Raw genomic sequence first — 72089 nt, 5'->3', positions numbered from 1 at the left:
TTATGACGGAAAATTTATGGGCATGATTAAGCGTGTTTTATCTCTGCGTTTTCCAAAGCAGGAGGTGTAGATCTAGGTAACTGGATTTTGAATTCATCCAGGAAACAGAAAATCCAAGATTCCAAGTTCCTGTCTATTTTAGCTTAGCGCCAAGTCCACCTCTGAATTCCGTGAAAATTGTTTCCAAATGTTCAGATAGAAGCGTGGTGCTTGGTTTCTGCTTGGCTTACGGCATGTTAGAGCTGCAGAAATCCTTCCCTCACCCTCTCTCTCCCTGCGACTGTGTGTGGGATGATATTTTTCTCAAGAACATAGAATAATAGTTGGAAGGGATCACAGGGGTCTTTGTCCAACTCTCTTTCGACCCTATAGGGACACCCTAAAGCAGCGGTTCTCAACCTGTGGGTCGGGACCCCGTTGGGGGTCGAATGACGATTTGCCAGGGGTTGCCTAAGACCATCGGAAATATGGGAAGTATACTTGCGAGTCGAAGAATCGCGCTCCCATGGTTGACTCCACAAGCCAGCTGCAGGCTCTTCAAATCGCTAGCCGAATTCGGCTTCAGGCGCGATGAATTAAAAAAGAGAGAAATCTTTGCTCTGATGTCTCCCTCTCAAGCCAGCTGCAATCACTCCCAATCGCTAGCCTAATCTGGCTTCAGGCGCGATAAACTTAATAGGGGAGGAGTCTTCGCTTTAATGCCTCCGTCCTCAAGGCAATCGCAAGCAGTTCAGATCGCTAGCCAATACGGCTTCAGGCGCGATAAATTCAAAACAACAGTTTGCCGCTTTTTTTCCCCTTCTGCAGTTGGGGTCGCCACATCGTGGGGAATTGTATTAAAGGGGTCGCAGCACTATAAAGGTTGAGAACCACTGCCCTAAAGGTTGTCCAGTCTCTTTTTGAAAGCCTTCAAAGATGGCGCACCCACAACTTCTGAAGGCAAGTCGTTCCATTGGTTAATTGCTCTCACCATTAGGAAGTTTCTCCTTAGTTCTAGATTGCTTCTCTCCTTGGTTGGTTTCCAACCATTTTTCCTTGTTTTGCCTTTTGGTGCTTTGGAAAATAATCTGACCTCCTCCCTCATCTTTGTAGGAGCCCCTCAAATATTGGAAAAGTGCTATTATGTCCCCCCACAGTCTTTCTTTTCATTAGACTAGAGGTACCTAATTCCTGGTAGGGACACAGTGGCTCAGTGGCTAAGACGTTGAGCTTCTCGATTGAAAGGTCAGCAGTTCAGCGGTTAGAATCCCTTGTGCCGTGTAACGGGGTGACCTCCCCTTACTTGTCCCAGCTTCTGCCAATCTAGCAGTTTGAAAGCACGTAAAAAATGCAAGTAGAAAAAATAGGGACCACCTTTAGTGGGAAGGTAACAGTGTTCCATGTGCCTTTGGCATTTAGTCATGCCGGCCACATGACCACAGAGACGTCTTTGGACAGCACTGACTCTTCGGCTTAGCAACGGAGATGAGCACTGGCCCCTAGAGTCAGGAACGACTAGTACACTTGTGCGGGAGAACCTTTACCTAATTCCTGTATGTGTTCTTTGTATGTTCTAGCCTCTATTCCCCTAATCAGTTTTGTTGCTCTTCTCTGGACTCTTTCCAGAGTCTCAATATCTTTTTTGAATTGTGGTGACCAGAACTGGATGCAGTATTCCAAGTGTGGTCTTAATAAGGCTTTTTAAAATGGTGTTAGAACTTGTACTACTTTAGTTTAAGAAACTTTAAGAAGGTGAACCTATTCCTCTGAACTTCATGATGCGCCTGGATTCTGAAATATTGTCTTCCCCCAACAATTTAGTCCATGGTGTCGGGGCCAAAAGCATCAAGTTAAAGGCTAACTCCTAAATTCTAGAGTAATAATAAACATGTATAATTAATGGGCCCTGAAAATAGGCTGTCCATTCTGAGTTAAAAATACACTCCCATACAATGGGTCTTATAATATATCAACTGTTCAAAATAAATCTGAGCAGCTGCACTGTGCAGAAGGCATCCTTTATTTTGGGTTGGGTTTTGGGTAAGGTAGCATTCACCAAATCAAAGATAAAATGGTCATATCATTAAAAAAAAAAATAGAAACAGCCACATGACTTCCTTAAGCATCAACAACCATAAACTACCTGGATAAATTTTTAAAAAATCAGAGTTCCAAAAATTGGGTTTTACCCCTTGGTACAGATCAAACATGAGGGACGCGGTGGCTCAGGGGCTAGGATGTTGAGCTTGTCGATCAAAAGGTCGGCAGCGCGGCGGTTCGAATCCCTGGTGCTGCCGTGTAACAGGGTGAGCTCCCATTACTTGTCCCAGCTTCTGCCAACTTAGCAGTTTTGAAAGCAGGTAAAAAATGCAAGTAGAAAAAATAGGGACCACCTTTGGTGGGAAGGGAACAGCGTTCTGTGCACCTTTGGCGTTGAGTCATGCCGGCCACATGACCACGGAGACGTCTTTGGACAGCGCTGGCTCTTCGGCTTTGAAACGGAGATGAGCACCGCCCCCTAGAGTCAGCAACGACTAGCACGTATGTGCGAGGGGAACCTTTACCTTTACCTTACAGATCAAAAGTGCCTGTGTGGGATGCAATTCTGCAGAGAACATTTCATAGTTTGAGAACAACCCAAAGGAAATTTCAATTCTGAATTCTCAGCAAGTAATTGTTCTTTTGGTACCCTTTTGATATTATAGAGCTGGTGTGATTGTGTTGGTCTAGGAGCTTGGTGCCCATCATTTTACTGTCGAGTGCCAGGGAAATAAGGAAAACCAGGCAGTTCAAATGAGTATAAAGGTTTATTGCAAGCTTACGCTCTTTAGAAGAATCTGAACTACTAACGGTCAAAGCAAATGGGTGGTAGATAAGGGTCAGTGGAGTTCAAAGTGGGCGGGACTTAGATCTTTTGTGGACCTGAAGGGACTTGAGATTGATGACATGTTTGACTCTGTCCTCAGGCTTAGCCTGATCATCTCCTACAGTTGCTTGGGAATGAAAGACAGTGTTGTGGCTCCAGCCCCCCCGGCCCCGGCCCCCTGCCAGAGAGTGACTCAGAGAGTGAGGGGGAAGGGCCATCAGGGCTCCCTTCTGCAGGGCCGGCTTCCCTGGCTCAGCTCCAGGAGCCAGAGGCAGGCCAGGTGGAAGAAATAATGAGGCCTCTGTCTCCTGTATCTCCCCCCGCCCAGGCAATGCTCCCAGACCCAGCTGAGGACAATCAGTCCTGGTTGGACCCTAGGTTTCATAGACAGGAGAGGTGAGAACAACAGAAGCAAGGGAGGGGCAGGCCTAGGAAGTGCTGAGTCACGGAGCCACACCCCACAGGGTATAAAAGCAGCAGGGGCTGCTATACTACTACTTCATATTCCTGAAGTTTGTGTGTGCATACATGAGTGTCCATGTAGACATGCATGCATTCACACACACACACGTAATATATGGTTATTGTCCATGCTGACAAAGAGTTGTAGAGTTGGTCCAATAGATCTGGAGGGCATCAGGAAAGATAGATGGGAATAACCAGGAAAGGAAAAAAGTTTGACTTTACCAGACTTTACGAGATGTCTATGGAGATTCTCAGTCATCCAGGTCATGGTTGTCCCTGTTGGAAGAAATATCCTCCTGGGTTCAGTTCCGAGTGAGGAAAAAGACATTCTGGATTCATGGAAATTGCTTGGAAAGAAGGTCTATTGATGAACAGGATCACATGCCTGGGTGAAAAAAAGGGAAGAGATGCTAAGAGTCCCTGGGTTTTATACCTCTCTGGCTTTGAACTTCCTGGGGCGCAGGAAGAGTATCCTGATTGGTTGCTGTCAGAGGTCATGGCTAGCTTTGTAGGTTGTCTGTCTGTTAAGTTTGGTTGAATCTTGCTGGGTGATGCAATGAAGGGCAATTCAATGGCTCTGCCTGAAGGAGGTAGATCTTTGTTAGGTAGAATAGACTGGCCCAGGTCTTAATGGCCCATTAACAAAGGTGGGGGGAGGTGAGTTTCTGCCTCCCTTTTAGGGAAAATATTCTGCCCTTTTAATATTTCCTAAAATATTTCATTTTTCTAGGAGAGAGGTGGGTGCTAACTTTCTACATCCAGTTGCCTCTTGAAAAGTACCTTCGGGACATATTTTACTAGGCTAAATTTTCCCTCCTTCTGTTTGACTTTGACTAGATATGGTAATTCCTGATAAGTCTCACTCGTAAGGATAACTTTGGACATGGGCACAGCCAGTGGTGGGTTTCAGTTTTTTTACTACCGGTTCTGTGGGCGTGGCTGGGTGGGTGTGGCAGGGGAAGAATACTGTAAAATCTCCATTCCCACCCCGTTCCAGGGGAAGGTTACTTCAAAATCCCCATTTCCTCCCAATCAGCTGGGACTTGGTAGGCAGAGACTAGATGGGGGTGGGGCCAGTCAGAATTTTTACTACCGGTTCTCCGAACTACTCGAAATTTCCGCTACTGGTTCTCCAGAACTGGTCAGAACCTGCTGAAACCCACCTCTGGGCACAGCCAAAGCTTCAACGGAGAATTTCCAGAGAAAGTTGCAATATTTGTACAGGCTTCTTCTCGGGAACCACTGAGTAGTTTGTACTAGACCAAAGTCGGCGAGAGTGTAATTGTTAACGCTCAAGATGATGGGGGGAAAGAAAAAAACCACCCCAAAGAGGCTAAAATATGTGCCGTTAGTAAAGAGGAGGACTACTTCATCATAAGCATAGAATTTCTCCCCCTGGAGAAAGGAAGCGATCAGGCACATCAAGATATGATCAGAAGTCCTCTGTGTGTAAAACATTGGCAGATGACACAGTTCCACACCCCCACCACCACCAATACAAGCGGCTCCTGCCAAATCTGTGATTACAGCTGAGAAAATTATGCTATCAAACATCCCTGAAGGATTTTGGTTGTTGTGGAAATGGAGACACTTAGTTTAAGGAACGGTTGCATTAGCTTCAGCTTTCTACGGGAGGGAGCGTAGGCCAGAAAGAAAAGTTTTATTCCCTTTCTCCATTCCTGAGAATGGGTGGAAGGAGACCAGGAGTGGGCTGCTGGGGGTTCACAGGGGTTCGGGAGAACCTCTAGCTAAAATTCTGTGCAGTTCGGAGAACCTCCAAATCCCTCTCCTGGCTGGCCCCACCCACCCCTCTCCTCCCAGGAGTCCCCATGCAGCCCATTTGAATGTAGGTAAGTTCAGGGCACGCACGGAGGCTCAGGGAGGGTGAAAAATGGGCCTACTGGAAGTTTGGGAAGGCCGGAAACAGGCCCATTTCCAGCCTCCAGAGGGCCTCCAGAGTCTGGGGAGGCTGTTTTCACTCTCCCGGAGGCTCGAGGAAAGCCTTCGGAGCCTGGGGAGGGCAAAAATGCCCCTCCCCGCCGTGGTGCAGGAGGCCAAGTAGGCCACGCCCACCATGGCCACGCCCACCCAGCAACCGGGCAGAGAACCCTTTGCTAAAATATTTGGAGCCCACCCCTCAAGGAGATTCTTTGTTCCTGTACATCGGCTGCTCCATTCTTCTTCTTCTTTTTTTAAAAATCTCAGTGGAACAACCTGGTGTATTAAAAAAAATCTCAAATGATTTTCCCATATACTCTTTCCTGGCATAGTCTATATCAGGGGTCTCCAATCTTGGTCCCTTTAAGACTTGTGGACTTCAACTCCCAGAGTTCCTCAGCCAGCAAAGCTGGCTGAGGGACTCTGGGAGTTGAAGTCCACAAGTCTTAAAGGGACCAAGGTTGGAGACCCCTGGTCTATATGAGGGCAGGAAAAATTCAACAGCCCATTTTTTTTTCTCTGTGCCAAGATCATTGTACTCTTGGGGAGAAAAATCCACAACTTAGACCATCCCTGTCTTTGACCCGGGTTAAATGCTGATTCACCTGAATGTAAATAGGCTTCGCTATTCAGAGCTGAAGAAGCTTCTTGGAGGAGAAGCAAAACGTCTCTCAAGAAAAACCAGAAAGTCCAGTTGCCTCTTGAAAACAGCACCTTTGGGAACAACCATGACCTGGATGACTGAGAATCTCCATAGACATGTAGCTTCACTATTCAATGTAAATGTCTATGGTGATTCTAAGTCACCCAGGTCATGGTTCTCCCAAAGATGGTTTTTCATTCCTTTCTTTTTATTCTTAAAAAAATATTTATTGAATTTCCAAAAGTTAAAATACACAATACAAAAAACCCCACAATACACACACACACAAAAATTATAAAACACACAAAGACAAACGCATCAAAATTACATTATTCATAACAGCTTTTCCTACATCGGTATCTCTTATCCTATTTAACCTCTCTATACACATTCTACTTCTAAGTATCTCTATAATCCAACATTCTTATTTACATTATCTTAACCATTATCTTAACCTAGGGACTCAGTGGCTCAGGGGATAGGACGTTGAGCTTGTCAATCTAAAGGTCGGCATCTCAGCGGTTCGAATCCCTAGTGCTGCCGTGTAACGGGTGAGCTCCCGTTACTTGTCCCAGCTTCTGCCAACCTAGCAGTTTCGAAAGCACGTAAAAAATGCAAGTAGAAGAAATAGGGACCACCTTTAGTGGGAAGGAAACAGCGTTCCGTGCGCCTTTGGCATTGAGTCATGCCGGCCACATGACCATGGAGATGTCTTCGGACAGCACTGGCTCTTCGGCTTTGAAACCGAGATGAGCACCGCCCCCTAGAGTCGGGAATGACTAGCACCTCTATTAACCTCTATTCAGAATTCAGTCTCATGACAAAAATCTCCCTTATGTTTTATGCTTCCTCTCCAGCCAATTTACTCTCCAATTTAGTTTGGACTACGCTGAGAATGAGTTATTTCTCAGCTGTTCGAATAAAGTAAGTTTGTTTTTACACTGACTGAGTTTCCTACTACCTACTTGGGCCTGGGTCACAACAAGACTACAGGAACCAGAAGCACTGCTCAGGTAATCCTGAGGACACAGATAAACCTCCAAATGCTTCAACAACCCTCTAAAAGGATGCAATTGACCAGCTGTCTGCAAGCAATATAAATCCTTCCATCCCCCACCATCCAGTCAGAGCTGAAGAAGCTTTTTGGAGGAGAAGGGAAATGTCTTCAAAAGAAAAAAAAAACAAGAAAGTCCAGTTGCCTCTTGGAAAAAAAGCACCTTTGGGAGAGTTAGGAAACTTCAGAACTTCATCTCTGAAGAACCAGCTATTTGCTTATTTGAATAGGTTAAATTTGCAGGGCGAGATATGACGAAAGGGCTCAGTGGCTAAGTCGCTGACCTTGCGGATCGAAAGGTTGGCAGTTCAGCGGTTTGAATCCCAAGTGCCGTGTAATGGGATGAGCTCCCGTTACTTGTCCCAGCTTCTGCCAACCTAGCAGTTCGAAAGCACGAAAAAAATGCAAGTAGAAAAATAGGGACCACCTCTGGTGGGAAGGTAAGAGCGTTCTGTGTGCCTTTGGCGTTGAGTCATGCCGGCCACATGACCACGGAGATGTCTTCGGACAGCGCTGGCTCTTCGGCTTTGAAACGGAGATGAGCACCACCCCCTAGAGTTGGCAACGATTAGCATGTATGTGAGAGGGGAACCTTTACCTTTATATGATGAAGCTTAACTGCTTATTTTGGGGCTGGGGGTTGGGGGCTGCACTTGAGATGCTATCTTGTTTTTCTGGATCATTTTTAAACAAAAACAGAAGGTACAAGCTGTATAATTTGTACCCCACCCATATATCTTCATGTTATAAAGGTAAAGATAAAGGTTCCACTCACACATACGTGCTAGTTGTTCCTGACTCTAGGGGGCGGTGCTCATCTCCGTTTCAAAGCCGAAGAGCCAGCGCTGTCCGAAGACGTCTCCGTGGTCATGTGGCTGGCATGACTCAATGCCAAAGGCACACAGAACGCTCTTACCTTCCCACCAGAGATGGTCCCTATTTTTCTACTTGCATTTTTTTTCGTGCTTTCGAACTGCTAGGTTGGTAGAAGCTGGGACAAGTCACGGGATCTCACCCCGTTATGCGGCACTAGGGATTCGAACCGCTGAACTGCCGACCTTTCGATTGACAAGCTCAGCGTCTTACCCACTAAGCCACCGCGTCCCTTCATGTTATAGAATACTTTAAAAATAGAACATTCTAGAAGTGAGTGAGTTGCTGTGAGTTGGCTGTTCCACAGGGAAATTCTGACTGTGTGTGGAAACTGCCTTTCGAAAGAAAAGGTAAAAGCTTTGGAGTATAATTAAATTAATCTTGGATGAGGTACAGGAAAATCCAAAAGGAAGGAGCAAATCTGTGGTGTGGGAGGAGGAGGTGCTCATTTTAACAACACACAACCTTGGGCCTTTTCCCATCTCCATAGACTTTTCCAACTTGAATTTCCATGACATTAGGATTTGCTCCGCGCCAGCCAGAAGATCAATAACGGGGCTTACAAAATGATAAATAGCAGATGCTTTGGGATAGATAAGAGGCAGCTGCAAAAATCAGGAATATAAAGATATATTTTTTTTTTAAAAAATGCAATTTTATAGTCCTGATCGATACAGCAGGATGGGGATTGAACCCAGCTTCTGTGTAGGGTTGATTGAGGGATGAGGTGGAAAACGGCTCCAAACTTCACCCGCTTTGAAATTTAGGGAGGGATTCAACCAGGGATGGGCTGCTACAGGTCCGCCTGGGTTCGGGAGAACCCGTAGCTACCCTTATGCCTGGTTTGGAGAACTTCCAAATCCCACCTGTGGCTGGCCCCTCCCACTCCGCCCCTCCCAGAAGTCTCCACCTGGCCCATTTTGGATGCGAGGTAAGTGCAGAGTCTGTGCGGAGGCTCGGGGAGGGGTAAAAACAGGCCTCCCAGAAGTTCTGGAAGTTCTGGGCCCGTTTCTGGCCTCTGGAGGGCCTCCAGAACCTGGAGGAGGCAGTTTTCGCCCTCCCGGGGAAGTGAAAATGCCCCCCGTGGTGCCACACCCACCATGGCCACGCCCACCCAGCAACTGAGCAGAGAACCCCTTGCTGAAACCACGCCCACCCCAGCCCCTTAAGGCCAGAAGTTTGGGTTCAAATGCAGCAAAAATTATTGGGAGCACCAAATGGACAAAGTTCTTGAGAATAAACAGGTCATGACCTTGTGGGACTTTTGAATCCAAACAGACAGATATCTGGCCCACAACAGGCCTGATATGTGGAAAAGAGAAAAGAAAAGTCTGGTTCATTGATATTGCAATACCAGGTGATGCAGAAATTGAAGAGAAACAGTTAGGGGGAAAAAACTAACAAAATATCGTGATTGACACATTGAAGTTGAGTCAATTGTGGAGGAAGAAATCAATGTTCTACCAATAATAATAGGAGCCTTTTCAAGGAAAAAACAAAGGAAGTCCAATTGCCTTCTGGAAAAGAACCTTTGAGACAACCTCGAGAGTAGAGTAGTATAGAATAACAGAGTTGGAAGGGACCTTGGAGGTCTTCTAGTCCAACCCCCTGCTTAGGCAGGAAACCCTACACCACTTCAGACAAATGGTATTTCAACATCTTCTTAAAAACTTCCAGTGTTGGAGCATTCACAACTTCTGCAGGCAAGTTGTTCCACTGATTAATTGGGAACAGGCCGCGACGGGGGCCTTGGACCGTGTCGTGCCTTTGCGGCCTCTGACCCGGCGCAGGTCCCAACCGGCTCCTTGGTTCTCCGAGGAGCTGAGAGGGATGAAGCGCCGGAGAAGACGCCTGGAGAGTCTTTGGAGGTCTAGCTGCTCGAAGCTGATCGACACTAGTGAAGTCCTATACTAGGACTTACCTAGTGGCATTGAGGAAGCGAGGCGTAGCTACGCCTCCCTCATTGCATCGGCAGATAACCGCCCAGCCGCCCTGTTTGGGTGACCCGCCTCCTCTTACACCAGGGGGAGCGGGATGACCCGTTGCAGGGACGTGCTGAGGAGTTTAACGGTTATCTATACGATAAAATCGTTCAGCTTCGGGATGGTCTGGACCAAGATTGCAGTGATACGGGCGAGATGCGTGAGGGCGGTCTTGGTGACATTGTGTGGGATGAGTTTGACCCTGTGGCTCCCGAGGACATGGACAGGTTGTTGGGTAGGTTGAATGCCACCACGTGTTTACTGGACCCGTGCCCCTCTTGGCTGGTGCTGCCCACCGAGAGGTGACACGAGGCTGGCTCCAGGCGATTCGACCGCTTCTTTGGTGGAGGGTGTCTTCCGCCGCCTTGAAAGAGGCGGTGGTGAGGCCCTCCTTAAGAAGCCGCCCTGACCGGGCTGTTTTAGGTAATTATCGTCCGGTCTCCAACCTTCGCTTCACGGCGAAGGTTGTAGAGAGTATGGTGGCATATCAATTTCCCTTGCACCTGGATGAAACTGTCTATCTAGACCCGTTCCAGTCCGGTTTTCGGCCCGGTTACAGCACGGAGACGGCTTTGGTCGCGTTGGTGGATGATCTCTGGAGGGCCAGGGACAGGGGTTGCTCCTCTGCCCTGGTCCTATTAGACCTCTCAGCGGCTTTCGATACCATCGACCATGGTATCCTGCTGCGCCGGTTGGAGGGATTGGGAGTGGGAGGCACCGTTTATCGGTGGTTCTCCTCCTATCTCTCCGACCGGCCGCAGTCGGTGTTGACGGGGGGGCAGAGGTCGGCCCCGAGGCGCCTCACTTGTGGGGTGCCGCAGGGGTCGATCCTCTCGCCTTCTGTTTAACATCTACATGAAGCCGCTGGGTGAGATCATCAGTGGTTTCGTGTGAAGTACCAGCTGTATGCGGATGACACCCAGCTGTACTTTTCTACACCGGACCACCCCAACGGTTATCAAGTGCTGTCCCGGTGCCTGGAGGCCGACGGGTCTGGATGGGGAGAAATAGGCTCAAGCTCAATCCTCCAAGACAGAGTGGCTGTGGATGCCGCATCCCGATACAGTCAGCTAACCGCTGCTGACCATCGGTGGCGAGTCATTGGCCCCGATGGAAAGGGTCCGCAACTTAGGCGCCCTCCTGGATGAACGGCTGTCTCTAGAAGACCATTTGACGGCCGCTCCAGGAGAGCGTTCTACCAGGTTCGCCTGGTACGCCAGTTGCGCCTTTCTGGACCGGGATGCCCTATGCACGGTCACCACGCACTCGTGACGCCTCGCCTGGATTACTGCAATGCTCTCTACATGGGGCTCCCCTTGAAGGGCATCCGAGGCTACAGTTAGTCCAGAATGCGGCTGCGCTGGTGATAGATGGAGCCCTCGTGGCTCCCGTGATAACACCCATCCTGCGCAGGCTGCACTGGCTACCTGTGGCTTTCGGGTGCGCTTCAAGGTTTTGGTAACCACCTTTAACGCGCCCCATGGCATTGGGCCGGGCTACTTACGGGACCGCCTACTGCTACCGAATATCTCTCACCGACCCGTGCGCTCTCACAGAGAGGGTCTCTCAGGGTGCCGGCGCTGCAATGTCGCCTGGCGACGCCCAGGAAGGGCCTTCTGTGGGGCCCCCACCTCTGAATGAACTACCCCCCGGACTTCGTCAGCTTTCCGACCTCCGGACCTTCCGCCGCGGGCTTAAAACGTATTTATTTAATTGTGCAGGGCTGAGCTAGATTTTAAATTATTGGTTTTAAATTGGGTTTTATTTGATATTTTAATTCTAAATTTACGGGCTTGTTAGAATCAGTTTTTTAATTGTTTTATATTGTATTTATATGTCTTTTAAATGCCTGTACACCGCCCTGAGTCCTTCGGGAGATAGGGCGGTATATAAATTTGAATAAATAAATAAATAAATAAAATAAATAAATAATTCTCACTGTCAGGAAATTTCTCCTTAGTTCTAAGTTGCTTCTCTCCTTGATTAGTTTCCACCCTTTGCTTCTTGTTCTAGCTTTATGTGCTTTGGAGAATAGCTTGACTCCCTCTTCTTTGTGGCAGCCCCTGAGATATTGCAACACTGCTACCATGTCACCCCTAGTCCTTCTTTTCATTAAACTAGACATACCCTGTTCTTCAGGGGTGAAATGCTCCCGGTTAGCACCAGCTCGTCCGATTAGGTAGCGATGGCAGCTGCTGGTTCGGAGGACCGGTAGCAAAAATCCCTGGCCCCGCTCCCCCTGCCTCTGCTGAGCTGCACCATCAGCAGAGGTTTTTTTTTTAATTTTTAAAAGCAGTTTTTCTTCAGCCGAAACATGCCTTTAAAAGTAAAACAAAAAATCCTCTGATGATCGTGGGGCTGAGCAGAGATCATCGAAACCCTTTAAAAGTTTTTTTTAAAAAACCCTCTTCAGCCGAAGGGGAAAAAAAAGAAGAAAAACCCAGGTTTTAAAAGCCTCCTCTGGTAATCCCAGAGGAGTTTCCTGATCCTCACGGGCTTTTAAACTCACTTTTTAACAGCCCCCACTTACAAGAGCCCCCACCCATGCCCAGCCAATTCCCCCTCCTCACTTACCTATAATTACTGCTCTTTCGGGCTGGCAACGCTATGCTTTCTTCAGCTACTGAAGAGGGGAAAAAAGCTTGCTTTGACTTCCTGCTTTACTGGCTGAGGAACTCTGGAATTTGAAGTCCACAATAAAATAAAATAAAATAAAATAATAAAATAAAATATTTGTGCAGCTTTCTGAGATTTGGTGTGTTTCTGTAGTGTTTCACTCTAACTACACAAACACACAAAATCTCAGAAAGCTGTATGTGGCATTTTGTGTAAATGTGTGTAAAGTGTGAAAGTTGGTTTTTGAGCTTTTTTTGGCTGTGTGAAGTGTGAAGTGCAGCTGCTTTTACATTGTGTGTGAGTCAGTTGTGTTGTGTTGTATGTGTGTAAAGTGTGAAAGTTGGTTTTTAATACCTCTTATTGTTTTTTTTTATACTTTGTTTATTATTTTTATTATTTATTGTTATTGGCCACACCCACCCAGTCATCTGACCACCAAGCCACACCCACCAATTAAGCCACGCCCACAGAACCGGTAGGGAAAAATTTTAGATTTCACCCCTGCAGTTCTTGCAACTGTTCTTCATGTGTTTTAGCCTCCAGTCCCCTAATCATCTGTGTTGCTCTTCTCTGCACTCTTTCTAGAGTCTCAACATCTTTTTTACATCATGGCGACCAAAATTGAATGCAATATTCCAAGTGTGAGTGGTTTAATTAAAGCCACTGCTGGAACTGACATTGGAAAGTTGCAACTTTCCACCCGTTCAATTCTCCCCCAGACCATCACCGGCATCATATAATAAGTAAAAAGACAATATTATGAATTTATTCCACTTTTGCTGGCTGCTAATACCCTTCCAAAGACAACTGATTGGGCCACAGGTGAATAATTAATGCTTTCACACATTAATATTTATTTCTACAAGCATGTGCCTCTTTTTGGAACAAATACCATATTTTTCGGAGTATAAGATGCACCTTTCCCCCCACCAAAAAAGAGGGTGAAAATCTGGGTATATTTTATACTCCGAATGTAGCCCCTCCCAGCCTCTCAAACTGAGGTTTGAGCCTCTGAAACAGAGCTCTGAAAAAAAGCCTCAGAAATGAAGCTTCAGAAAAAAAGCCTCAAAAATGAAGCTTCAGAAAAAAAGTATCCAAATAGAGCTTCAGGAAAAAAGTCTCCAAATAGAGCTTCAGAAAAAAAGCCTCCAAACAGAGCTTCAGAAAAAAAGCCTCAGAAATGAAGCTTCAGAAAAAAAGCCTCCAAACAGAGCTTCAGAAAAAAAGCCTCAGAAATGAAGCTTCAGATAAAAAGCCTCTGAAACGAAGTTTGTTTTGGAGGCTTTCAGAGGCAGAAAAAAGTTTTTTTCTGAAGCAGAGTTTCAGAAGTTTCAGAGGCTGAAAAAAAAATGTAAGGCACAGCGCTCACAACCAACGAACCTATTGCTAAAAGTCACCTCTGGGAACAGCTGACTGGGGGTATTCCAATCAGCTTTTTTCTTATTTTCCTCCCCAAAAACTAAGGTGCATCTTATACTCCAAAAAATACGGTAAATATTTGCCTCACTGTAGGAATAAAATAGGGGAAACAAGTAGAGGAATTGTTGGCTTAAAACCTTGACCAAACATTTGCAGTCCTCCCTGGGAGACTATCCTTTTGTAAAGTGGATGGATACTTGTGAAATAACATCAGTTTTGGCTTTTGAGCAAACGTGCTTAGCCAGAACTTGTTAAATTCTTTGCGTGCCTTTGTCTTTCTCCCACCATCTTTTATTAATAAACAACAAGTGATTTCTTAAGGGCCCTCTAGCATGACTGCAGTCAACACTAGTCTGAAAATTGTACTTTATTGTGCGGTATGACCAGTTGGGAATGCAATATGGTTGTCGCATCTGTCACTGCTTAAGTGGATTTGGCCGATGTGGCTGGCTAGATCAGGGGGTCTCCAACCGTGGCAACTTTAAGACTTGTGGACTTCAACTCCCAGAGTTCCTCAGCCAGTTTTGTTGGCTGAGGAACTCTGGGAGTTGACGTCCACAAGTCCTAAAGTTGCCAAGGTTGGAGACCCCCGGGCTAGATGATTTCTCCTTGCTCCCTCATCATCCCATGTGCATTCTTCTACAAAGAAGGATCCTTTTAAGAAGAGCCTGGATAGACACTTGTCTGGAATTGTATAGGGTCTCCTGTTTGAGCAGGGGGTTGAACTAGAAGACCTCCTAGTCCAGGGGTGGGCCTCAGATCCTTTAACAATGGGTTTGCTGCCCTGTTGCTGGGTACCGTGGCCATGGTGGGCATGGCCTAGTCAGCCACCTGCACCATGGCGGGGTGGGGGCATTTTTTGCCCTCCCCAGGCTCTGGAGGCTTTTCTTGAGCCTCCAGGAGGGTGAAAACAGCTTCCCCCAAGGTCCGGAGGCCTGAAACAGACTTCTGGAACCTCCTGTAGGCCCAATTTTTGCCCTCCCAGACTCTCCGCGTGGCCCCTGCAATTACCTGGAATGATGAACGGGATCTTGTGGAGACTCCTGGGAAGGGCAGGGCGGGAGGGTGGGGCAGGCGTGGGGTGGCATGGCCAGCCAGGGGTGGCATTTGGGGGTTCACTGAAACCCGGCAATCCTTGGCTACTGGATCGCCCAAACTCTGCCAAACCCCCAGGAGCCTACCCCTGCTCTAAGGTCCTTTCCAACTCTCTTAGTCTGAAAGCTTGATGCTAGGAAGAAGAGGACAGCCATCCCAATAAGACATGTATACTCTTTTTGGTCTAGAACAGGGATCAGCAACCTGCAGCTCTGGAGCCGCATGTGGCTCTTTCACCCCTCTGCTGCGGCTCCCTGTTAGGGCCTCTGGTGGCTCAGCAGACTAAGTGTGTCTGTTATTAACACAGCTGCTTGCAAGTACTGCAGGTTCAAGTCCCACCAGGCCCAAGGTTGACTCAGCCTTCCATCCTTTATAAGGTAGGTAAAATGAGGACCCAGATTGTTGGGGGCAATAAAAAGTTGACTTTGTATATAATATACAAATGGATGAAGACTCATTGCCCTGAGTCTTCGGAGAAGGGCGGGATATAAATTCAAAAAAAAAAAAAGCGTCACAACTGCCAATGTACGACACCCGCCGACATGTGATTTATTGAGCTTTTCAACCCCCGGTAGGCCAACCATGGATAAATCCAAGAAAAGAAAAGTTTCAGAAGAAACCAGAACGTTTAATTCAACTACATATGATAGTTTTGCGGCTGCTCAAGAAATAGTCAGGCATGGGAAGAGTTTTGTGGCTCCCAGTGTTTTCTTTTCTGTGGGAAATGGGTCCAAATGGCTCTTTGAGTGTTTAAGGTTGCAGACCCCTGGTCTAGAATCTCCAACTAAATTCTTCTCGAGTCTTGCAACAAAATCATGCATTCTATTTTCTTTCCCAAAGTTTAATTCCTGATTTCACTCTTGTTTCCATCTTTCATCCTAGAGTCACTCTTCACCTGTAGAGTTACGTGTGTCTGCATGCTGCAGCCGTTGTTGAACAATGCTAGATAAATGCAATCCTAAGCTCCATTTAACCGAGGGATAGAAACAAGTTCATGAGAATTGTTAGTACCACTTTATAAGGCCTTTATATGGACGCACTTGGAATACTGTATCCAATTTTGGTTGCCAGGATGTTAAAAAAAAGATGTTGAGATTCTCCAGAGTGCAGAGAAGAGCAACAAAATATTATCAGAGGGCTGGAGGCTAAAACATATGAAGAAGAGTTGCAAGAATTGGGTATGTCTGGTTCAATGAAAAGAAAGACTAGAGGTGACATGATAGCAGTGTTCCAGTACTTGAGGGCTGCCACAAAGAAGAGGAAGTCAAGCTATTCTCCAAAGCACCTGAGGGCAGGACAAGAAGCAATAGGGGGAAACTAATCAAGGAGAGAAGCAACCTAGAACTAAAGAGGAATTTCCTGACAGTTAGAAGAATTAATCAGTGGAACAACTTGCCTCCAGAACTTGCCTCCATCACTGGAGGTTTTTAAGAGATTGGACAACACTTTGTCTGAAATGGAATGGAGGCTCTCTTGCATTAGCAGGGAATTGGTCCAGAAGACCTCCAATGTTGTTTCCAACTCTTATTATTCTGAGTTCTAAATATGGCAAGATAGCGTCAGTAAAACTTTACTTCTCTTAGCCCTCTCGTTTCCTTTCACTGATTCATGCTGTCAAGTCAGATCAAACCTCCTTTAGACCTCGATTAGCTGCTTTGCGTTCTGTTTGTCTTCACGCGTGCTTGCTTTTCAACTATAACCATCTTCTGATGGAGACCTTAGTGTTCACCTTTACCAGTGAATGAATCAGATCTGGACAAACTCTTTTTATGCAATTCCACAAACTTTAAGGCCAACTCTTGGGCTCAGCTCCCTCACTGCACTGCTTCTTAATCACTAAAATATGCATTGGCTTCCTCCAGACTAGTGTCCTATATCCTGTTTTTCCCCCTCCTCCTTCTTCTTCCTCATAATCTTGGAAGTAGCTTGAGACTACTGAGGACTTCTGAGTTTTTGTTGTCCGTTGGCAACGTTTTCTTAATTCATGGCTGTAACTTCTGACCCAACGTCTGGGAAGCAAACACAGCTGGTCCTCTGTATTGTTTGGCTGTTCTTCGCAGCTGCTATTATCACCAAATTTTTGGATGCCTGTTGCAGAGCTTTTAATGATGTAACTAAAGAATTTGCTGCAAATATGTGGATGTCAAAATTCACATTGTACTAGTTAAGCTGAGCGCTCGTGCCAACTCTGTCTCTGGTGCTGTTCCCTTTTTAGATGCCTCCAATTAGGGTTTCTTGAAGAAGAAAACGTAATATATACACTGTGACATGTATATTGTTATTATTTATGATATTACTTCTGCACTATATTCTGTTTCTACTGAAAGGCTAAAAAATATGAAGAACAGTTGCAGGGTATGTCTAATTTAATGAAAAGAAAGGCTAGGGGTGACTTGATAGCAGTGTTCCAATATCTCAGGGGCTGCCACAAAGAAGAGGAAGTAAGCAAAATCTTTTCAAAGAAAAATTTTATTTATTTATTTATTTTTATTTGTCATAACAATATATATAAGCATCACGCAAAAGATTATATAGTATATAAACATATATATGAGGAAATATAAGGAGGTATAAGCATATATATATATATATATATATATATATATATATATATATATATATATATATATATATATATATATGTCTTTGGTTATTCGGGTTTTCTCCCGCGTAAAATTGGAAGTGTCTTGGCGACGTTTCGACGAAGTCTCATTCGTCATCTTCGGGCTTCAGCTTCGTGCTTCATATATATATGTATATGAAGAAAAAAGAAAAACAACAGGACAGGAACGGTAGACACATTTGTGCTCTTATGCACGCCCCTTATGGTCCTCTTAGGAATGGGGTGAAGTCAATAGTAGAAAGTTTTTGGTTAAAGCTTTTGGGATTATGGGAAGAGACCACAGAGTCAGGTAAAGTATTCCAAGCACTGATGATTCTGTTACAGAAGTCATATTTTCTGCAATCTAGATTAAAGAGGTTAACATTAAGTTTAAATCTATTGGTTGCTCTTGTATTATTGCAATTAAAGCTGAAGTAGTCTTTAACAGGAAGGACATTACGGTAGATGATTCTATGAGTTAAACTTAGGTCTTGTCGAAGGCGACGGAGTTCTAAGTTTTCTAAACCCAGGATTTCAAGTCTTTGATTTCAAATCCAGAAGCCTCTTGAATAAAATAACTCTGGGACAACCATGACCTGGATGACTGAGAATCTCCATAGATGGAGGATCAATCTATTCTCCAAAGCACCTGAGGGCAGGACAAGACGCCATGGATGGAAACTAATCACGGAGAGAAGCAACCTAAAACTGAGGAGAAATTTCCTGACAGTGAGAACAATTAATTAGTGGAACGGCTTCCCTTCAGAAGTTGTGAATGATCCAACACTGGAGGCTTTTAAGAAGAGACTGGACAGCCATTTGTCCGGAATGGTATAGGGTCTACTGCTTGAGAAATAGGTTGGACTACAAGACCTCCAAGGTGCCTTTCAATTCTTCCACCATTGCTCCCTTGTTTACCTAAAAGCAGAGTCAGATTTCTGTAGGTTTAGAGTTAGTCTAGTGCAGGGGTCAGCAACTTGCGGCTCTTTCACCCCTCTGCTCCGGCTCCCTGTCACTCAAAATATGTGTCACAACTGCCAATGTGCAACTCATGCCGGCATGCAATTTATTGAGCTTTTCAACCATGGATAAATTCAAGAAAAGTTTCAGAAGAAAACAGAACGTTTAATTCAACTACATATGCTAGTTTTGTGGCCACTCAAGGAATAGTCAGGCATGGGAAGGGTTTTGACTCTTTGAGTGTTTAAGGTTGAAGACCCCTGGTCTAGCGTCTTCAATTGGACATATTATGGCTATCTTGAATTCCATTGATTTCACAAGGTCTAAGCATGACTAAATCAACATATAGTCTATGCACGCAAGCTCTTATAGAAATATAGCAAGCAAAGAAATGGGTCCAATATGACTACAATATTTGCTTTTTTTCTTTTCTTTTGAGAACAGGATGTTTCTCTTCGGTTGTGGCAAACATCGTTTGAAATATAACCTCCCACACAGATTAAGGTAAAGGTAAAGGCTCCCCCGTACTTGCGTGCTCGTTGTTTCCAGTTCTAGGGCGAAGTGCTCATCTCCGTTTCAAAGCCGATGAGCCAACGCTGTCCGAAGACGTCACCGTGGTCATGTGGTCAGCATGACTAAACGCCAAAGCCGCACGGAACGCTGTTACCTTCCTGCCAAAGGTGGTCCCTAGTTTTCTACTTGCATTTTTTAACGTGCTTTCGAACTGCTAGGTTGGCAGAAGCTGGGACAAGTAACAGGAGCTCACTCCGTTACGTGGCACTAGGGATTCGAACCGCTGAACTGCCAACCTTCTGATCGACAAGCTCAGCATCTTGGCCACTGAGCCACCATGTGTGTCTCCCCCCACCCCCAATTAGATTAACCTAAATCATGCTGGCCTTCCATGAGGTCTTAATGTAAAGCGACCAGATTTCAGCGATGGCAAAGCGGGACACCATTGACGGGGGGGAGGGGGAGAGGGCTGCACATGCACGCTGGGTCTCGCCACCTGGCTGAAGGAGGAGGAGCGGCTGCTGCACTGCTTCTCGGCTCTTCCAGGCAGGCTCGGCTCTCCTCTCGGCTCTTCCAGGCACCTTCTCGGCTCTTCCAGGCAGCCTCCGGCGGGCGAAGTCAAACGGTGTCTCTCCTCTGCCCGCTCTCGCAAGAGTGGGCAATCTCGCGAGAGCGGGCGGAGGAGAGACGCCGCTTGACGTTTGTAACACCCACTCCCCCGCCTCCACCTCCTCCTCTTGTGTTGCCGCCTCCCATTTTCGGAATGGGAGTGAATGGAGCCTGCATCTGAAGGTGGGACTTTTTTTAAAAAAAAATTGGGACTTTTTTGAAATGCCGCGAGACTGTCCCGCCAAAAGCGGGACGTCTGGTTACCTTATCTTAATGACATGGTTCTGCCATGTTTTTAATATTGGCCTTTTGTAATTTGCTTAGTTTTAAATCTTGGTTTTAAATTGTATGTATATCAACTTTTTATCTTTGGCTGCACACCGCCCTGAGTCCTTCGGGAGAAGGGCGGTATAAAAATTTAATAAATAAAAATTTAATAAATAAACGAAAACCTGGGGGTTTAGAGTTGTGGCAAAGCCCATGCAACTGTTTGTGCTGTTTTGCTTGCTGGTTTTTTATTTTTAGGTCAGCTAACGATTATGCATGTATATTATTTTAACAGAATGACAGCGTTGGAAGGGACCTTGGAGGTCTTCTAGTCCAACCCCTTGCTCAAGCAGGAAATCCTATACCATTTCACACAGATGGTTGTCCTTCCAGTGTCGGAGTACCCACAAACTCCTGGAGGCACATGATTCCACTGATTAATGTTTATGGTTTGGCTTCTTGTACGGAATTTTTAAACTGCTCTTAGCTGCCCAGAACCATGAATTTGAGATAGATAGCCTTATGATTTAAATTAAATAAATAATAAAAACTCTCAGCATCTTGAGTGCATTACCATTTGGGGATGAACAGGAGGCAACTACTAGAGCATCATTGAAACAGTAATTGCATTTTCCAAAGGTGCTTCCAAATGAACATCTCCTTAGCAATTACACTCAAAAAACAAACCTGGCAGTGGTTGGAGAGGAATCGAAATGAAACGACTTGTAATTCTGGAAGGGCCTAAATTGTTTTAGATCTACGCCATCTTCTCGAAGTAGTGTTTAGTTCTGAGTAGCTAAAAGGAAGACGATTTATATGTTCCAACTCCCAGTGGATTTGAGGAATGACTAAATAGGCTGGGGCAAAACCACCTATAGGATGCTAAATTATCTCCCCAATCCAAAATTACATAAGTTCATCGCTGGATGCATCCCTTAAAATTTCACATGTGAGTTTCATAAGTCCATTTCTCAAATTACTGTCCATCTTCTCGAACTCAAATTTTTATCACTTATATATTTCTTCAATTGCCATAACATTTAATGTCTGTTGAAATTTGAAGGAATATACAAGTGGGGAAAAAAATTGAATTTGAGAAGATGGATTAATTTTAAGATTGGACTGTAAGAAGAATTAATATGTGAAGTTGGTATTGCTTCTCTTCTTTTCCTTTTTTTTTTTTATTATTCTTTCCTATCTTTTTATTTTTATTGTGAGGAGATCTAAAGTTTTAAATTTTTAAAGGTGGGAGGTTATGTATATTTGGTATACGTTAGATTGTGATTGTTGGTCATAATACCCGGTATTTGCTCTGGGAAGTCTGGGGGGGGAGGGGGGGAAAGGGGGGGAAATGATACATGGATTGATTATTAATGTACAGTAATTTTTGAAGATATGAAATTAAAAATTTTAAATGATATTGGGGATGCTCGACTGCCATTTCAGGAAGAAAAGGAGAGAGGAGTAGAAGGAGGGAAGAAAGTAGGTAGGAATGAGTAGAGAAGGAGGAGGGGAATAAGAAGGTTAGATAGGGTGGAAGAAGGGAGGAGTGGAGAAGGAGGAGAGGAAGTAGTAAAGTGAAGGAGGTGAGGATGGATGGGAAAGTAGTAGAGGGTAGAGAGGGAGGTTGTGAAGAAAGGAAGTGGCAATCGGGCAGGCCTGAATTAGTAATAAATAAAAATTAATGATTAATGATTGATAATAGTTTGTACATAAATATGATGTTTGAAAATGGAAATAAAAATTATTTATAAAGGAAAATTTCACATGTGAGTTTGTGGAACTGGTAAATAAATACACATCTACCCCATCTATCTTACTCCTTCTGTCCTGGCCACTTTTTACAGAGGCACAATTGAGAGCGTTTTAACAAACTGCATCACTGGTTTGGTGGCAGCGGTGCCTCAGATAGAAAGTCCCTACAAAGAGTGGTGAGGACAGTGGAGAAGATTAGAAGAAGCTTGATTCCCATTGTTCAGGATACTGCTTTTAACTGCTATATGCTTAGAGCTCAAAGCATTGTTAGAGACCTCACACATCCACTTCATGGTCTGTTTCTGTTGCTCCCCTCTGGGAGGAGGTTTAAAAGTATTTCTAGCAAGACTACCAGATTCTGTAACAGCTTTGTTCTCTATGCCATCCAGCTGGTAAAGTCACAAGATTCATTTGTCTTGCCATGTACATGTATACATCTGAACTCGACTATGTTGTTTCTCTGTGTCATATAATATATGTGGGTATATGCATAATTTTCTATTTATTTATTTTGTGATGTTTATGCAGTGTATATTGGACCCTTTGAGAGCTGTATGCAATGAAAGTTCATTGTAATGTAGGCCGATTAATGTACATTCAAAGTGACAATAAAGTTATTTTAAGACTAAGTTTATCTAAGAGGGACACGATAGCTCAGTGACTAAGACACTGAGCTTGTCGATCAAAAGGTTGGCAGTTTGGTGGTTCAAGTCCCTAGTACTGCGTAACGGGGTGAGCTCCCGTTACTTGACCCAGCTTCTGCCAACCTAGAAGTTCGAAAGCACATAAAAAATGCAAGTAGAAAAATAGGGACCACCTTTGGTGGGAAGGTAACAGCGTTCCGTGCACCTTTGGCATTTAGTCATGCTGGCCACATGACCATGGAGATGTCTTCAGACAGCGCTGGTTCTTCAGCTTTGAAACGGAGATGAGCATCGCCCCCTAGAGTCAGGAACGACTAGCACATATGTGCAAGGGGAACCTTTACCTTTTACCTTAAGTCTATCTAGATCAGCAAAGCTTGATGGCTAATCCTTAGTATGGACCACCAAGAAGGTTGCGAGATCAATTTTTAATCTCCATCCAGACCAGTCTTCTTTTGATGGAGCCTGAACTGAACTTATGTACCGTGATCATTTAAAATAATTTCTTTTAAGGCTTTAAAGCAATATTTTAGCAGTTTGGAAGCGCTCCGAATTTTTGTTGGAGTAGGTGCGTCATTTCATATGCTTCTAATTTTGCAGAACCTGGTTCAGTTTTATTTTGTCTCCTTCACTTAATTGTTTCTGGTAGAATTACTTGCCCTTGGGCTTTCTTTTTGAGTTTTTGTGATGTCCTCATGTGAATGGTTATTCCACACTTTTATGCCGTAAGTAAAAGAGCATGGAAGAGCTTGGTTTGTATGTACATGAATTAGCCAACTGATTTTGTCTGGGGAAAAAAACAACCAATTCTCTTTTCTGGAATCATCAATGAAACATAGGTAATAGGACCAGGCAAAGTCAAATTTTAAGCCTTGCAAAATAAAAAGGGTTTAAAGTGGCAGAATTCTAAGGAAGCAATTTTAACTGGGGGGAAACATCAATGGTGGGATTCAAATAATTTAACAACCGGTTCTCTGCCCTAATGATTTCTTCCAACAACCAGTTCACCAAACTGCTCAGAAAATTAACAACCGGTTCTCCCGAAGTGGTGCGAACTGGCTGAATCCCACCACTGGGAAACATCCTTCTCAGGCTATTTGCCTAATTTATCTGGGTTGCACATATTGTGATTAACACCAGTTTTGGGGAAATGGAAAACACACACACACACACACACACACGTTTTCAAGGTCCTTCCTATCCATCAGAAATGTGATCCTTTTAGCAGGAAATACCATAAGTTGAATCAGGGACCTTAGAAGAGTTCCAAAATACTGTCTAGATCAATTTAGTTTATACTGGTTTCTTTATCGTATGGCTGTACATTTCCTTCCAGAATAGCTGAGAGTGATTTACAAGAGAGGAAACAAAAAGGAGAAATCCTTCTTCCAAACTCTTTGATTAAATTGTCCTTTGATTGCCCTTCCTGTCAAAGACTACTTCAGCTTCAATTGCATCAATACACGAACAAACAATAGATTTAAGCTTAATGTTAACCGCTCCAATCTTGACTGCAGATAATATGACTTCAGTAACAGGCATTGTTAATGCCTGGAATGCACTACCAGACTCCATGGTCTCATCCCAAAATCCCCAAAGCTTCAACCAAAAACTGTCTACTATTGACTTCACTCCATTCCTAAGAGGTCTATAAGGGGTGTGCATAAGAGCACAAACGTGCCTACCGTTCCTGTCCTATTGTTTCCTTTCATTATATCCAATTAATATAGTTGTTACATACTTATGCTTATATATATGCTTATATATTATATAGTTATCCCATGCTTATGCTTATATATACTATATGACTAAATAAATAAATAAATAAATGGGTCTCGATTTCCCAAGATACCTCATTGCTTTCATTCTAGCAGATGAATGCAGAAGGGTTATTTATCTGGGTGAAAATATCTTGTTTTTGAGTGTCTATTTGCAATAAATTCAGGTGGGAGTTCGCAGGGGTTCGGAAGACGCTCTAGCTAAGATTCTGTGCAGTTTGGAGAATCCCCAAATCCCACTTCTGGCTGAAGCAGGCACCAACTTGGAGAAAGCTGCATTAGATGCTTGAGATCAGACGTCACCAACCTTGGCAACTTTAAGACTTGTGGATTTCAATTCCCAGAGTTCCTCAGCCAGCCAGTTCCTCGGAAGTCTTAAAGTTGCCAAGGTTGGAGACCCCCATTTTAGATCTTTGCCAGAATAAGGATTATTCCTTATACTGTAGTGAAGGAAACAAGAAAGGGTGTTGTGTTTTTCATGAAGAAAGAATCGAACAAAATTGTATGTTTTCAAAGGTCCTTATGGGGACGCGGTGGCTTAGTGGGTAAGACCCTGAGCTTGTCGATCGAAAGGTCGGCAGTTCAGCGGTTCAACTCCCTAATTCCGTATAACGGGGTGAACTCCCATTATTTGTCCCAGCTTCTGCCAACCTAGCAGTTCAAAAGCACTTAAAAAATGCAAGTAGAAAAATAGGGACCACCTTTAGTGGGAAGGGAACAGCGTTCCATGAATCTTGGGCGTTGAGTCATGCCGGCCACATGACTACGGAGACGTCTTCAGGCAGTGCTGGCTCTTCGGCTTTAAAACAGAGATGAGCACTGCCCCCTAGAGTCGGGAACAACTAGCATGTATGTGCGAGGGGAACCTTTACCTTTACCTATGGAGTAGAAAGGGGTGGTATATATATATATATATATATATATATATACATACATACACACATACATACATACACACATATATATACATACATACATATATATATGTGTTTTCTGAGGTTTTCGCGGGTGTTTGTATGTAGGTCTTTGGTTATTCGGGTTTTCTCCCGCGTAAAATTGGAAGTATCTTGGCGACGTTTCGACGAAGTTCACCAAACTGCAATCACACATTGCTCCCAGAAGCACGAAGCTGAAGCCTGAAGATGACGAATGAGACTTCGTCGAAACGTCGCCAAGATACTTCCAATTTTACGCGGGAGAAAACCCGAATAACCAAAGACCTACATATATATATATATATATATATATATATATCCCAAGTTATACATCAGATATTCTGTTGGCTTTGAGCATGGAGACACCATCTTGCCAAGAGAAATAAAGACAAACATATTCACTGAAAAGGATCTAAAAAAACAAGCATTAAATTGCTTTGAGTATCACACTGAAGAAGTGGGGACTGACGGGGGTGTTACCTGAGACATAGGGAAATGTGATTGTTTGAAAGGTGGCCATCTTCTAACCCCTGAAGTTCTAAAGGTTTTCTTTCTTAATTGCAATTGACTTTTGGTTTTGTGCTGCTTCATTCTCTTATTTTGTTTTATTTTTTTGACTGCATTCCAAGATTGATTTCCGGTATGTTTTAATCCCACCAGTTTGACACAGCCTGCCCTGGCGATGAAATCATCAAGTCAGCATGTGTCATGTGAGAAGAAAGAAAGAAAGAAAGAAGAGAGAGAGAGAGAAAGAAAAAAGAGAGACAGAAAGAGAGAGTGAGAGAGAGAGAGAGAAAAAGAAAGAAAGAAAAAAGAGAAAGAAAGAAAGAGAGAAGAAAGAGAGAGAGAAATAAAAAAGAGAGACAGAAAGAGAGAGTGAGAGAGAGAGAGAAAAAGAAAGAAAGAAAAAAGAGAAAGAAAGAAAGAAAGAAAGAGAGAAGAAAGAGAGAGACAGAAAGTGAGAGAGAGAAAGAGAGAGAAAAAGAAAGAGAAAGAAAGAAAGAAAAAGGTTTTTGGGTTTAGTATGCAGAAGACATTAATTTTCATCAATTCCCAAATCCAGGAGGACTCTGGCAAGTTTTTTTGGCTTTGTGCCTGAGAAAGCTGATGGTGGGCTGTTTCATTTTTCCCATTTTGAATCTATTTTAGTTGCTAGGATTTTTTTTTAACACTTAAAACATTATGGGGGTGAGATGGGAGAACAAAACCAGCCCTTCCCTTTCATGAACTTGAAGCTGGCAATCGGTTGCTCACACTTAGGGAAAGGCCAAACATGCAGTAACAGAAAAATGGAAGATGTGTGTTATTTGGGGAGTGTGTAGACAACAGGGACACGGTGGCTCAGTGGCTAAGACACTGAGTTTGTTGATCGAAAGGTCGGCAGCTCAGCGGTTCGAATCCCTAGTGCTGCCGTGTAATGGGGTGAGCTCTTATTACTTGCCCAGCTTCTGCCAACCTAGCAGTTCGAAAGCATGTAAAAAATGCAAGTAGAAAAATAGGGATCACCTTTGGTGGGAAGGTAACAGCGTTCTGTGCGCCTTTGGCGTTTAGTCATGCCGGCCACATGACCACAGAGACGTCTCCGGACAGCGCTGGCTCTTTGGCTTAGAAATGGAGATGAGTACCACCCTCTAGAGTCAGGAACGACTAACACGCATGTGTGGGGGAACCTTTACCTCAGACAACAAGGGAGTCAGGGGAGTGCTGAAAGGATGGCTTGCCTTGGGGAAAGGAGTGCCCCAGAATTGGGCTTACACTTCCCATCATCCCCAGCTAGGATGTCTGGAAAGCATCTGAACTGGGCTAATGTGCGGGTCTAAGGTATCCAATCTTGGGATCTTTAAGTCTTCAACTCTCAGAATTCCCCAGTCCTAGTGCTAGGTACTAATTGATCAGTGCTAACTGACGATGTTATCTCATTTGGATAATGGAAGGTCTTTAAAAGTTGGACCATAAGAAAGGCTGAGCACCAAAGAATTGAGGCCTTTGAACTCTGGTGCTGGAGAAGACTCCTGCGAGTCCCTTGGACTGCAAGGCGATCAAACCGGTCAATCCTAGAGGAGATCAACCTTGACTGCTCTTTAGAAGGCCAGATCCTAAAGATGAAACTCAAATGGCCTTTGGCCACCTCATGAGAAGGAAGGACTCACTGGAGAAGAGCCGAATGCTGGGAACGACTGAGGGCAAAAGAAGAAGGGGACGGCAGAGAATGAGGTGGCTGGATAGAGTCACTGAAACAGTTGGTGTGAGCTTAAATGGACTCCAGAGGATGGTAGAGGACAGGAAGGCTTGGAGGAATGTTTTTCACGGGGCCGCAATGGGTCGGACATGACTTCGCAACTAACAACAACAAGGTCTTTAAAAAAACCCCACTAAGCTCAGTGAGGAAACCAGAGAGAAAACAATCCATTATCCCACCTGCCTCTCTTCCCTAGGGCAGCCATTTGCTGGATGGGCAACCCACTTCAGCATCCATTTTGCACCAGATTCTCAAAATCCCTAAGGGGGCCAGACATCTGAAAAGGTCAGGAAGACCTACTTAGAAACTAGCCATTGTTACTGACGGTGAGGTTTGCCAGATGGTCTCTCTGCAGTCCTCTCAGCCTGAAACACAAAACCTACTGTGGTTGTGATGTAATGGTTTAAAATGTGGGAAACAGACTGAATTGATGGATTGCAGGGTGAGAAAGATTTGCATTACAGCTCTCTCTCTCTTTGCATAAAGAGAAATAGAAAAGGGGGAAAGTAATATTTTAATCCCCTTAGCTGATTGAGACTCAACAATATTGTAATTGGACTGTCTAAGTGAGGGGTCATTTTCTGGGCATGTAAACTAATAGACAGCCGCGGTTCGCTTCAGATCACGGTTGTCCTTGCTTGGCGTGGTGCCTTGCAGATCCTTCGCAAACCTTTGTTGTTGTTGTGTTGTTGTTTAAAAAAAAAAGAAGTTTCATTCAGTGTGGGAGATTTCAGGTCACATTTCCCACCGGACCACACTCTACTGCCTGTTGTTTATGGTGAGGAAGGACCTCCCCAGGTTCTTTACATCAAGGGGGGCTGTGTAGCGAGAGTGTCTGCTTTTAAATTCCTGGGAGTCCGTCTCAGCAAAGACCTCACCTGGAAAAACAACACAATCCAGGTGGCCAGGAAGGCCCAACAGAGACTCCATTTCCTTAGGGTCTTGCGTAAAAACAGGGTGGAACAGCAACGGATGACCTCCTTTTATCGGTCCACAATAGAAAGCGTCCTCACCTATTGCATCAGGGTATGGCATGCTGGTCTGACAGCCGCAGATAGAAAAACACTACAGAAGGTGGTGAGCACAGTACAAAACATCGTGGGCTGTCCCCTGATACCTCTAGATGAGACCGCTAGGGCTCGCTGCCTTAGAAGAGTGAGGAAAATCCTCAGGGACAACTCCCACCCTGGTCCCCACTTCTTTACCCTCCTACCATCGGGAAGGAGATCTAGAAGCATAGCCAGCCACACCAACAGGCTGAAGAACAGTTTTTATCCGTGGGCTCTTCAGACTCCTGAATGTGAAATAACATCATAACTACATAGTATGATGGACTGCAGGGCCGGTGCAATGGGTAACATGTCCACACTGGTGCAATAGGACTGGGTGTTTTGTTAATATGATTTATCGGGTTAGGGATTTTTTTGTCTTCACTGTGAGTTGTATTATGTTGTGGGGTGTGTGTGTGTGGTAGTGCATTGAGGGAGCTCAACCAATCTCATTGTACCTATGTTGTGCACTGACAATAAAGATTTGAATTTGAATTTGACCTGCAAAACAGAATCACAACTTCATGACAAAAAGATTCCTGTCTAAGGAAGTCAGTTGTCTCCTGAAAAAGCACTTCTGGGACAACCATGACCTGGATGCCTGAAAATCTTTACAGACTTTCACGACAAAAACAACAACAACATTTTAAGTGCTTACACCGACAATGCCTCGGCCTTTTTTTTTCTCCATCTGGTTAAATTTGGCGGCTTCGATAGAGGACACTAGTCCAGAGTTAAGGGTGTGAGAAAAAGGAGAGATCCTTGGGTGCTCCTTGAGACCGGTCACCTCCTGGCCAGCTCTGCTGTTGGGCAGCTGACTTCCAGCAAGAATAAACCAGCAAATGGCAGCCAATGGTCAGATGTTTGTCCCTGGACACTTGTTCACAGGAATGCTGGCAAATCCAAACCAAACGGTGTAAAGCCGCAATGATCCTCCTAATCACATTTTGAAGGATGGTGGGAACATCTGCTGGGTTGGAAGTTGGATGTGATACAGGGGACAGCTTGGTGACCCATCCAACCTTCCTTCCCGCCCCCGGTGACCTCCAGATGTCTGGGAGATTGTCCCACGTGATCCCTAGCCAGCAAAGCCGAAAGGGGATCGGTTTGCAAGCATGATCATTCTAAGGACCTGCAAAAGCAAAGAGACAAATTAATTTCGTTCCTTTCCTCCCTCTTGCTAGCTGCCCTCTCCTTCTGTCAAAGACCACCCGAAACAAGAGTTACCATGCTGTGTCAAATAGCATATTCTTGATTCAACGGTTTTTAGTCAAACCTTTCTTGTGATTTGAGGGATTCTTGGGGAGTAAACGCGGAGACAATCTTGAAGGCAATCTCATCTCAGTGAAAAGAATTGAGTTCTTCACTGTCGGCAGATGAGACATTCTGCTTCTGCAGCTATTTAGAACTGTCTTCTCTGTTGACTTTCTAAGATAAAATTGCATTTTCAGGTGTCTCCCATTTCTTAATGGTTCAGGTTCGTCCCTCTCACTCAATATTCTGTATTTTTGGAATTGCTACAAATTTAGTAATTTCTGTTTGCTTCTCTAATCCCCCCTCTCCTTCCCCAGATTATTGTGCATACATTTTTTTCTTCGTATTTCTTTGTATTTTTTATACCGCCCTATCTCCCTAGGGACTCAGGGCGGTTCACAGCCAGATAAAAAAATATACATATAAATACAAAATAAAACATCAGTTAAAAAACTTATTACAAGTGGCCGAATAACTAAAAATAACAATATACATAATAAAACCCATTTAAAACCAATTTAAATTTTAAAATCTAGTCCAGTCCTGCGCAAATAAATAGTGTTTTAAGCTCGCGGCAGAAGGTTCGGAGGTCAGGAAGTTGACGAAGTCCTGGGGGAAGTTCGTTCCAGAAGGTGGGAGCCCCCACAGAGAAGGCCCTTCCCCTGGGTGCCGCCAGCCGGCACTGCCTAGCCGACGGCACCCTGAGGAGTGCCTCCCTCTCTGTGAGAGCGCACGGGTCGGTGAGAGGTATACATGCTAAAGCTTTCTTTTCTACAGGAGTTAGTCTATGAAGAAGGACAATCTGAAGCAATTATTAGAATAGAATAGAATAGAATAGAATAGAATAGAATAGAATAGAATAGAATAGAATAGAATAGAATAGAATAGAATTTTTTATTGGCCAAGTGGACACACAAGGAATTTGTCTTGGTGCATATGCTGTCAGTGTACATAAAAGAAAAGATACATTCATCAAGAATTCTAAGGTACAACACTTAATGATAGTCATAGGGTACAAATTAGAAGATGAAGACAGATTAACAGAGTTGGAAGGGACCTTGTAGGTCATCTAGTCCAACCCCCTGCTCAAGCAGGAGACCCTACGCCATTTCTGACAAATGACAGTCCAATCTTTTCTTGAAAGTCTCAAGTGATGAAGCTCCCACAACCTCCGAAGACAACTTCTGTTCCATGGGTTGATTGTTCTCAATGTCAGAAAGTTCCTCCTCATTTCTAGGTTGAATCTCTCCTTGGTCAGTTTCCATCCATTATTCCTTGTCTGGCTTTCAGGTGCTTTGGAAAATAGATTGACCCTCTACTGTCTGTAGCAGCCCCTCAGATATTGGAAGACTGCTATCATGTCTCCCTTGGTCCTTCTCTTCACTAGACTAGCCATGCCCAGTTCCTGTAACTGTTCTTCATATGTTTTAGTCTCCAGTCCCCTCATCATCTTGGTTGCTCTTCTCTGCACTCTTTCCAGAGTCTCAACATCCTTTTTTATAGTGTGGTGACCAAAATTGGATGCAATACTCTAGGTGTGGTCTTACTAGGGCTTTATAGAGTGGTATTAGTACCTCACTTGATGTTGATTGTATCCCTCTGTTAATACAATTTAGGATTACGTTAGCTTTTTATAGGAGATAGGAGACATTTTTTAGCAATTTAGCAATTTCAGGGAACGTGACTTATATCACATAAGAGGACAAATCTATGATCCAAGAGCTGACCAAGGACTTGGATCCCTATAGTGGAATAAGTATGCCTCATGAGCAATATTGCAATTATACTTCCATGCGCTGCAGTGGGATTTTTAAAACTTTTTTACACCATCATCTCCTCTGGGAATCTGATGAGGCATACAGACCCCTTCATAGAAAAATGTTTTTAAATGCATAAAATAAAACACACAGATGCAGATTGTGTTACAAAGGAAATCGTTTATGTTCCAGTACAGTTATTAAAACATTAAACTTAACCAAAATGTAATATAATAGCCATTATGTTTTATCCATGAGCATTTTTAAAGTGGTACGGTTAGCAGCTTGCATGGATATTTAGGCACAAAAGAACCTCTGAAATGCAAACTGGGTTGACCGCTATTGATTACGCATTGGGAGAGGGGAAAAAAAGCCCTTCATATAAACTAAAGATATTCTAGTTTTTCTGTTTTAGGTTAGGTTACCAGCGGGATTTATGGAACTTAACATTTTATGGAACCTGAAGGTGATAAATTATTCGGTGGCAGACCTTCATTAGTGAATGAAAAGCTAATTTTCAGTTGGTGATTAGGGAAATCGTATTTCTTTCCATCCAAATTCATGGACTCCATGAAACCTATCTGTGGATCCATATTATGGATCTTAGATTAAGGATCTTAATCAGGGGTGGGCTTCAAAAAATTTAGCAAGGGGTTCTCTGCCCGGTTGCTGGGTGGGCGTGGCCATGGTGGGCATGGCCATATCTGCCTCCTGCACCACGACGGGAGGGGGGCACTTTTGCCCTCCCCAGGCTCTGGAGGCTTTCCTCAAGCCTCTGGGAGGGTGAAAATGGCCACCCCAGGCTCCGAAGGCCTTCTGGAAGCCGGAAACGGGCCCATTTCCGGCCTTCCCAAACTTCCGGTAGGCCCGTTTTTCACCCTCCCTGAGCCTCCGTGCATGCCCTCCACTTACCTGCATCCAAAACAGGCCGCATGGGCACTCCTGGGAGGGGAGGGGTGGGCGAGGCCAGCCACGAGTGGGATTTGTGGGTCTCCAAACAGCACAGAATCTTAGCTAGAGGTTCTCCCAAACCCCTGCAAACCCCCAGCAGCCCACTCCTGATCTTAATCAGCAGGTTGCTTTAGGTTCTTCTAGTTAGCATCCGGCGCTTTGCTGGGGATTGAGTTGTTAGGCACCTCAGCTGTTCAGTCTTGCATTCAAGCCAAGAGATTCAGCCTTGAAACTGGTGGGCTTCTGCCAAAATACTTGTTAGAAACAAAGCTAACAGGGGGAAATAGGAAGGGAGGGTTTTGCTTCAATGTCTACGCCCTCCATTTTTCTCTAGTCCTTGCTCGAGCTGTTTTTTTCAACTTTGTGCGTCGTGGACGAGACCCGTTCTTGTTCTCTCCCCCCCCCCCCGTTTCTCTTTTTCTCGGGCAGGGGGCTCCAATCAGCAAGCATCCAACCCATCCAGAAGGGAGAGAGTGCTTTCTGGAGATTTGCAAGCAACCGTGTGAGAGGCTAGAACATCTGGAAGGAGCAGATGGTTTTAATAGCCACGGGAAGAGTGTTTTGGCACACGGCTGCCAGTGAGCATCTGCTGACAAGGAAGCAGAACCCAAAAAATCCCAGACAAAGCAGGCCACCCTGTAATTTGAGAGAAGGGAGTGGTGGGGGGCCAAAACCGGGGAGAGAACATAACAACAAGGGGGGTTAGGCGGATGGGTGTCCAGATTATGTTTGTGTGTTCGGTGGAGGTAACAAACCTAGGATAATTTTTTGTAAGCCCTTCATTCATTCACCTTGCATTAAGATTTCCCTTTCGGTTATTATCCTCTTCCCCCTCTCCCTCCCAGTCCATCTTCCCCCATAAAATGTACAGAAGTTCCTTCAAAAAATACAGCCAACATTTTTTTGTTTAAGATGCAGGCAGGTGGAGATAATGCATCGAAAAAGAGCCCTAATGAGCCAAACGTTAGACCTAAGTCAGAAATTTACAGTTGGTTTTAGTTAGGAACAGTCTTACCCAAGGTGGAGATTTTTCGGTATCTGGGATCCCACCTCCAAGGCAATGGTGACATCAATGGCGAGGTGTGAGTGAGGGTGAATGCAGCCTGGATGCATTGGTGAGAACTCATCCGTGTGTTATGTGATATTTGAATGCCAACCTGTCTTAAATCTAAGATTTACAAGACAACCATCCACCCTGTTGCACTGTATGGCACTGAATGAAAAGAAGGAGGAGAAGGAGAAGAAGAAAAGAAGGAGGAGAAGGAGAAGGAACAGGAGGAGGAGGAGAAGAAGGAGAAGGAGAAGAAGAAAAGAAGGAGAAGGAGAAGGAGGAGGAGAAGGAGAAGAAGAAGAAAGAGGAAGAGGAGGAGGAGGAGAAGAAGAATCTTACCCAAGATTCAATACCCTGTTTTGAGTTTACCATCCCCATGGCAAGGGCCAGATTTTGATGGGGGCTTTTAAAAACAGATTGGGCAACTATTTGTCTGAGATCTCCAGCCTTTTGGGCACCAGGTTTTTCCGCATACCGGAGGGGACGTGGTTTCGGTTGCTGCCTTCATCCTGCTGATGGGCCTTTGCTTCTTTGTGCGGACCGGTTTCTGACATGCCAAGGCCCAATGCCGGTCCATGAACCAAGGATTGGGGACCTCTGGTATAGGGTGTCCTACTTGACTAGGGGCTTAGACAAGAAGACCTCCAAGGTACCTTCCAATTCTGTTCTTCTGTTAAGAACCCGAAATCTCAGGGTTTTCAGCCACTATTTAGCCAATCTCCACTTGGAACTGGAGAAGGAAACTTCTCGTGATTCCTTGGCTGAGCCTCTAAAAGGAACATGAAATGATATGCAACAAAGAGAAATATTGGCTCAGAGGGCTCCATCTCCTAAAGACACTTGCCTTAGAATAAGGTACATTGCTGCGTAAACTATACATTTCTTTTTAAATATATTTTATTCGTGAGATTTAACTTCGGATGAGGAGAGGAGCTTTCCCTGACGTGAAGTCCAGATGGGGTTCCTCGATATAGAAGCTCCAATGCAAAAGAAGCTTTGTAGCTCAGGGTTGAACAATGGGGCCCCTGGTTCTCTCTTGGCTTGATTGAAAACTACAAAATCCCCATTCCCTCCCCACTCCAGGGAAAGAATACTGCGAAATCCCCATTCCCTCCCCACTCCAGGGAAAGAATACTGCGAAATCCCCATTCCCTCCCCACTCCAGGGGAAGGATACTGCGAAATCCCCATTCCCTCCCCACTCCAGGGAAAGAATACTGTGAAATCCCCATTCCCTCCCCACTCCAGGGGAAGGATACTGCGAAATCCCCATTCCCTCCCCACTCCAGGGAAAGAATACTGCGAAATCCCCATTCCCTCCCCACTCCAGGAAAAGAATACTGTGAAATCCCCATTCCCTCCCCACTCCAGGAAAAGAATACTGCGAAATCCCCATTCCCTCCCACTCCAGGGAAGGATACTGAAATCCCATTCCTCCCACTCCAGGAAAGAATACTGTGAAATCCCCATTCCTCACTCCAGGGAAGGATACTGCGAAATCCCATTCCTCCCACTCCAGGAAAGAATACTGTGAAATCCCATTCCTCCCCACTCCAGGGGAAGGATACAGCGAAATCCCCATTCCCTCCCCACTCCAGGAAAAGAATACTGCGAAATCCCCATTCCCTCCCCACTCCAGGGGAAGGATACTGCGAAATCCCCATTCCCTCCCCACTCCAGGGGAAGGATACTGCGAAATCCCCATTCCCTCCCCACTCCAGGGAAAGAATACTGCGAAATCCCCATTCCCTCCCCACTCCAGGGAAAGAATACTGCGAAATCCCCATTCCCTCCCCACTCCAGGGGAAGGATACTGCAAAATCCCCATTCCCTCCCCACTCCAGGGGAAGGACACTGCGAAATCCCCATTCCTTCCCTACTCCAGGGAAAGAATATTGCGAAATCCCCATTCCCTCCCCATTCCAGGGGAAGGATACTGCCAAATCCCCATTCCCTCCCCACTCCAGGGGAAGGACACTGCAAAAGCCCCATTCCCTCCCCACCCAACTAACCTGCTTTCCAGCTCTGTTCTCCTGTGCAGGGCAACAAAAAAAGACCCAACCGATCAGCCGGGAGGCAGCAAATAGATCGATTGGGTGCACCAGCCTTTCAGGCTAGGCCTCCCTGCAGCCCCCTGGGAGACAAAATTGGGCACGTGGGGACTCCTGGAAGGGGCGGGGTGGGCAGGATTGGGGTCAATCAGAGATGATATTTGTCGGTTCTCCAAATTACTCAAAATTTCCACTACCGGTTTTCCAGAACTGGTCCGAACTGGCTAAATACCACCTCTGCTCCACAGGTATGGAAGTTGCCAAATTAGACAATCCAAAAGATGGAGTCATTTGGATTTTGCTGCTGGAGGTAAGGGAATAACAGAATTGGAACACACCTCGGAGATCTACTAGTTCAACCTTCTTTCCCAAGCAGGAGACCCAATACTATTCCAGACAAATGACCGGTTTACGGGACCGCCTGCTGCCACCGTTTGCCTCCCATCGACCTGTGCGCTCCCATAGGGAGGGCGTCCTCAGGGTGCCGTCAGCCAAACAATGTCGGCTGGCGACCCCCAGGGGGAGGGCCTTCTCTGTGGGGGCACCTACCCTTTGGAATGAGCTTCCCCCAGGACTTCGACAACTTCCTGACCTCTGGACCTTTCGCCGCGAGCTGAAGACGTACTTGTTCTTCCATGCAGGACTGGCATAAAATAGAAATCTATTATTCATTTTAATGGGGTTTTTTATGGTTTTACTGTGTATTTTAATTAATGGGCCAAATTGAATAGGTTTTTTAAAATGGGTTTTAATTGTATATTGTACTTTTTACTGTGTTTTACTTGGCTGTAAACCGCCCTGAGTCCTTCGGGAGAAGGGCGGTATAGAAATTAAATAATAATAATAATAATAATAATAATAATAATAATAATAATAATAATAATAATAATAATAATAATAATAACAACAACAACAATAATAACAATAATAATAATAATAATTAATAATAATAATTATGACAGCCCAATCTCTTCTTAAAAACCTCCAATGTTGGATCCTGAGGATACAGATAAACCTCCAAGTGCTTCAAATGACCAGCTGTCTGCAAGGAATATAAATCCTTCCATTCCCCACTATCCTGTCAGAGCTGAAGAAGCTTCCTGGATGAGAAGCAAAATGTCTTCAAAAAAAAACAAAAACCCCAAGGAAGTCCAGTTGCCTCCTGAAAAAGCACCTTTGAGACAACCACGACCTGGATGATGACTGAGAATCTCTACAGACTCCATTGTTGGAGCGCTCACAACTTCTGAAGCAAGCCATTTCCCCTGATTAATTGTTCTCATCATCAGGAAATTTCTTCTTAGTTCTAACAGATTAACAGAGTTGGAAGGGACCTTATAGATCATCTAGTCCAACACACACACCCGCCCCCGTTCAAGCAGGAGGTTGGATCTCTTTTGATTAAGTTCCATCCATTATTTCTTTTCTTGCCTTCAGGTGCTTTGGAGAATCAGTTGTTTTTGGAGGTTGTCCTCTCTTCTTTGTGACAGACTCTCAAATATGTCTTTGGCGATTCTCAATCATCCAGGTCATGGTTGTCCCAAAGGTGCTTTTTCCAAAAGCAACTGGACTTTGTTTTTCCTTGAAGACATTTTGCTTCTCATCCAAGAAGCTCAGACAGTTCAGAACTGAAGAAGCTTCTTGGATGAGAAGCATAATGTCTTCAAGGAAAAACAAAAATCCAGTTGCCTTTTGAAAAAGCACCTTTGGGACAGACTCTCAAATATTGGAACTGCTATCGTGTCACCCTTGATCCTTCTCTGTGTTACTTGAATCTTACTTGAATCCTTCTTGGGATCTTCTTTTTAGAGATGCAAGGTACTTGAAGTTCAGAGAAATACAATTGAGAGAGTCCAGAGATATTTCACGAGAAGAGTCCTCCACTCTTCTACCTGCAATAAATCCCTTATGCTACCAGCCTTGAAATTTTGGGCTTAGACAACTTAGAACTACGCTGCCTTCGGTCTGACCTAAGCGTAGTACATAAAACTATCCATTACAATGTCCTACCTGTCAACGACTACTTCAGCTTCAATCTCAATAATACACGAACAAACAATAGATACAAATTCAAGGTAAACCATCCCAAACCCGATTGCAGAAAATAGGACTTCAGGAACAGAGTGGTCAGTGCCTGGAATGCAATGCCTGCCTCTGTGGTTTCATCCCAAACCCCCCAAAATTTTAACCTTAGACTGTCTACTGTTGACCTCACCCCATTCCTAAGAGGTCTGTAAGGGATGTGCATAAGCGCACCAGCGTGCCTAACATCCCTGTCCTACTGCCCCCATTTATTCGTATTCATTTCCTGTATTCATAATCGTGTTTATACTTATATCTGTTATCTTATATATGCTTGACACATAAATAAATAAAAACAGGGAGCTTTCTTCTCCCGTTCCTTCCCCATCACAAGCATCTCCTTGACGGAAATGCCACGTTCTGCCTAATAGCAGAGTTGGCTCTACACAGGAATAGCACAGCCTCCTGATGTAGTAACATGGAAGTGGCGATTTTGAGTAGCACCATAATTTAGTTGCTAAATGAAATAAAAACGCTACTAGACCTTGGCTGACATGACTGCAGCTCTGAGGTCAGTGTGTATGTTTGTGACATGTCAACACTTCTGGACATATCTTTTTTTTTTTTTTAACCCAGAACAGTCTGAAGGATTGAAGGCTCTGCTCAGCATCTCTTATGCTGATGTTTATCGTCTTTATCACGGTCAAGAGCAGGTCTGGCTGGGAGATTTAGGACCATCGTGTTCAAAAGACTTTCCTTCCTGCCTAGTTGCAGCCAGAAAGCTTCTTCCAGGTTTTCTCTGTAAATCTTCTGCCTCTATAGGAGTAAACCCAGACCAGCTGTTTTTCCACTTGGACAGCAATAATAAATCAAGAAGCTTGTGTGTGTGTGTGTGTGTGTGAGAGAGAGAGAGACAGAGAGCAAAAGAGAGAGAGGGAGAGAGAGAGAGAGGGAGAGTGGTGTCTGAGAATGTGTGCAAGTCGGAAAGCTGTGCGTGCGCATGCCGGTGTGGGGATGTTCAGCCATGAGCCTATCTTTGCAACCGCTCGCAATTCTGCATTCATTTGGCATCGCCCATTAGCATGATTGCTGGCTTTATAAACAATTACAGTTATTCATCCAGCTCAAACCCTTTGGCATAAGGTGAAGTGGCCTTGCAAAGAAGGGATCAGTTCTCCATTTTGGCACCTTATCGGAAATGTAGAATACTTGCCATTTTCAGTGATGATCCTTCAGTGAGCGAACCGTCTCCAAATTAGCTCCTGGGATAGAGTGCAAATTTCCCAGATGAGGTAAACATCTTATCCCAGGTTGTTGTTTTTTTTCTTTTTCCCCCTGGTGTGTTTCTCCATCGGTCCTTGGCCTTTCTAAGTTGGGTTGGAGATGAGCAGGAGCACGATCCATGTTCTCTAGTGCTCGGCGTCAAATTGGTTATTATTAGGATCTCAAATGACTGAAGCAAAATTGCAAGGTCTCATACAGGGGTGGGCTTCAAAAAATTTAGCAAGGGGTTCTCTGTCCGGTTGCTGGGGTGGGCGTGGCCATGGTGGACGTGGCTTAGTCGGCCTCCTGCAGCACCGTGAGGGGGAGGCATTTTTGCCCTCCCCGGGCTCCGGAGGCTTTCCTCGAGCCTCCAGGAGGGCGAAAAGAGCTTCCCCAGGTTCCAGAGGCTGGAAATGGGCCTGAACTTCCTGTAGGCCCGTTTTTCACCCTCCCTGAGCCTCTGCGCACACCCTGCACTTAATGGGCCGCATGGGAACTCCGGGGAGGGGAGGGGTGGGGCGGAGCCAGCCAGGAGTGGGATTTGGGGGGTTCTCCGAACTGCATAGAATCTTAGCTAGAGGTTCTCCCGAACCCCTGCGAACCTCCAGCAGCCCACCCCTGGTCTCATAATTAAAAATAACTTTCCCAATGACTGGTCTCATAAAAAAAAAAAAATAGGGCCGTGCTAGCCAACTCTTGGCTACTCTATAGGGAAAGTGAATGGAAAGAGAAGGCAAGGCCTGGCACATATAGCAAAAGACAAGATCAACCGATTTTTTTACATTTTTACCTAAGGTGATGGCCTGTAAAATATTTATAAATACACAGGTGGCAGCATTTAACTTCCTGAATTTGCCACGTAGGTTTTTCTTTCCATGTCTAATCATGAACCAGGGACGTGTGTCTCTCTGTGTGTGTTTGCGTGTGCTCCGCATCATGCCATTCTTACGAGTGCATGCGAGTCCAGCTAAGGAGACAAGCATGTTTTTCAGATCGACTCTTCTCAACTGCGGATAGCTGGAGATAAGGAGGAGGGATCAGTTGGACGGCAATCAGTTCCCGCATTCTGGGATAGGAGGGGAAAGCGAGAGAGAGAGACACGAAGTGTCTTCTCCAAGACTATAAAAGGCAAACGTTTAGATGAAGGTGATGCTTAGGGGAAGGCTTGCCAAGTTATCGGAAGGTGTGTGTGTGTGTCTGTGCGGAATTAAAAGCACTTTGTGGCCCGGCTTGGCACGTGCTCTTGTGCTTGTCTAAATCAGCTGCTTAAGTTTGAGGATTGTTCTTGTTGACAAGCTTTCAAGCATCTTGGCTGCACGTGGAAGGCATGTGCTTTCGATGGGCTTGCAGAATACTGGGCTGTTATTAAATCTTGGGGGGTGGGGTTGGGGGGGTGAGAGAGAGAGGCCCAGGGGGAGAACGGTATCCCCCCCCCCGGATGATTTACACAGGGCTCTGGAATCTCAGAACAGAACAAGCTCATCTCTGTCCAGAGCAGTTCACGAAAGCAGCAGCAACAGCAGCAAAAGGGGCTGGCTAGGAATCAACCAGTTTGCAGAAGTGCCTTTCCAAATTTGGGTTTCTGGCTGTTTAAAATCTGGACTAATTAAATGAAGCCGAGGGTCATCGGTTTGGAGCTAACACGCTTTAAATGCTGGCCCTTGGGACTGGGTGAAAGCTCTCATTCTGACATGATGAGGCCACTTAGAAAGCCTAAATGTATGCTTGTGTTTGATTTTCATCCCAGCTTTATTATTGTTTATAAATAACTCTAGGTGACAAAACATCCTAATATGCTTTTCTCCTCCTATTCTCCCCACAATAAACCAACTTGTGAGATGGCTTGGGCTGAGAGAGAGGGACTGGCCCAAAGTCACCCAGCCGGCTTTCATGCCTAAAGTGGGAGTAGAATTTCCAATTTCCGGCTTTCTAATGATGCCTTAACTGCTAGACCAAACTGGCTCTTGCTTTCAACTAATAAATTTAAAAATAAACTTGACTTCACATTTAGGATAAATTCTGAGATATGTCTACTCAAAAAGAGTAAACAGGAGACTGAACAAAACTAATGCTGCATTGACAAATTCAGATGCAAGCAACTTTGGGTAACTGATCCCACACCCACCCCGTTTCTTTGAATCAATGTTGACTCCTGACCACTGCCCGGACCAGACCCTGTAGATTTCTGAGCAAGGTTCTTCAGAAATGGTTGTCTTCCCAGGGCTAAGAAAAAGTGACTGACCCAAGGTCATCCGGTTAGCTTCATGCCAAAATTGGGACTAAAACTCATGGTCTCTGTGCTTCTAGCCTTTGATGCTTCAGCCACTACATCAAACTGGCTCTTTTGTGACTATAGGCCACAGGTATAGGGGACTGGTACCCTAAAGAGATGCTAATTTGGATAATTTGACAATCCAAACAGAGCCCTTGACTCCAAGAAGTCTACAGAAGCATTCCAAACAGTCTGTAGAGGAAGCAGAAAACAAATTTGCTTTTTTAAGGTCTTACTTTATATATGTAATTTCTTTTTCTATTCACCCTGAAAACTCGCTCAGCCAGGAGTTTAGTGTTTTTCAACCTTGGCAACAACATGCTGGCTGGGGAATTCTGGGAGTTGGTTTGCACATCTTAAAATTGCCAAAGTTGAGATTGGTTGCATTCATAGTTTAATGAAAAGAAGGACTAGGGGAGACATGATAGCAGTGTTCCAATATCTCAGGGGTTGCCACAAAGAAGAGGGAGTCAAACTATTCTCCAAAGCACCTGAGGGTAGAACAAGAAGCAATGGGTGGAAACTAATCAAGGAGAGAAGCAACTTAGAAATAAGGAGAAATTTCCTGACAGTTAGAACAATTAATCAGTGGAACAACTTGCCTGTGTAAATGCTCCAACACTGGAAATTTTTAATTTTTGGATAGCCATTTGTCTGAAATGGTGTAGGGTTTCCTGCCTGGGCAGGGGGTTGGACTAGAAGACCTCCAAGGTCCCTTCCAACTCTGATATTATTATTATTATTATTATTATTATTATTATTATTATTAAACATTACAAAGTTGAAACACTGACTTAGTACAATGACAGGCTGGCCTTAATGGCATACAATTTTCCAGCCTTATAGGAAGTCTAGGTACGTCTTTTTGTTACTGAAAATCAGCTGTGACATGACGACGAAATAATGCTGCAGGACAGAAATACTTACTCCGTAAAACATTAATGTTTTAATGAAAAATCTTAGCATTGTGTTTCTATCCAAAGACACTCAAAACTAGTTTTTCTTTCTGTTCCATTTTTGTCTTATAATGGGATCAATCGCTTTTTTAAAATTTTGAAGGCTTTTTTTTTAAAGTTTAAACAACCAGGCTAGCAAAAAAAGGTACCCAATACATATTCATCTTATATCAAACAAGCTAATATTTCAGTACAAGGTAACTATACATAATATATACATTACACAGAGAATCACAAAAGCAAACACTACAGGCTCAGAACAAATCTTGAAAAAACCATGATATTCACATTGATTACAAGAACTCTAAAAATGATTGTAACAGTGAAACGGCACTTTAGTTTACAAAAAGTCACAAAAATATATATATATATATATATATAGCCACCAAGAACTATGGGTTCCTTAAAAATACTAATAGCCAGATATAGTATATAAAATGTAAAGTGTATTTCAACATTTAAAAAAAACCCAAAACATTTGTCTTCCCATTAAGTCAATCAACATGCTAAAAAGCTTAGCTACAGTCAGCACAGACAAGTGGGGGATTTTTTTTTTTTTTGAATGAGATGTGACTGGTGACAAGGACTGGCACAGTTAAAGGGGAAGGTAGGTAAAGTCACATGCTAGAATGGCCTTTTAGGAATTGATTCAGTCTTCTAAACGACAGCTTTATCTCCTTCCCTTTACGGTTTTTGTAACAGCCCAGAGACAAGACAGGCCTGCAGATGCTGGGCCAAGAAATACACTCTCTAGGGCATGTAGTTAGAATAAATCAGCAACATGCAGCATTATATATTAAAGGAAACAACGGTGCCATCCATTTCGGGAGTCCCCAAACACTCCAGAAAAAAGCAGCTGGAATATGTTGATACAATATGGAGAATGTAAAGAAAAAGACGGCGCATTTTTGCATTTTTAAAAAATAATTGCCTCTTTTAACAATACCAACTGTATTCTATGGATCAGCCTGCCCTGTTTGCCAGCCGACGATAACTTGCAAAGTATGATAGGACCTAAGCGGGATTTTTATTTTTATTTTTTAGCATGGTCTGAGATCAGTGACTGAACAAGTAAGCCTTGTCGTCTGCGGAAAAGCAGCAAGCAAGAAAGGAAAAAAGTTTGCTTGCATTTAATGCTACCCAAATACTCCTGGTTGCCATGTTCTGTAGACTTTTAAGATGTCAGGATTCAGATTTAGCCCTCTGCCATCTTTAGGCTGGTGAGAAAAAAATCAGTAACCCTCTCCCCACAAAAGAAAAGCAAACAAACAGGCCAACGCCATTATTCAAAATTTCGCATTATTAAAAAAATACAATTTTAATCTCTTTGGGGACCTGGGGCCTAGGGACTATAGTTTTATAAAATATAATATATATATTTATATATTTTGCTACACCGGCACTGGTTACTTTAAAAAAAAAAAAAAGATTCACATTTACACTTTCCAGACAAATGATAAGTGCCAAAACTAGAACTATTCTTAAAGACATTAACTGTTGTATTTGCATTAGAACTGGGAGCATAAAATTGGTCAGTCTGAGGAAAGAGATTAACTGATTAAAAAAAAAAGTTATAAGAAGCTGGTGATAGAATATTTGCAATCCAAAAATGGATATTTCATAACAGCTTGAAGAAAATATGAAATTGTCTGCCATGAGCACATGCTTTTCTATCCTCTTTGTGTCCCATGGGAGAAGTCAGAAAATAGGACTAAATAATCTCTCTCTCTTTCCAAACTGAATTTGGGAACAGATGCTTTCCATGGGAATATAAGCCTTTCTCCCAATTCATTGGTACAAAAGCTTAAATTGCATACGTTTGACTCTGGGAGCACCATACTACAGATGGATAACCTGAATAGTCAAGCATATATATATATATATCCTAGCAACTTTAAAGGACCATGTCGCCTAAATTATGGATACTAATGTGTTTTACTAGTAATCACCTGTTATTGACAGGCACTGTCCACAAATAGAAGAAAAAAAAACCCAACCTCTTTAGTATCTTGAAAAAAAGGAAGCTTAAATCGAGACAAGTTCTATTCCATGAAAATCTGGAGAGCTTTTTAAGTTCACTACTGGGCCATTTGGAAGCTGTTATACGAATCGTTCTCTACAAGGAAGACAGTAGCGATATCTTGACAGGGTGCAGAGGTTCTCCTTGAAAATTCAAATTGGAATGGAAGGGGGAGAACCACCCATAATAAACTGACCCCAGGGCCTTGTTGCTAACAAAAGGAACATAATTTGCTGCCACTGCTGGCCAGGATCCAAATGTTCAGGGCCTAAACAAGACTCCCATGGGTGCTCCGTGAGTCGGGAACAGTTTGCCACGCTGCTTACTTAAAATAGGCTGTGCATAGAGCAGGGTTTATATTTTCAAGTTAAACGTGTGCGTTGCTGAAGACTTGATACCCTTCTGCTTTTAGACTCTGAATACTTTCCTTGTTGTGTGCTACACTTTGACCGCTGCTCGCTAAAGCATGTCTGTTATTCTGGCTACCTTCTTCACATGTCGAGTCGAAGGGGGAAAACTTGAAAAAATGACTTTGTTCAACGACAAGTAGCTCTGCAAATCGGAAATACTTATGTAAGGAGAGGTTTCACTTTGAGCGCAAGAGAAAAGTGAACCAATCCCCAGTTGGATCAGAGCTTTGTAAAATCCTGAAAATATATCAGGATATGGAATTATTGTGTGTGCTATAATACAACATGATAGCACAGGAATTCCACAAATGTTTACCTTTCTGTAAGGTAAAATGTACCTTTTACATTTCAGGAAGCCAACCTTGTTTTGGTGTTATTTTCAAAAAGCGCTCAAATTTTTGAAATGTAAATATACATCATGTGCCTGAGCATATACCAAATATACAACCTGCACTAGCAAATTGCTCCCCATTACTGATCTCGTAGGCGCTAAAATGCACTGTGTAGGTCCAAAAAGGTCTCTGTGGATCAAGGTTAGATAACCTCATAATTCTTGCTAGACTGTTTGTAAAGTCTGTATTAAACCGATTTGCTTCCTATGCTGTTTAGATCTGAGGTAACCAATTTGCAACTCTTTCTTAATATTTATTGTATTTATTTTACATTCATCTATTTTGCTTGGAACCCAGTTAATATGTCATATGTCATGTTATTAAATAACATATGTCATGTTATTTTCCCCCAATCTCCAAAAAGCTGTATTATTTTAATTTAGATGTTAAGACGACTCTCTCAATGAAATGTGTGATTAAATAGCTTTATCCTACATATATGGAAGAAAATAAATAGCTTAATAATTACTAGATGAGTAAAAACACTGTATGTATAGTGTAGCCAATGTCCTCTTTCCTGATATGAATTTTATTTTACTTAATAAATATTCTGAAATATTCCAACCTGACAATATCCCTTACTAAAAACATTTTATTTATCAATCTGGAAGAGTGACTTAATTTTTTTATTAAAATTCATTGGAAGAAAAATCTATGCCTATCTCATAAAATACTTTAAATTTAATCTTTGTTAATAATTATATCAAGCCCTTTAAGAAGTTGCAGAGAAGTGCAAGAAATAGTCTCCTTGGATTTGGTGGATTTGCTAATTTAAAAAAAAAGAAATTTCTTTGAAACTATTACTTCCAAAGCTTCCCACAAACGTCATTCACCACTGTGTAAATATCAGTGCTTTTACAGTTATTTAAACATTTCCCCCATTTGTGTTCTATTATATTCTTAGTCTGATAACATGAAATTCGAATTATTTATGTCCCCCTCGTAAATCTCATCCTTAAAAAAAAATAAAGATGGTTTAAACAAACCCAAATAGAGGGGAATAAAATATGACATATCGTTTTTAGACTTATCAATAAGATGCTGGCAACAAACCCAAAATTGCTGGCCTGTAAATGCCCTTTGTTGCCTTTAGAATCCTTTTAGGGGAAAATAATAATTTGGTGATTGTTTGCTGGACCTGTGCTTGAAGTCAGAGTAATGGCTTTTATGAAACCAGCTTGGCAAGGGCATATAAACAATTCAGAATAGGAACATTCTATCATTGCAAACAGGTCTTTTGTAAACAACTCTCAGTGATTTGAAACTCGGCCTCTAAAGGAAAATAAATGGCTCCTTTTACTTAAAAAGAATAGGCTAATAAAACTGCAGTAAATAGCACACACATTCAGGCATAACTTGAAAAGAGCACATTAATGCGCCAATGCGCTTTTGACTTTTGTAAACTCACTTCTCATTATACTTTCCCAGGATCCCAATTTGCTAAATGTTAATCAGGATTTCTTGACGGCTCGACTTCTGAAAATGAAGTTTTTGCATTAAGGCCATTTGCATGAGAAGATTCTAAAAAGGGCATGGCCAGCACAGGTGACCGTAACTCCACCCCACCCGTTTTGCCAAAGCCGATGATGAATCATCTGGTTTTAACAATGTGCTTGCTACAGAACTCAAAGACTAGAAGTGATTCCTTCTAACTAAAAACAAAAGAAAAAAAAATCAAACATCTACGACATTAGTTATTTAATTGTTTGAACTGGATACTGTAGTCAAAACAAATTTCAACAGCCATCAATACCTTTTTCCTTAATGGGAGGTATTGTGAAATTAGGGTGGCAAACCAATGCCAAAAGTTATTAGGCCTAATTTGACACTTGGTGTGTGCTTGGCTGCTCTTCGAATTTAACCGTCTTATTCTGACCAACTCTTTCCTCTGCATTTTCAAATGCTTCCGTACAAAGGGACCGTTTAAGGTGTGAAGAATAGTGTAACATTTGTTGCAGTTTAGAGCTTTTAACAGCATAGCTTATCAAATGGAAAGGGGTACATTCACTCGCCCCCCCCCACCTCCTGAAAATTAAATTAAAATGTACAAGACCAAAACACAGGCACTTTCCAAAAAGACAAAAAAACCCGAAACCAAACTTTTTTTTGACTTATTCGATAGTGATAGACGAGAGGCCGGCCTTCGGGAGCTCCTCTCGGCCGGCCTCGGCGCTTGAGATGGTTTTTGGCTGCTCCGGCAGGTCTTCTTCCTTTTCTAACAGCCCACCCAGAGGCCCCAATGGGAAAGTGCTTTCGCAATTCTGCGTCGATGAGACCTGCGAAATAACCGGCATTTGGACAGAAGAGCTGCTTTCAAATCCATGCTCTCCTAGCTCGTACTGGCCAAGAGTCTCTTCATGTTCTTGGTTTAAGTAGTCTGGTACTAGGAAGTCACTGAAAAGGGGGTGAAAAGTTGGGAAGAGGTTAGCAAGACACGGGTTGATACTAACTGCAGCATTACAGCTAAGCTGAAGGATATCTACTTTGCCTAGAAATGAGAACTGCCTGATTTAAACAAAAGCACAACCTAGCATTGTGGTGCCTGTTTAGATTTACATGGTATATACCAGGGGTCTCCAACCTTGACAACTTTAAGACTTTAAGCTTTGCTGGCTGAAGAATTCTGGGAGTTGAAGTCCACAAGTCTTAAAAGTTGCCAAGGTTTGAGCGCCCTTGGTATATACCATGCTTTCTCAAAAATACAACCTACCCCCAGCGAATGTCCTAACTTGATTTTTACACGTGTGCCCAATATAAGCCCTATCCCCCAAATAAGCCCTAATTAAGACCTCACCCATTCCAGGGTGCACAGGTAAAAATTAAGCTAGGGTGGGGATGAGGGTGGGTGGGTGGAGCTGCCCTACTACTTACCTTTGGATAACTGCAGCCAGGCCTTGCACACCTCGGCCCATTTCTTCTGTCAGCAAGGCTTTCCTGAAGGCCTTTGTAGCTGATAATGGAGCTCCGGATCCAGAGCTCTGTTATCGGCTACAGAGGCTTTCAGGAAAGCCTTGCTGACTTTGCCGGAGGAAGAGGTTCAGGAGTGAGGCGTGCAAGTGGGGTGAGTCACTGGACGATATTCCCCCCTGAAAATAAGACCTGGTGTCTTTTTTTGGTGGCAAGAAAAATATATACCGTATTTTTCAGAGTATAAGACGCACTGGAATATAAGATGCACCTTAGTTTTTGGGGAGGAAAATAAGAAAAAAGCTGATTGGCAGGTGAATTGGCCTCCCGGAATACCCCCCAATCAGCTGTTCCCAGAGGTGAATTTTAGCAACAGGCTCCTTGGTTGGGAGCTCTGTGCCTTGCTTTTTTTCCCTGCCTCTGAAACTCTGTTTCAGAAAAAACTTTTTTCTGCCTCTGAAGCTCTGTTTGGGAGCTTCTTTTCTGAAGCTCCATTTGGGGCTTTTTTTCTGAAGCTGCGTTTGGGGCTTCTTTTTCTGAAGCTCCATTTCTGATGCTTTTTTCAGCCTCTGAAACCTCCTTTTGAGAAGCTGGGCTGGGCTACATTCGGAATATAAGACGCACCCAGATTTTCACCCTCTTTTTGGGGGGAAAAAGGTGCATCTTATTTTCCGAAAAATACGGTGTATATAAGGCAGGGTCTTATTTTCAGGAAATCACAGGTATAAACAATTTTAAAGCTTCTGGACCAACCAACCAAAAGCCTCCTTCACAAAAGAATAAATTTAAGGTTGGGTGGCAATTTAACACAAGGCTGATAAATTTAAAACGGGCAAAGGAAACTTTTCTATGATTGGTGGGCTTTTCCATTCTACTGAGCATAGTCCAGGTAAATTAAAGCAATTTTAAGGTTCTGTTTCCAAAGGAGCCAACATTGGTGCCCCCATTAAGCCAAAGGTCAATATTGGTGGTGCTCTTTTTTCCCAAAACTGGTCTGACTACCTATTTCAGTTTAGCTGCATTTCATTCTCCTCCGTCAAGTAGGATTTAAGGATAAGTAGGCTTTTCAAACTATACTTTGGCCGCTTCATTGCTTTTGGATACAGTTATTATAGAGCAATTGAGAAAAGAAAAGCGAAAAAGGAAGATTATTGCCAGGCTCGATAGGAAAATTTCAGCTCGATAGGAAAATAAGGTATTAATGCAAAGCAATCTAAAAGCAGCTTAGTTGTTTGATTGAAATCCGTGTCTACACTGGCAGATAAATGTGATAGTTCAAAACACTGACACACGGCAGGGCCACAATAGCAACATGGGATTTTTTAAATGTGCTGGGCTCATTTTAGTTTCTGACCAAATGGCCTTAACCAAGTTGGCAGCAGATTACACAAAATGGAACCCAGTACAACTTGAGGATGCCACGATGGATAAGACTTAAAAGAGTTCTGCCCGGGACCGCAATAAACCTGGCAACCTGACAGAAAAGGATACTACAGGTTGCGGTGAAATAGTACAGGTAGTCCTTGACTTACAATCACAATTGGGGGCAGAATTTGCCTTTGTTAGGAGCAAGGTGGCTGTTTATTGAGTCACGCCGGATTTTATGACCTTTTCCCCATGTTTGTTATGCAAACCACTGCAGCTGTTAAGTGAATCACACCGTCGTTAAGCAAATCTGGCTCCCACCCCCCCCGTTGACTTTGCTTGTCAGACGTCAACTGGGAAGGTTGCAAATGGTGATCACCTGACACCCCCCCCCCAGTGGTACGACCTATTGTAAATACATGCCGAATGTCAAGTATCGAATGTCAATTTTGATCACGTGACCCTGGGGATGCTGCAACGGTCCTAAGTACGAGGACTAACCGTAAGTCACTTTTTCCAATGCTGTGGTAACTTTGGTCGCTAAGCGAATGGTTGTTAAGTCGAGGACTGCCTATACAAAAGAGGGTTTAGGGGGAAATTAAAAAAAAAAAAAAAGGTACGTTGCCCTAACAGTTTTTCTTTTTCTTTTTGTGCACCTCACCTGCTCTGGAAGTAGTTTGCTAGCTCTGACGCTTCATGGTTCAGACTCCTCAGATGAACGATTAAATTTCCAGAGTTGGTGAACATGGCGCCACATGTTTTGCACTCGTAAATCCGAGGCTTGCGGATAATGTGCCGGGAAACCCGCATGTGGTGTTTATATTCCCCGAAGGAAGTGAAAGTGGCACTACATATCTGGCACCGGAAACAGCGTTTACCTTCGTGCTTCAGGCGATGCATCTTTAGCGAGTAAGCCCGGGTGAACTTTTTCCCACAGCGGTCGCACTGAAATGGTTTAATGCCTGCGGGAAGAAGAAGCGGAAAATCACCCACCACTGGAAAGCATCGGGAATAACATTTCCGGCCCTATTTACATCGAGGCGGCGTGTAAACTTCTAAAAACAAAAGGATAATTCGGTCAAAACTTTCATGCAGTGGATGCCACTTCCCCAAAACTAAGTACCGTGTTTCCCCGAAAATAAGCCCTCCCCTGAAAATAAGCCAGCCCCGAAAATATTTAACCGCATGCTCAGTCGGTTCCCGCCATTTCCTATAGTTAGGGTTAGGGGGACAGAGCTGGAAATCAGGTAAGACGGCAAGGGGAGTCCCGTCTTGCTCCATGCACCCCAAAATAATGAGACTTCTCAGAAAATAAGGCCAAGCGCTTATTTCAGGGTTAAAAAAAATAAGACAGGGTCATATGTACACTGACATATGTACACTGAGAGCATATGCACCAAGACAAATTCCTTGTGTGTCCAATCACACTTGGCCAATAAAATTCTATTCTATTCTATTCTATTCTATTTTTGGGGAAACACAGTATTTAAATCTTTGAACTGAGTATCAATTAAGACAAAGTTTATTTATTATTACATACGAGAAAGCACATCTGTTCAGCACAAGAATAGATGAAAACATGTTAAGCCCAGCAGTGGTGCATCCTATTGGTTGTAGTTTGTGGTTTAATGAGTTTTCTTAATTTTATTCCGACTTGGGTCAGGGGTTTGTAAACGACTCAGAGTTGTCACAAATGGAGTGATGCATGAAGCAAAGTCAAGAAATACATTAAAAGTTTGTTAATGATTAAAAATAAAAGAATGAGGCATAAATCTGAGGAACATACAGAAGCCTATTAGGGGAGATATGGCATATTTATCTGGAACGATTATTCACTCATCTGTATTAAAAACATATCTCCTTTATAATTTTTAAAGAGGAGAAAATCTTATATTTATGTAAAACATTCTTCCTATATTGCATGAAGTCATGATTTAACACAATAAGAGAAACACATAAAGGTTAAATCCAGGTCTGCTGTATTTGTTACCATGTTTTTATATCTAGAAAAAAACTCATTTGAAACATTCTGCTTTCCAATCTAAATTTTCAGACTTCCAGAAATCAAAGCTGATTTCTTCTTCCATTTTATTGCATTCTTGCAGTAAGGAGCCATACATTGCTTCAAAACATTCAAGTAGTCCTCATTTAACAACTACAACTGGGACAGGCAACCCAGTTGTTAAGCAAAGAGGTGAAAGTGCAACGAAGTGAAAGTGTAACTGTGCTTACAGTCTGACTTTACAGAGCCGTGAACTGAATGAGCCACTGAATGAGGCAGTTGCTAAATGAGGACTACCTCCAAAGACTCCTGTTCAAACTATACCTTTGGGAAGTGGACCAAGAGATATCCTTACCTGAGTGGATGAGCATGTGCTGTTTTAAGTTCTGAATTCGGGTGAATCGAACACCACAAGTTGGACATTGAAAAGGTCTGTCAGGACCATTTGGGCTAGGTCTCTCTGTGCTACTGGTTGTAGGAGCAATATAGAGCTGGTAAGGGTATTGGACATTCTCCAGTCTGAAGAAGCAAATAAGAACTCTTTTAGTAGCAGACCAAGAAGAAAAAAGTCAGCTGTACAAAATACAACACACATGTATTCCAAAAAGACAATAATGATGACGTTAGGATCAAAGACAAAGAATTAGAGATGACAAAGTATCAAGTTCTGAAACATGGTTGAAAGATTATGGTAGCCACGGTGATTCCAGGGGTTACACTGGATACGGTACCAAGAAATCTTGGATGGCATTTAGAAAATCTGTGCACTGACAAATTTTCCATCTGTTACTTGCAAAAGGCCACACTGCTTGGACTCACACACTACACCGATACCTATGACATCCTACGTTCTTGGGAAGAACTTAATGTGTACGAAGGCCAACATCAGTAAGTTGTGACTTTTCCTTTTTGCGAACAGATAATAATACAACAAAAACGAACTTTACTAACCCGTATTAAAAGACTGAATTCTGACTGATTGAAAAAGGTAATTTAAACATAGTGGAAGTCTTGAGGAAAGAGATGGGCCAGTGTTATGAAAATAAAGAGTTGCGATTAAAATACCATCACAGTGAACCTGGTATAAAATACTAGTTATAATAATCATTTCAACAGCTGATACTTGAATGATATTAAACTGGTGTACATTTGAAAAGGTCAGAAATCTTTTGTGGGCGCATAATGTTATACAGTCATATCTATTCCAGATAAGGCTGTTTAAACAATCCAGGTCCTGTGCAAGTGTTATGCTTTTGCTTTTTTAAAAAAAAAACCATTTATTGGCCACATCAAATCTTTTTAACATGTTAAACTTCTTCTACCTCCGAATCTTTTTGGTAGATATTCACTTGTATTTTTAAAAAGTGGGTATGGTACTTGATTGAAAGTATGTCCCTAATGTGGACTACATAAAGGCCCAGATTTACTCTGTTCTGCTAATTCCCACTTTAACCACTCTGCAACTATGTATTTGTTATATTGCAAGCCCACCATGGTGTATAAATAAAAACCGAACATCTACATGAAAAGGAAGTTAGATTGTGGGGTGCTTGATGTTCCCTGGAGTTTGTTTTCTTCAATGCCTGTAAGAAAAGAACCAAACTCAGAGACCCTCAAGGACCCCACAGTTCAACCCTGAGCTACAAATATTATTTTTTCTTGGAAACTAGTTTATCAGAAACAGTGACTGCCTCAGGGTCACCCAGGAAATTCTATGTCTAAGTAGCATCCCAGCAGAATAAGAATTCCTTGTTCTGCTTAGCCTGGTGACAGGCAGTGTGGATGGTGAACATTGGAGCTTGTGTTCATGAACTTCATGTCTTTGATCTCCTTACTGGCTACTGGCTATGAATTCCACTTGTTTAGAAAATCATGCATTTTTCTAGGGATGGTTGAATTCAAAGGAGATCCGTCAAGTTTGTCACCATGTTAGATGACTTAACACAGCAATCTATCTACAAGGATCTAGTTCAGGTAGTCTACATTACTTTCAACCAGCCTGACACTGTCCATAGGTCATGGGATATTGCAACGCTTGGTAGCAAGGCCAATTACTCTACTGGCTGGAAGTTCTAGGAACCATAATAAGAGACAAAAGGAAGAAGGCTGTTCTGCAGAATGCTTTGTGTACTATATTTATACGTACCGGTCATCATCTTCCACATGGATATTCCCACCAGAAGTACTCTGGAGTGTTGGCAATCCTTCAGTGACACCTTCATCTATTGAACCTAGAGGCAGTTAAATAAACCATACACATTAAGTTACAATTTAATGGAACCATAGTAATGTGTTGTTTTTTCCACATCCTCCTCACAAGTTATCTTGCTGCCAAATTTAAGAATTCCATTATAACCCAATAGAATAACGATGTAAAGCACTCTGCCTAATTTATAAAGAGCCAATTTTAATCAATTTGGCCTATTTGGATTCAGGATATTTTTCAATTGGAAGAAGGCTTAGATACACATTAAGTGGAGACAGGACTGTGATTAAAAAGCCAGTTTATTGTTTAAACAATGCCCAGGGAAGGACGTAAAACAGGCTCAACAGTACAGTGGAAAGAGGCAGAAACAAATAATTGCAAAGCTCACATTCGTCATAACTTTTCCCAAGTATTGGTGCCACATTTGTGCTGCTTATAGCTCAGTACATCCGAAAGAGCCCTAACGGAAGTAGTGTGTATCTAAAGCAAAATTAATGGAAAACACGAGGATTTGCTGTCAGTTAAATGTGCATCATTCATTAGTATTGTGTTTCCACTCATCTGTACTGAAGCCATTTCAAAACTTGTATCACCGGGAATGGTGAAAAGGTGACGGAGGAAGATTTGCTAAATGTGGTGGGATTATTACTCCCTCAATATTGTACAGGTAGTCCTCGACTTATGACAATTGAGCCCAAAATTTCTGTCGTTAAATGAAACATTTGTTAAGTGAGTTTTGCCCCATTTTACAACCTATCTTGCCACAGTTGTTAAGTGAATGGCCGCACTTGATTAGTGAGTAACCTGATTAAGTGAATCTGGCTGCCTCAATGACTTTGCTTTGTCAAAAGGGGATCACATGATCTTGGAACACAGCAAGAGTCATAAATAACCAGTTGCCAAGCATCTGAATTCTGATCATGTGACCACTGGGGTGCTGCAAAGGTTGTAACGGTGAAAAACGGTCGTAAGTCCCATTTTTCAGTGTCGTTAACTTGAACGGTCACTAAACAATCTGTCGTATGTCGAGGACTACCTGTAAAGCCTAGGAGGTCTTTTTTTACTGTGCATGTCATTTACTGGAAACAAATTCCAAAGGAGATTCCTATTTTGGATTCTGAGTGTGCGATAGCTTAAGCCACATGCATCCAGTTTTCTAGGAGAGACAGCTCAGACACTATTTCTAAGGAATCAGGACTTGATTTGTTATCAACTCATGGCTACAAACAGAACTAGAAGTCCCATTTCATTCATTGGAATTTATTTCTGAGTCAATACAATCATGGTCAATGTGAGGCTAGTTACACTGTTTGGAATTGCTAAAGTAACTTGTGTTTAACTGTGTTTAAAAATTGAAAGCTGTGGCGACCTGGATATTTACAGAATTCTGTAGGTATAGGTTTCCAGTATGACACTGAAAAACCATTAGGGCTGGAAATATTGTTTTTAGTGTTTGACAACTACGAAAAAGAAACTAGCATCAATTTAAGGCACTGACTTCTGTTTAACTGTAATAGGCCGTTGTTCTCCTTCAATATCTGACTGCTTTAGAAAACAATGAGGGAAAGAAAGGACCATTGTTCAGTAACGGAACAAATGTCTCCAAAACATGATTGTGGGTTCCAGTTCCAGGCGCCTTCATTTAAAGGATTGTCAAAGGCACACAATTGGAAGGATCCTTGTGCCAGAAGCTACTGCTGGTTACAGCAGATTATTTTAGATTTTTAAAAAAGAAGAAAAGGCTTCCTTGAGCCGAATCTGAATCCTGATCACTACACATCAAGACCATTTAATTTCTATTACCAAGAATACTCTCCTCCAGGATTTTTTTTTTAAACCTCTCAGTATAGCCTTGAATTTTCTGGCGGTTCAATTCATTGACTTCATGATTCATGGTTTGACTTTGCTTAGCTTTTCTGAAATTCATCTAGCTGTTGCTACATGGATCAAAAGCCTTATAGCATAAGGCATATGTTGGCATATTATATTTTAAATATTAAGAGTACTGTCAAAGCTAATTGGAAATGATTAGACGGTGTGCGTATATCTCCAGTTGCACTCAAAACAGTATTTATAAAGTCTTATCATATGACCTTTAATTATGTGTAAATGAGATGCCAACACAATATGCTGCAAGGGAATGAGGATGGAGATGTACTTTCAAACCATAAAACCTGACCTGCTAAATGCTGGTGGAGAAATTAAGACATCCAAACAAATAACGATCTAGAAGTTATATTGGTAAAGGCATTCCATTTCATGTAATATAATGAAGATAAAGTGCATCTTAGTGATGGCTAAAATGGGTGATTTTTTTTCTGTTCATGTATCCATGCTGTGGAGCAAAGCAAGCCCAATCACTCTTTTCTTCTCTAATAAATGTAGCATTTGAAATATTTTTAAGCATCAATAAAAAAAAAAAGGCTCAAACGTCCTACAAAAAATTGAATATAAACCAAATCCCCATGGAAGAGCATCCCTAAAAGGATCAGAAGTGGGGGAAAAACAAACTGGGGATGCTAAATTTTTACTGCAGCTACTTTTTGACTATATCTAAACTACTGCTGACAAAGGAGTTCTTTTCATCAATGAGCCTTTTTTTTTTTTTATGCAACCAGCAACTTGTCTAAAACTATTTGTCCCAGAAAACTGTCAACACTCATACTGCTTTTAAGTTCCTGCATCTTCAGACAGAATAATACAAAGCATTATTACGAACAAAGGAGCAAGAAAATCAAACATGTTGTTTGTCCCAGCTCTGTATTGATAGTTTTGCAGCTGAAACCCCATTGCTCCCTTTGATCTTCATGCAAATGAGAAAATTCACTTGGCATCCCTATGCAATGGCCAAAGCTTGCATTATTTTTGCACATGTTCTGCCAAACTGATCAGGAAAGATGCGCAGTGACATTTTGTTCACCCCGCTACCTATATAACACAAAAATGCCAAATGTCTTGGATTTTTAATCAACACCGATGGTCCACTTACTATATGGATTTTTAAAAAAAAAACAGTAACAAACATGGCTGGTTTGAGATGTTTAGTGAGATAGTCTTTTGATAAGGAACGATATTTGGGTAAACACACTTGAAATACATGCCTGATTTCCTTACTTTGATATCCCAAAGTATTAGTTTTACCATACAAAGTGTTTGTAAACTACATTCAACAATACCAGTCTATTAAATAATCTTTGTTTACAAATCAAAAAATGTTTCTGTTGATAAAAAGCGTTTGGAAGGTTTTTATTTACTGTGATAACATTGTTCTAAGCTTTTGCTTAACAAATTATCTTCATTTAAAAAGCTATGACTGAGCTCCATAGATGAATTTCTGCAGTCGATTTCCTCCTTTGTATAGTTTATTAATGCACTGAGGTTTAAGAGAAAAAAACTTCAAGAAGCTGGTTATTGTGCTTTTTAATCACCCAACAAGAAATTCTACTTAATATGCCAACTTTTTTTTTAAAGTGATGCCAAGTGCTGATTTTGAAGGATTACTTACTGTCAACACTTAAAATGATTTAATAAATCAAATATTTATTATTTATAAGTTATTACTTGTATTACGTATAAATAAAACAAAATGGAAACCACCAAAAATTGTTTTGGTTTTATAAATGTGCTCCATTAAAATATTGTGCATTATATTCTATCTGAATTGTTTTAATTATTTGGCGAACACTTTCTGATTTATTGTAAATCACAAAGCAATGATGGAAATTGGTGTTTTTAATCAGGAACAAAAGAAATTTGCCCTTGAATTGATTTCTGTCTGCATCTTCTCACTTTTTCTACTCTAGAAATGACCACTATACCTAAAAAAATACCGCAATATTTCTCTGAATGAAGATAAGTAATCATTATACAAGACATGGTGCTCAATATTTCTGGCCTGGTAGGTTCATTTGATATTTTGAGAAATGCTGTGAATGCAGGCACACCCACAAAACTGGGCAGCAGATAACTACCATTTTGTTTTCTAAAATTGCTTAAAAGGTCCATTCCAAAACCATAGACACCTGTAGAAATTAAGAAGGAAGCTGAAGCCGAGACAGGCCCTTTTGTTTAGAAACCTTAGTGTTCCACTAAGTGGGAGGAGGTTTTCTTAAACTTAAGGACTATTCTTTCCATCTTAGTAACTTATTTTAGCAGTTTGTCTCCTTGGCAAGTCATTAAAAAGGCCTTGTCCTTATTTCACATAATTAAGTCTATATTACACTGCTCCAATAATGAATCACTGGAAATTTATTTCCTGAACTCCTGTTTCCATGTGCTGAATAGTATGGATTAGATTACATTAGTGTGGTAAACTATCTTTCTTCCAAGGGCTGCAAGAAAATAATTTTTGCCTTATTAATTGACAAACCACACTTTCACATTTCTGGCAGTTTAGATATACAGTATCTAATGATACTGTAAAAAACATTCACCTTTGTTTTTCTTCCATTCAAAAATTCACAACTGCTCACTCAAAAAAAAAAAAAAAAGACAAAACAATTTAACTTGAACGTGGCCAATATTCATTGTTAACATAACAGCTATTAAAAATATGATGCAAAAAACAGCAATATAATTATACTGAGGCATTGCCACTACAACTATTTCCTGCTTCCTCGAAGCAGCAATGAAACTGAACCTCTTTGATTTAGGTGTTTTCTTGGAAGTTTCAAAACAGAAGAATCTCTATGCCTTGCTGTGCAAAGTATAATAACTCGCCAAGAAATAAGGCCCACTGACTCAATAGAATGTCTAGTGTAGATTGGTTTAGTTTAAATACTTTTAACTATTTTCTACAGAAAGTATCTAAAATGGCTTGTGGAAAACGTTTAATATATCACAAATCAAAAGCAATTATTTCTGTGCACGGCAAATAAAATTTAAAATTGCAAGAAAGGAGATTCAACACTTCTGGACTACATGAATTTGACAAATCATTTTGTTTGAAATACAGTGGAAACGGCCATCTTTATACAACTTTTACAAGATACGGTACTGGTATTTCTTGTGAACCACTTGTAAGCTCAAAATGAACATAAAAAAACTCAGGGTCTAAGGAAACAATGAAACACACATAGATTTAAGTGATTCTACCTATAGAAGATGACTGCGGACTGATCAAAAGATCCTCCTGAACTTGTTCACTTCCAGGGACCGTCTGCTGGTCACTCAAAGAACTTTGGGATGCGCTAACAGGCTGAGATACTTCCTCATGTACTTCTTCATCACTCAACCTTTCAACTTTTACACGCACATCTTCTTCAATCACCAGGGGTGAGCTGGTTTTTGTGCTCTCACACGTCATATAATCAGAAATTCTTCTAGATGCTTCAGACGGACCAGGTACTTCTAGAGTCCGAGAATTTTCTACTTGTTTCACTTTTTCTGACTGGAGTCTTCGGTCAATTCCAAAAGGGAAAGTCCAAGGAAAAGCTAAGGAAGAGTCTACAGGATGACTTCTACTCTCTGCGAAGGAAGCTGAAGTAGTCAAAACTTGTGGGGAGTTCGTCTGGGTGTTACATTTAAGTGGACTTTCTGGGGACATTACAATATAACTTTTACGCTTCCGTCGTGATTCTCTGCAGACAGGAATGGTTCTTTCTACCACGCTGCATTCCGAGGAAACTGGGGAAAGACTGCCATCCCGTGATGTAAAATTGCAGTTTGCGCTGTTTTCCTGGCCTGTATCTAGCACCTTTTCTTGCTGACTATTGGGGGTGTTCCATAAAATACTTGACTTCATAAACTCAGAACAGGTGCTAGCCACACTGAACATCTGCATATAGCTAGCAGCAGCCAAGACGTCAATAATGTTTTCAGTGTTAATAGACAATGTTGCCGTGTAGGCGTATTCCAGAAGAGGCAAAAAGCCAGTCACGGTCACGTGATGCAAGTCAAGTACACTCTGGCTATCATCTTCTGCTTGGCCAACCAATTTGGAACGGAAGAAATCACTGCACGCTGCCAGGACTACCTTGTGTGCTCTGAAGATTTTATCTTGGACACGAATGGTGATGTCACAGAAATGTCCATCATTACGTAGCATGTTCAACTTTCCAAGCATCTCCTGGCTGTGAGCTGGGGAACTGTGGGTAAACGTTTTGACGCCCATTTTACTTGTATACTCGCTGCGACAAATATTCAAAATGGACCTAGAAAAGAAAAAAAGGAGGAAAGATTTTTCAATTATGTAATTATGTAAAAAAGCTAAAACTCTGGGCATTTATCATAAAACATGTCATTAATATGTGCTTAAGAGAATACAAGTTAAATAATGTTTCTGTGTTTGCTAGCTTGGTGAAAATATATTACTTCTTTGTCAATTATTTCAAACAAGACATTAAAAGACTGAAATGTATTTGTGTCAACAGAAAATAAAGGCTGTATGAATTTTTCTTATTAACAAAAATCTGCTTAACCACATTTGTGAATGTTCCTTTCCCATCTTCCTTTGATGCTGTGTCAGAATCATTGCTTGATATATTCTTTGAACAAGGCCAAACTGGAGTTAGTTTAAACAATGGTAAAACTTATCTAAGTAAATTTTCAAGAGATTGCAAGTAGCACAAATACTGTAATCAAATCTAGTCCAGCATTGCTAGCTTTAAATATGGTTTGCATGTTCTATGATTTTTACTGGAACATGAAATAAAATTTTACATGTAGTCAGATTATTCTTGATAAATGGTAAATTACTGGTTATTCTGCTGCGATAGGAAGCATAATTTTGTCAAAATTATGATCCAATTATCATTAATAGTGTACAACTGTGCTTACAGGAAAGTTTAGAAAAATACAATATATAATTATTTGAAACTTGAGTTATAATAGTTAAATACTGATATATAATACTCTGGAAAGTTATAGTAAACGAAGACTTTATACTAAATCTTGGATTCCCCTGTAACACACATTGTAAGAAGCTCAGGCTTTGCAAGCTCACTGCTTCAGATCCTTAATTAATCATAAAGATTAGAATTCAAGCTAACATAGACTCAAGATTCATTAATCCTGTCAGAGTTCATTGCCTATTAAGTGGTCAAACGTGATTGAAACAATGAAAAAAATACTCTTTCAGAAGATTAAGACACTGTGTCAAAAGTATTTGCAGTAATCTTTTTGACATAATAAAATCACATGAGGTGAGTCAATAATATTTTCAAGTGTTGTTAAGAATGTAATTGCTCCATCTGATACCGCTGCTGCTTTCAGTAATACTCATGGATTTCTAAATATAGAACTTTCTCCTTATACTAAAGTGGGCATTTAAGGTCAGTTTCTTAAGATGATCTTATCTGAAAGATAATGCGTAGGCATGACTGCTCATGTTTTCAAAGCTATACAATCCTAGAAAAGTCTTGGGGTTGATTATATATGTTACATGTCTGTATAATATACAATCTACTGAAGTCAGGTGGATTTAATGTGTCTGTATATATGCAAATATAATAAGATATGATTGGGATACTCAAAACAGTACACAGTAAAGTATAAAAGGCAGGCTATAATCACATACACAGCACATACCAAATGATACCCATTGAATTCAGCAAGTCTAGCAGGCAAATCCCAGGCATATTTATTTACATAATCCTGCCTTTCATTTAGGAACTCAAGGTGACATATATAACACAACTGTACCTCCCCCTGTTTTTGCTCATAACATTCTACTGAGATAGATTCCACTGGGAATGCATGGCTGACCCAAGACAGCCAGTGAGATCATTTGAATTAAGTGTAACTGTAGGCAGATTTTTTGCTATATCCTGCCTTTGCTTAAGGTTGTATACACAGTGCACTGTCTTGTCCACCCCCAAACAAAAATCATACGAGAGAATGGTTGTTCAAAGTCATCAGTGACCTTCTTTAGATGAGGATGAACTAGAACCTGAATCTTCTCAGTGCATGTCCAACAATTTAACTATTACATTATTTATCTATTCTGATTCTCGTAAATTAAATACAGATCCAATGTGGCTGATCCATTCTAATGCATAAGACTGTATTTTAAATGCACCATTCCCTAATAAAAATCTAAAAAATAAATTCTTTGGTTTGAGTTTTGAATAGCTATTGTTTATTTTAATAAAGTTATAGAACTATGCTAAAGTCTGGGTATATACATATATTTTAAAGAATTATAGAGTAGAATAGAAACAATGTTAAAAATAGTAAAATAATCCTGTAGTACAATAAACTAGAATTACAACCTTAAGACAAATTAAAAGGCAAAAATAAAGAAAAAGAAAAACCAAACATCTAAAAGGCCAGATAAATAAACATTTTAATTTGGGTCAATTCTGAACTAATACTGTAGAGATGGTGTTTTACAAAGAGGGATAGCATAAGAATAAAAGCTCTCTGAAAAAAACAATTGTTAGATTGCCCTGTTATGCTAAGTCACAGTATTTGAATTCACATTATAGTATAAGACATTATTAGTATTTTAGCGGAAAAAATAACATATTAAAGCATAATCAAAGCTACATTTTGATTTAAAAGTATCACATTTGATGGTTTACTATGTTGCAAACTTATAAGAGCCCTGTGCTTGACTTCCAATTGACAGTTACTGTAACATCTGCCAAATATTGTATATCTATCATCCAATACTTATTTTGAACAATAATGACTGCACTTATTTGCACATATACTGAATTGCCAGGAAAAGCACACATCAAGTAAATTACTTCTTTAGCCATTACATGAAGTAACTTTCTAACCATTAATGTTGCCCCTTTTAAATTTTTGACCCGAACTATTGTTCTCCCATATCAATCCATATCTCTCATCCCCCAGCCTTGCTAAACTTAATTGTTATAATATTGTTCTGCTGAAACATTCAAGGTGTGTATGCTTTTGCTAATCCATCAGCTTCTACTGACATCAGTTACTTCTGTAAAAGGACTTTCAGGAATCTTGTTCAAGTTTAAACAAGACAAGCGTTTGGTACTTGCTCTCGCCCTTTCTACACTGGTTTAACTTTACAATGAATTAATTGTCTGAATGGAACCACATATTAAATGTTTTTAGATAGTTCATCTCAAACAAAAAATTTGCTTGCTGTTCAGGATTAACACTGTTAGGCCAGCACAAATTCAATTCTTTAGAAAATGCTGTAAATTCACAAGCGATATGCCACTGCTGCTGCGGGAGGGGAAGAGATAAGATCAATACATGAAGATAATGATTACTTAAGCAGATTCTGTGCTTATGTGTTCCCTATAGCAGTAGCCAATCTTTCTTCTTTGCTCTACCCTATAGAATAGTGATGGCTAAAATTTTTGCCATTGTGTGCCAGGAAGGGGGGGGGGCTCGCGCATGTGCCCACACCCATAATTCTATGCACCTTATACATGCAACGCCCCCCACTGCCGCCGCTCCTGGCAAGCGATGGGCCGGTAGGCCCTTTTTCTCTCTCACCTGGCTCCAGAGCCTTTCTAGGAGTCTGGAGAGGGAGAAGTCCCGTCCGGTCCCACCAGAATTTGGCAAACGGGCTGTTTCTGGCCTCCGGGGGGGTGGGGGTTGGGAGGCCGTTTTCACCCTCCCCAGACTCCTAGAGAGTCTCTGGAGGCTGGGGACAGCAAAATATGGGCCTTCCCCACCACCATCCCAAAGTCCTCCGGAGGCAGGAAACAGCATGTTTCCCTACTTCTGGTGGGCCCAGAAGGCCCAAAAATCAGTTGGCCAGCACACACGTGCACGCTGGAGCTGAGCTCACGTGCCCACTGATATGGCTACGCATGCCACCTACAGGTTCGCCATCATGGCTATAGAAAATACATGGTGCTAATCAACCGTTGCTGTTTATTGAAGCTACTTAGAAAATGCTTTTGTAAGTAGTTTATCTCAAAGCTATGCAAACCAACATACAGCCATTTCTGAATTTTAAAGGTTACTTCTATTAATGCTGAAATCATCCTGTTTTACTTCACATACATCTAGAAACAGGCACTAAAAATTCTGTATTCTGCCTGCACTAGAATCTCAACAAATTCCAGCCCAAATTAACAGGATCGTAAGGTAATTGTGAAGCTTCTTAGGGCTTCACATATATAGGTAACATTTTTTGTTTAGTTTTGTTAGCTTATATTTGAACCAATCTATTATTACCGATGCAAGAAATTATGATTGAGAAACTATGGTTTACCATTAAAATAATAAACAGATTCTATACAGTAACTATTTCTTTAGCAGATCTATGACCAAAATAAAAATTTGACTTATCTTTCTGAAGAGAAATCAAATTATAACTGCCCATAATTTTTATGAATTTTCTAGTCAAATCTGTAAACACAAAACAGTATGGATTCAGAAATCCTTGCATTTTATCCCTGTGAAAATTACTGGATGACATTAATTAATAAGTAACTTTTCAATAATTATATCTAACTTCAGGATTAGAAGGGAGTAGACTTCCTAGCCCCCAAAATGCCTATATTCTGAAATTATGTTTTTTTAAAAAAGTTTTATAAAGCTGCTCATCTTGTTTAATATAAACTTGGACAGGTCAATAACAGTAAAAAATAATAATAATACAAACAATAAAAAAAAACCTAACACAGATACTCTTGGTCATGCTAAAATGCAATATATTCCTACACATCCACAACAAACTTTACTAGAGTCACACTACCCCAAAGTATGTAGAAAACTTCTATATTTAGCATAAAGCTGTAAATATGGGACTGCCAATTTCCCATTTTAGAAGTATTTGTGAACAGGTAAATTTCTGAATACTCTTTATGAGTCACTGGTATGAAGATAAAACAAACATAATAGCTACTTCATGTCAATTTTGCTAGATATTGTTCATAACGGCCAGAATGCCTAGGAATCTGGTACTTTATAAAAAGCAGAAGTTCTCTTAATTCCCTGTTGCTGTTGCTGTGTAATCAGATTTAAAAAGAAACTAGTCACCGTTAAGTATGGAGCCTCTAAGGGAGGGGAAAAAATTGAAAGAAAAAAGGTACAGATGATAACCACCAGAAATTAAACTTTAAATGTGACATATCAAGGTGTTTTAAAAGTCAGTTGGCGTTAGTTTTATTTGAAGGTAACAATAGGTAATCTAACAACTGAAATTTGTCATACATTACCAAGAAAGTCTGTATATTTATATCAAGATTGGTAACAAGCAATTTGCTACAACTTCAGTAAATTAAATCATAATTATAAATAAAAATGTTCAGGAAAAGTTTGTTATTTCTAGCAGAGATCAGTAGCTGCACTATTAAATAACTATTTGCCATAGTAATTGCCTGATAGAGGTAATTCTTTATTTCAGTTTAGTTCAGTTGGCTTTCTACCTTTCTGCACTGTTCATATATGGACAAAACCTTTCTTTAGAAATGGATAGAAATGTGCTCTTGTGTCATTTATTTTCCTTTTCTGAAAATAAAAACAGTTTTATTGTCACTATGCAAAACTTTGGAGCACTAAATACCACTGGATTTCACTAGCAGTCAGATTTTACTTAACAGGCAGTAAACCAATTAAATCAAGTACTTAATGCAGATCTAACTACCACCTAATTAAATCATCATGAACAAATACAATTAATCTCTTGAATTCTTGCTAAGGACATCTAGAATAACTTTAAATATATACTATGAACAAGGTAGATCTTTAGAATAACCCAACTACTTAACTGCTATTCGAACTTCATTTATACTATTATAGGTAAAGGTAAAGGCCCCCCTTGCACATATGTGCTAGTCGTTCCCGACTCATCTCCGTTTCAAAGCCGAAGAGTCAGAGCTGTCCAAAGACGTCTCTGTGGTCATGTGGCCGGCATTACTAAACGCCAAAGGCGCACGGAATGCTGTTACCTTCCCATCAAAGGTGGTCCCTATTTTTCTACTTGTATTTTTTACGTGCTTTCAAACTGCTAGGTTGGCAGAAGCTAGGACAAGTAATGGGAGCTCACCCCGTTACGTGGCACTAGGGATTCAAACCGGTGAACTTTCGATTGACAAGCTCAGCATTTTAGCTACTGAGCCACCGCGTCCCCTTTTGTACTATTATACAACTGGTTTAAAATAATATTTCTGTATTATGTATTCAAGTGTTGAAATAACTTCATGTGTATGATCTAATTGTATCTCTTATAAAAATCCTTTGACGTTAATGTGGACAACTGGTGTTAGAGTTGCCGACATGCACTCTAAAGTTTGCACAATCACATGTAAAGGATTATATGTGTTTGTGTGAAGGCAAGTGGAGAGAAAGAAGCTTAACCATTTGTCCCAGGCTACTCTTACTTCTTTACTGCTGTTGGTGTTAAAATGCTAAAAAGATGTTCCAAACATTAAGATTCCATGATAAATCCATCTCAAAATAGGCTTGACAGTACATTCTGTTTTAAAAGCCATTCTCAAAGAACTCTATGATCAGCCATTGAGTACTTTCATAGCAACTGCCAGAAAATCTGCTCACACTTCTCAAGGAGGCCCTGTTAACAACTGCCTTCTAATGTCTTGGGTTGGGGGTAAGTCATGCACAGAAATGGCAGACCCTCGTAACAGGCCTTTAAGGCTAAGGCTGCTCGAAAGGTAGTCAATATTGTCCCTCTACTACAGAAAAGATTTTGAGGTTGAATGTGTGGCTTGCTTATGGCCACAGAGGGAGAAGATAGGAAAAGTGAGATTTAAATAAGAGTTTCCTGGTTTATTAGCTGCCTCTATTTAGCCAGCATGCTGTTCAGCAGATTTATTTCTTAACTTATTCTTCTTCCCTGTACTTAACATATTTTTTAAACCAGTAAGATTTTGACTTGAAGATTTTGACACTACTGAAATTCTTAAAATAATTATGATTATTAGACATAATTTTGTCTAGTAACTATATTTTAGTCAAATCTACTTTATGAAGAGGTGGTGAGGCCAAAAACATAGCTCTTTTCTTTCTTGGAATAAGGGTAACATTCTTCTCTTGTAAAGAAGAAAAGCATTTAGCTTGCAGCATAAACCAAACATGAATGGAGACTCTTTCAAATATTTTTGTCATAAGATGCATTACTATAAATTAAATCACTCATACAAAGAAAACTATTCCTTCAAAAGTATTCCATGCTATATTTACTCATCAGATTATTCTAATCTACAGAGGGATAAAAGACTAAAGCAAATATTGTCAGTTTTGACACAGTTACTATTTTTATCAAATCCAACACTGAGTAAATTTTGCAAGCTCGAAAGTAAATTTTCAATCTATTGAAAGTCAATTAAATTTCCACCTGCCTAACATACTCTATCTTCTAAACCATACAGTCCTTGGTCTTTCAGCTAGAACAGAGGTTCCCAATCTTTTTGCTGTGAATGTAGTAGCCACTATGAGTCCAACAGATTCAGCAGAATACACATCTAATAAATAAGCCTCAATCAACAATAATATTAAAACACTTTATATTTCTGGCTGTGAATACTGAACCAATGCCTACGAAACAAAACACGAATAGTACAGTAGACCATTTTTTTTTCTTGTTTTCTTCAGCAGACATGGAAATAAATGTACACATTTATATCTTGCCTATTAGAACAGATCTATGGATAAACCCTTTTGCTAGCATGTAGTGCACTATTAACCTGTTGCCTTTTCGTAGGAAGAAATCATTATTCTGAGACCATAGTAAAAATAAATATTAGTAGTCAGATTTTAAGCAAAGAGTGATATGCTCTGATGCTGGGTATGAGCCTGATTTTTACGCAGTAAGTTGTGGCATATTTGTTTGCTTTAGCTTAACACATGGGAAAATATCTTTTTTGGCTGATGGGTATACTCAGACTGTTGTGAGTGCCCTCACAAATTAACTTCCATAAGAGAGTTGAAAGGACAGCCAAGCATGATTCTGCATGGAAATGTCCAAGTAGTTTCCTTGGAAACGATGAAGAAGTGGTTCTCTTCTTCAGCAATGTTTTCTCAACTTCCCAGTCCAGCTGAAAATGCTTGAACCTGAAAGTCTCTCACTGAAGTACTAATCAGGTCTGACCCTGCTTAGGTTTTTGACATCAACCAAAGTGAGTTTTCTATTGACAAAATGCCTGTCATGGTGATTTCTGGCCATGGTAAATTTCATCAGAAGGGAAGCTAGTGCAATCAGGTGTACTCTCTCTGCTGATGCTCTACCACTCCAGGTTATCTGATTGTGAATGCTGAATCAATGTCACAAAACAAAATGCCACTAGACAACAAATCATTTTTCTTGTTTTGTTCAGCAGACATGGAAATAAATGTACACATTTATATCTTGCCTATTAGAACAGATCTACGGATAAACCCTTTTGCTAGCATGTAGTGCACTATTAACCTGTTGCCTTTTCGTAGGAAGAAATCATTATTCTGAGACCATAGTAAAAATAAATATTAGTAGTCAGATTTTAAGCAAAGAGTGATATGCTCTGATGCTGGGTATGAGCCTGATTTTTACGCAGTAAGTTGTGGCATATTTGTTTGCTTTAGCTTAACACATGGGAAAATATCTTTTTTGGCTGATGGGTATACTCAGACTGTTGTGAGTGCCCTCACAAATTAACTTCCATAAGAGAGTTGAAAGGACAGCCAAGCATGATTCTGCATGGAAATGTCCAAGTAGTTTCCTTGGAAACGATGAAGAAGTGGTTCTCTTCTTCAGCAATGTTTTCTCAACTTCCCAGTCCAGCTGAAAATGCTTGAACCTGAAAGTCTCTCACTGAAGTACTAATCAGGTCTGACCCTGCTTAGGTTTTTGACATCAACCAAAGTGAGTTTTCTATTGACAAAATGCCTGTCATGGTGATTTCTGGCCATGGTAAATTTCATCAGAAGGGAAGCTAGTGCAATCAGGTGTACTCTCTCTGCTGATGCTCTACCACTCCAGGTTATCTGATTGTGAATGCTGAATCAATGTCACAAAACAAAATGCCACTAGACAACAAATCATTTTTCTTGTTTTCTTCAGCAGACATGGAAATAAATGTACACATTTATATCTTGCCTATTAGAACAGATCTATGGATAAACCCTTTTGCTAGCATGTAGTGCACTATTAACCTGTTGCCTTTTCGTAGGAAGAAATCATTATTCTGAGACCATAGTAAAAATAAATATTAGTAGTCAGATTTTAAGCAAAGAGTGATATGCTCTGATGCTGGGTATGAGCCTGATTTTTACGCAGTAAGTTGTGGCATATTTGTTTGCTTTAGCTTAACACATGGGAAAATATCTTTTTTGGCTGATGGGTATACTCAGACTGTTGTGAGTGCCCTCACAAATTAACTTCCATAAGAGAGTTGAAAGGACAGCCAAGCATGATTCTGCATGGAAATGTCCAAGTAGTTTCCTTGGAAACGATGAAGAAGTGGTTCTCTTCTTCAGTAATGTTTTCTCAACTTCCCAGTCCAGCTGAAAATGCTTGAACCTGAAAGTCTCTCACTGAAGTACTAATCAGGTTAGGCTTAGGTTTTTGACATCAACCAAAGTGAGTTTTCTATTGACAAAATGCCTGTCATGGTGATTTCTGGCCATGGTAAATTTCATCAGAAGGGAAGCTAGTGCAATCAGGTGTACTCTCTCTGCTGATGCTCTACCACTCCAGGTTATCTGATTGTGAATGCTGAATCAATGTCACAAAACAAAATGCCACTAGACAACAGATCATTTTTCTTGTTTTGTTCATTGGCATGAAATTAAATATATTCATTTATACCTTACTCTATTAGAACAGAACTACTGGACAAACTTCTTGGCTAGAGTGAAGTACACTGATAAACTGATGCCTTTTGGTAGGGACAAATAATTATTTCATTTTTTTTTGCCTTTTTACTGGTTAGTGCATCTTCAAACACAGCATTCAATTGTAACTGCTGTTTTTATTTTGCAATAACACAAGATACTATTCCGAACCACAAGGCATTTTGGAAAGAGGAAGATGGTAGCTCTTTTGTTTTAACCTAAAAAATTCCAAGAGCCCCATAAATTTAAGCAGTTTAAGGTTCCACCATCACTGAAAATGAACAAGGCTTGCATGCTGGACCAACAAGGGTGACTCATGTCAGCATAACAACAACCAAAGGGACCATAACAACCCCAAATACACAATGTGGCATTAGAAAACAGGACTGGGACAGAAAACCAGGCAAATTAATGGACATTCTTGACCAGTAAATTAGATGACCAAAAATGAAGGGCTGAGCAAGACACCTGGGCTGACCAAAACCACAGCCTTGGGGAAGGGAGAAATCAAATGATGCCAAAAACATGTAAGGACAGACTCTTTTTAACAGCACCAGCCATGGGTATCTTCTACCTGCACACTGACCATATTTTCCTGGCAAAAACAAACGACCAACCTGTAAAAGGAGCGTCATCTGAAAAGAGATTCCCAGGGACACGAAAACATGTTTGTCCCTTCGTTTACACAAATTCCCAGGGCCAAACCAAGAAAATCCTGCCAGGGACGTAACCCTAATAGGGCAGCTTTTCTAACCTGCAATCAAGGACACTGGTGCCTATCATGTACCCCTATCAACATTGGAAACCCTTCCCAGGCTGGGGAGACCTACTTGGGCAGATTAACCTCCACCTTGGGGTGGCTGGGAGGGGAGGGCGCTTATCCAGGCCTTTCCTAACCTTGAAACTTCCTGCAAACCCTCCCACCCCCACCCGCTTCGCTTTGGGGGCTTCCTATAGGACCCCCCCCAAAGTTAATGAATCGTTAATTAATTAATGGCAACAATGTTGCAAAACCCGCACCTGACCAATCCCAGGTCGGGGGGGGGGGGAATGTGGGTGGGTGTTAAAAGAAGCTTCCCCTTCCCCCCCCCCCCCACGTCGTGCCCTGGGAGAATCTCGGGTATCCGCGCAGACGGAGCGCCACGGGGGGAGGTCGGGATGCTCAGGGAAGGGGCGGGGCCAAGGGGGCGGGGCCTAGGATCCCTCTCCCCTCCTCCCTCTTTCCCCTCAGCCTCTGTTTACCTGCTCTTGGCGAGGCCCTCCTTTCCCCGCGCCCGGCGGTCCGAGAGCGGGAGAGGCGATGAGGGTGGGGGTTAAGTCGGTCGGTCGGTCAACAAACGCAAGGCCCAGCTTCTCTCTTCCCCGGGCCCCCGTCCTGGCCCTTCAGCTCGGCCCCCGCAGGGCCATGGCCGCCGCCGCCCCCGACGCGGCTTCTTCTGGCTGAGGGAGGAGGAGAGGAGGACCCCCGCGAAGGAGGGAGAACGAGTCCCGCGCGCCGCCACGCAGGCGCTCTCGCGGCCTGGGTGAAGGCAGGGGGGCGGGGAAAGGAGAAGGACGGTGGCGGCGCGGGGCCCGCTGGAGGGCTTCGCGCGCGGGGCCCAGCCGTTCGGGATCTCCTCCTCCTCCTCCTCCTCCTCTTTCCCCTCAGCCTCTGTTTACCTGCTCTTGGCGAGGCCCTCCTTTCCCCGCGCTCGGCGGTCCGAGAGCGGGCGAGGCGATGAGGGTGGGGGTTAAGTCGGTCGGTCGGTCAACAAACGCAAGGCCCAGCTTCTCTCTTTCCCGGGGCCCCGTCCTGGCTCTTCAGCTCGGCCCCCGCAGGGCCATGGCCGCCGCCGCCCCCGACGCGGCTTCTTCTGGCTGAGGGGAGGGGGGGGGGGGAGGAGAGGAGGACCCCCCGCGAAGGAGGGAGAACGAGTCCCGCGCGCCGCCACGCAGGCGCTCTCGCGGCCTGGGTGAAGGCAGGGGGGGGGGCGGGGAAAGGAGAAGGACGGTGGCGGCGCGGGGCCCGCTGGAGGGCTTCGCGCGCGGGGCCCAGCCGTTCGGGATCTCCTCCTCCCTCCTCCTCCTCCTCCTCCCCCCGCCCTCGCCTTTTTTCACGCGGAGCCGACGAGCCGAGCACTTTGTTTGTGTCCCATAATGCAACGCGGGCGGCGGCGGGCTGAACAGAAAAAGGGAGGGAATCGGCGCGAGGGGAAAAAAAAAAAAACCAGGAGCGGGCGGGGGGGAGAAAAAGAGGAGAGGCCGTCCAACGTGCGCCCGAGGGGGCGGAGCTTGTGCCCCTCCAGTCAAGGAGCGGCGCGCGCCCGCGCTCTCTCGGTTGCCCCGTTGGAGCGGGGACGCGCCTCAGGGGCGAGGGTGGGAGGGGAGGAGGAGTTGTTTTCGCCCCTCTTCCCCCCCTCAGAGGAGTTTTAAATCCCTGAAGTGAATAAAGCAGGTGGTGGTGGTGGGGTTTCTGAGAGAAAATTTTTTAAAAAAAGAAATAAAGGAGTTTTTCCTCCCTTTGAAGGGTGTATTAGAATACATTAGGTGTAGGGCAGCGCGTAGACGGCACATTTACGTATTTTTTCCCCCTCAAATTTGCCAGGGCCGCCTTCTCCGCAGACAGACGTCTGGGTGGCTATTACAACCCAAAACATGGTTAAAAACAATTAAAAGACACACAAACAAAACGGGATAACACCCTCCCGTCAAATCCCCCAATACGTTAATTCTAGACCTGGGACGAAGCCCGGGAGGCGTTTCACACAAACGCTAAACACGCATAATTTTCTAGTTCGCTTTGGTGTCCAGAGTCTTGAAGTTGGCTAAGATAATAAATTCAAATACATAAATAGGTACATTTATAAATACGCATATGTATATTTCATATGCATATTTTAGGGAAACCCAGGAAGGTTTTCCTGTGTGTGTGTGAGCGCACACACACACGTGTACATGCGTGTATAAATAGATATATTTCATATACATATTTTAAGAAACCCCAGGAAGGTTTTTTTCTACCCACACATGCGTAGGAAAACCTTCCTGGGGTTCCCTAAAGACGGGGTGGACTTCAACTCCCAGAATTCCTCAGCCAGAATTCCTCAAGCTTTGCTAGCTGAGGAATTCTGGGAGTTGAAGTCCACAAGTTACAGTTGCCAAGGCTGGAGACCCCTGCCCTAAAGTACCATATGTATTTACACACATAGGTATGTGTGTCTGTGCATAGCTGTGTGTGTA

The 72089-nt window shown here is 42.3% G+C and overlaps 1 protein-coding gene across 3 annotated transcripts; it reads right to left on the bottom strand.

Moving 5' to 3' along the window:
• Positions 1-41824: 41824 nt before the first annotated feature.
• ZBTB44 (zinc finger and BTB domain containing 44) lies at positions 41825-71002 on the bottom strand. 3 transcript variants are annotated; one of them, XM_058194445.1, is made up of 6 exons: positions 70530-71002; positions 58254-59311; positions 53100-53184; positions 51309-51472; positions 49613-49913; positions 41825-47073 (listed from the first exon to the last, which is right to left on the bottom strand). In XM_058194445.1, the coding sequence occupies exons 2-6, from the start codon at positions 59269-59271 to the stop codon at positions 46791-46793; spliced, it is 1851 nt and encodes a 616-aa protein (XP_058050428.1). In that variant the 5' UTR covers positions 59272-59311; positions 70530-71002; the 3' UTR covers positions 41825-46790. The 3 variants fall into 3 exon arrangements, with proteins under 3 accessions (XP_058050428.1, XP_058050427.1, XP_058050429.1); XM_058194444.1 differs by lacking the exon at positions 70530-71002 and adding an exon at positions 70113-70311; XM_058194446.1 differs by lacking the exon at positions 70530-71002 and adding an exon at positions 70113-70311 and having other exon boundaries at positions 46931-47073; positions 49830-49913.
• Positions 71003-72089: the final 1087 nt, after the last annotated feature.

The sequence above is a fragment of the Ahaetulla prasina genome, chromosome 9, assembly GCF_028640845.1.
Source record: "Ahaetulla prasina isolate Xishuangbanna chromosome 9, ASM2864084v1, whole genome shotgun sequence".
NCBI classification, from domain to species: domain Eukaryota; kingdom Metazoa; phylum Chordata; class Lepidosauria; order Squamata; family Colubridae; genus Ahaetulla; species Ahaetulla prasina.
Note: the sequence above shows the minus strand (reverse complement) of the source record. Positions and strands in the feature narration are given on the sequence as shown.

Excerpts from the sequence above, each read along its gene's own strand:
- ZBTB44 (XM_058194445.1), bottom strand. The coding sequence starts at position 59,271 with ATGGGCGTCAAAACGTTTACCCACAGTTCCCCAGCTCACAGCCAGGAG. Across the intron at positions 53,185-58,253 it reads TCCGCAGTCATCTTCTATAG|GTTCAATAGATGAAGGTGTC; the intron begins GTAGAATCACTT and ends AACTGCCTCTAG. Across the intron at positions 47,074-49,612 it reads GCAAACTACTTCCAGAGCAG|TGACTTCCTAGTACCAGACT; the intron begins GTGAGGTGCACA and ends CCCCCTTTTCAG.